Genomic DNA, 72,089 nt, shown 5'->3' with positions numbered 1-72,089 from the left:
CCAAAGGGCATAGCTTTAAATGGGATGCCTGATCACTGACGTTGTGTGGAAAGAGAAGAGACGCTAGGTTAGAATATATATGAACTCATGGGCAGTAGCAAAAGGCTTGAATGTTTAGTCAAGCTCCTGGAAGGAGAAAGATTAGAGGTGTGACTCGAGAAGTTTCAGGAAAGAGGAATTTATAGGGATGTATGGTCACAGAGTATGAAGACCTTCATATCACATGTTGATACCAGAGAGCATCCACTGTGGAAGATATAGTATTACATGACCAAATAGATGGAATAACAAACAAGTGGGCACCAGCCAGCCTTTGTCATTGGCCACCCAAGTGCTGGCACAACAGACATAAAAACAGAATAGCCCTGGTACTAGGGATGGGAACTATGCATGGGTTCAGGGGCACGAGATCTGACTCAACAACTGCTACTGCCAAACGCTAAATCCGCAAGCAACAGAGACCTGTACTAAGCCCTCAGGGTAGCACCACTTTTTGAGGAGATGAAAGAGCCACTTGTCAACAAATTGATCACAATGGATCCCTTTTACCCACGTAGAGCAATGATTCATCTTGATTATGGTAAACAATCTAGATTTGTATATGGTGTGTGTTTTTTTTCTGTACCAGTTTTCTAAGCTACATTATAAGTTATCACAAATTTAGTGGCTTAAAATAACACACATTTATTATCTCACAGTTTCTGTAGGTTAACAGTCTGGGCATGGATTAACTGGGATTTCAGCTTCAGTGTCTCACCAGGCTGTACCGAAAATGTGAACTATGGCTCTGAGCTCATCAGTGGCTTGACTAGGGAGAATCCATTTATAGTCAGTGACATTATCTGAGGCCTGCTGAATATTTAATATTCTGACACAGGATTCCACATCACACTGCATCAGATCAGGGGTATGTGTAGTGGGCACATAACCATGGGATTCACTGGTCCTATTATATACCATACCACACAGAATTTGCAGGTCCACAAAGCAATAAAAGAGCTTTTTGAAGATATGTCTAGGGCAGGGGTGGGCAAACTTTTTGACTGGAGGGCCACAATGGGTTTTTAAACTGGACCGGAGGGCCAGAACAAAAGCATGGATGGAGTGTTTGTGTGAACTAATATAAATTCAAAGTAAACATCATTACATAAAAGGGTACGGTCTTTTTTTTTTTTTTTTTTTTTTAGTTTTATTCATTTCAAACGGGCCGGATCTGGCCCGTGGGCTGTAGTTTGCCCACGGCTGGTCTAGGGCATACGCTTAAAGATGACACCATCCTTCACGATGCAGTATATCATTGGTCATTTTTTGAGGCTAAGTATCCAAAAGGTAGAATACACAGGCCTGTAAACCAAGGGTAGAAGTAGAAGTAGACTTATTTTTACCATCAGTTGCAGCAACTCCCTTGGGAGTTTGCTCTCACATCTCTGCAAGTCTTAAGGTCCTGGTTCCCAAAGGGGAACACTTCCACCAGGGTACATAGTAAGTGCCCCATTAAACTTTAAGCTATGTCTGCTACCTGGTTACTTGGCACTGTCTGTGCTAGGAGAACAGCAGGTAAAGAAAGGTGTCACTATCCTGGCAGGGGTAACTGACCCTGATCATTAGGAGGAGGTAGGGCTGCTTGCCATTACACAATGAGAACAGGAAACATACAGTTAGCACTCCTTTTTGTTATCTTCTGTCCAGTGCAGATGGTAAATGGACACATGCATCGGACACATCTTGAGAAGGGTAAAGTGATCAGGAGCTCAAAGATGGGAAACTGCCAAAGGAAATCAAAACACTAACTCAAAAAGATATATGCACCCTTATGTTCATTGTAGCATTATTTACAACTAGAGGCCCAGTGCACAAAAATTTGTGCACTCATCGGGGGTCCCTCAGCCCGGCCTGTGCCCTCTCGCAGTCTGGGACCCCTCGGGGGATGACCACTTGCTGACTTAGGCCTGCTCCCTGGGGGATTGGGCCTAAGATGGCAATCAGACATCCCTCTGGCAGCCAGCACACTCAGGGGATGTCCACTTGCCAGCAGGGAGCAGACCTAAGCTGCAGTCAGACGTCCTTAGCGCTGCTGAGGAGGCAGGAGAGGCTACCACCACCACCACTGTACTGGTAGCCGTCAGCCTGGCTTGTGGCTGAGCAGAGCTCCCTCATGTGAGAGCTCACTGACCACCAGAGGGCAGCTCCTGCATTGAGCGTCTGCCCCTTGGTGGCCAGTGTGTGTCATAGTGACCAGTCATTCCCAGTTGTTCTGCTGTTAGGGTCAGGTTGCATATTACCTTTAATTATATAGGATAGAGGCCTAGTGCACAGGTGGGGGCCGGCTGGTTTGCCTTGAAGGGTGTCCTGGATCAGGGTGGGGGTCCCCACTGGGATGCCTGACCAGTCTGGGTGAGGGGCTGAGGGCCGTTTTCAGGCTGGCAGCCGACTGAAGCTCCCAGCCTCTCCTTTTTTTCTTTTTTATTCTGGGATTTATTTACCTTCTCTAATTGAAACACTGTTCCCATCACTGGCGCTCCCAGCTCTGAGGCCGCGGCTGGCTGAAAGCAGGTATGTGAGGTTTATTTAGCTTCTATAATTGAAACATTGTTTCTTCCGGAGCTCAGAGTTGGGCCGCGGCAGGTGGGAAACCTTGGTTTCTTCCATCACTGGAGCAAGCAAGCCTCCTGCTTGCTTCAGCTGTGTGGCTGCCAGCCGCCATCTTTGTTGGCAGTTAATTTGCATATCGCCCTGATTAGCCAATGGGAAGCATAGCGGAGGTACGGTTGATTACCCTTTTTGTCTTTTATTAGATAGGATAGCCAAGACATGCAAACAACCTAAATGTCCATCAACAAAGGAATGCATAAAGTATTGTGGTAGTTATCTATATACAATGAAATATTATTCAGACATAAAAGATAAGAAAATCCTGTCATTTGCAACAACGTGGATGAATCTTAAGGGCATTATGCTAAATGAAATGAATTACACAGAGAAAGACAAGTATTGTATGATTTTACCCTACATGTTGAACCTAACAAACAAACAAAATAAACCAAAGCAAACTCATAGAAAATAAGATCAGATTTCTGGTTATCAGAGAGGTTTGAAGTGGGGGGAGGGAGAATTGGAGGAAGATGGTAAAAAGGTACAAACTTCCAGTCAGAAGGTAAATAAATACGTGGAATCTGATGTGCTGCATGGCGACTATAGTTGCCATGGCTATATGATATAGTTGAAAAGTTAGAGAGTAAATTCTAAAAGCTCTCATCACAAGAAGAAAACTCTTTTCCATTTTTAAAAATGTTTTTTATATGAGATGATGGATGTTAAACTGAACTTATTGTGGTAATAATTTCATAATATATATAGGTCAAAGTATATGTTGCACATTTGAAACTCACACAGTGATGTATGTCAATTATAGCACAATACAACTGGAAAAAATTACATCAGCATTCAGATGCTAAAAATATATTCACCAATGACAATGACAAGAAGGAATACATTTATAGCAAAAATTGCAATAAAGTCTACTTGCAAATTTTCCTGCAAAGAGAAGAATAAAGAAAAAAAAAGATGGAGATCTGATCTGTGTCACTCTTCCCCACGACCCCTCAGATAAACCAATGACCAGTAGGGATAATAATTGGGTGAGGGAATCCAGAATGAGTGACCGAGGAGGGAGATGATGAGTATGAATTGTGGACATAAGACTAGCTGTAGCAATAGACTGAAGTTCAACTCACTAAGCTTCCTCTTGTCAGTTTCTTCAGGGAAAAACACAACAAAACTAAACTAGGAACCTGGAGGAGATGTGGTTCTGAGGGTGAAAGAGGCCGATTGCGGTGGATGCTGGGGCATGCTGCCAGATTTCCCCTTCAATGACCAAGACACTCATTTTCCAATTCCTGGAGTGCTGCCTCCTGATGACTCATAGCTGAGTTCAATCCAGGGCTGGGTTCTCCCCAGGTAATCACCTTGCCCCAGGCATCGCCCTCTCCCTGGGGGCAGCTTCCACCCAATGGGTCCATGCAGGCCCTCTTGACTGGAACTGGGACACCTGTGAAGGGCCATCCCACATTCGGAACACTAATGGGATTACTGAGGCCTCTGCAGCAGGCTACTTCAAATCGCCCCTGGCTTCCTTTCCTCCCTTACTGGTGTATTGGAGAGCAATTCCCAATAAACCACCCGTATGCAAATCTCTGTCTCAGGTCTGCCTCTGAGGGACCTGATCTGCAAGATGTGGACTTTCTGAGTGGGAATTGTTGATAGAATGCCCTAGGTTGTTCACTAAAACAAACTGCCCAGCCATTCACATGGGCTACTGATTTGATGGGCTTCTGTTCTGTGAGGACACATCCTGGGCATAAACTCCTTTATGAGAACATTGTTATAACTTACTGAAGATATTTGAAAGACTAGTTTTAAACCCAGGATACTATTAAACATTTTTCTTTCATTTTGTTGGAGTGAGACAACATATTTCAATGCTAGGAAATGCTGCATTCTCTCTGCATATTAAGTATAGTAAAGGAAGCTGGTTTGATCAATATGTTTTCTACAAACATGAATACTATGTATATGCTGTAAATTAAATTTACCACCTCTATAAAAGGCAATTGTACCACATTTTGCATATCTAGCTGTCTATGAAAATAAAAATATATTGAACGACAAGTGGTTAAACACAATAAAAGAGTGCCATTCTGTGTAACAGTCAGCTAGGCAAAGGCAGACAGAACTAATCTGATTTGACACCACGGAGCCCCACTTCACCATCTTGCTCTTGGCAGAATTCCCACTGAAGTTCATGTGTGCTTTGCTAGAGCAAGGACCATAGAATGGAGTTCATGGGTTTCCTTCAGTGGAAATATGTGTAGGTCAGACTTTATTCCTTGGGCTCTCTCCACATTTGAGTATAAGATTTAAATATAACATTTTAGTTAGATATAGGAAGAACCTGGAAGAAAACAAAAGAGGATAAACAATATCACAAGAACTCATTCTCTGCTATTAACCAACTGGGTTGCATCACCACATTTTGACATACTTCTCAAATGTGATATAGAGTATCTGAAAAACTGTTCATCATTCTTACATCTTAGACCAAAGATAGCTTTTATTTAAATAGAAAGCCATTTACGGGATATTTCATCTTTATTTTTAAGGTTTTATTTCCAACTATAAACATTATATATGTCCATGGTATAGACGATGAGGAAAATACAATGCAGCCACTAAATGTTGGAAAATTCTTGTGTTATAATATTAAACATACAATATATACTGTCCTGTAATTTACCTGACCATTTCCCTACTATGAAAGATATATGTGCTTTCTGATCATCCACTAATTAAAATACTACTGTGATGAACACTTTTGTGCATAACTTTCCCCATATTTGAGATTATGTTTGAAAGATGTAGTAAACTACTGGGTCAGAGGTATGGGTATTTTAGTGTTTTAACATTTTGACAATTGTTTTATACATTGTTCTTAGTAATATATTAGAGGCCTGGTGCTTGAAATTCATGCACTCGGCGGGGGTGGGGGGGGATCCCTCAGCCCGGCCTGCACCCTCTTGCAGTCCAGAAGCCTTCAGGGGATGGCTGACTGATGGCTTAGGCCCGCTCTCCAGAGGGAGCTGGCCTAAGCCGTCAGTCGGACGCAGGAGAGGCTCTCGCCACCGCCACTGCCACTACATTTGCCAGCTGTGAGCCTGGCTTCTGGCTGAGTGGTGCTCCCCCAGTGGGAGCGCACTGGCCACCAGGGACCAGCTCCTGCATTGAGCATCTGCCCCCTGGTGGTCAGTGCATGTCATAGCGACCGGTCGTTCCGGCTCTCTGACCTCCCTTGACGGGTCCCAGATTGTGAGAGGGCACAGGCCAGGCCAAGGGACCCCACTGGTGCACCATCAGGGAAGGGAGGAATTTGGGAGGTTGGCCAGCCAGGGAGGGACTGCAGGAGTGCTCCAGGGCCTGTCCGGCCCATCTTGCTCAGTCCCCGACCCCAGCAGCAAGCTAACCTACTGGTTGGAGCATCTGCCCCCTGGTGGTCAGTGGACGTCATAGCAAGCAGTTGAGCGGCCTTAGCATATCATTAGCATATTACACTTTGATTGGTTGAATGGCCAACTGGATGACCGGACACTTAGCATATTAGGCTTTTATTATATAGGATGAAAGTATTTCATTTTATATGGTGGAACTAAGAGTCTGAAAGATAAAATGTATATGACTCTTGTTTTATTGTTTGTTAATAATCCAAAACTTTCTGAAATAAATAGCAAATGTATACTCAAGAGATTACATTTCAAAACTTTTCCTTTCTTTTTTAAAATTGAGATCAAATTGACATATAATGCTGCATATGTTGAAGGTGTACAATGTGCTGATTTGATACATTTATATACGATATCATTACTGTAATAGTGTTAGCTGACACCTCTATCATGTCACACACATAATTACCATTTATTTTTTGTGGTGAGAACAATTAAGATCTAGTATCTTAGCAGCTTTCAAGTTTGTGATACAGTACTGTTGACTATAATCACTATGCTGGGCATTAGCTCTCCAGAACTTATGTATCCACCTGCTGCAAGTTTCTGTACTTAAACAGCATCTCCCCAACTCCCCCAACCTCCCTGATCCCCAGTAACCACCATCCTGCTCTGTGTTTATCAGTTCAGCTTTTAATTTTAATTTTATTATTTTTAAAATATGTTTTTATTGATTTTAGAAAGAGGGGAAGGTAGAGGAAAAGAGAGATAGAAACATCAATGAGATAGAAACATCAATGATGAGAGAGAATCATTGATTGGTTGCCTCCTGTACACCCTTACTGGGGATCCAGCATGCAACCCAAGCATTTGCCTTGTCTGGGAATTGAAATGACAACTTCTTGGAGCATGAAATGATACCCAGCCAACTGACCCACACTGTCAGGCTCAGTTCAGCTGTTTCAGATTCCACACATAAATGAGATCATAGAATATTTGTCTTTCTTTGACTTATTTCATTTAGCATAATGCCATCAAATTTTATCCATGCTGTTGCAAATGGCAGGATTTCCTCTTTCTTATGGCTGAATAATATTCCATTGCATATATATCTTTCACATCTTCTTTATCTATTCATTGGTTAACAGACGCTTAGGTTGCTTTCATATCTTGGGTATTGTGAATAATGCTATAACAAACACGGGAGTACAACTATCACTTCAATATCCTGTTTTCATTTATTTATCTTCCTTTCTTTCATTAGAAATCTGCCTGTTTTATACTATACTAGAGGCCCAGTGCATGAAATTCATGCATGGGGAGGGGGGATGTCCCTCAGCCCAGCCTGCACCCTCTCCAATCTGGGACCCCTTGGGGGATGTCCTACTGCTGGCAGGTGGACATCCTTCTCACAATCTAGGACTGCTGGCTCCTAACCACTCGCCTGCCTGCCAGCCTGATTGCCCCCTAACTGCTCCCCTGCTGGCCTGATTGACGCCTAACTGCTCCCCTACAGTCCTGATTGCCCCCAACTGCCCTCCCCTGCTGGGCATCTTGTGGTGGCCATCTTGTGACGACGTGAGGGCGTGACCCCACCCAGGCTTTTATTATATAGGATGTCATATATATTTTATACCAATTTGAGAAGACAATGCTTTGTATTACAAATTCTAAAATATAATATCTTAAAAAGAATAAAATTTAAAAATTAGGCTCTCAAAAAATGCAATTTGGTCACAAAATTCTCAGTGATTTTTACCAACTACCTCTCCTCACTCTAATCAATCAAAAAGTACTTTTTTTTTTCCAATGAAGGTAATGTAAGGGAGTAGGGGAGAAGAAGATAATTAGGTGATGATAGGAAGGTGTGCTTTTGAGTTGGTCCTTCAATATGATGGGAAGAAATGGAACAAGTGTGGGGTCTTTTTGAGTGTGGGGTCCTGTGATTTTACAGGTCACATGCCCATGAAGCTGGCTCTGATGATCACTATTATTAAATACTAGGGGCCCGGTGCACGAAATTCGTGCACTGGGTGATGGGGGGGGGAGTGTCCCTCAGCCCAGCCTGCCCCCTCTCACATACTGGGAGCCCTCAGGCGTTGACCCCCATCACCCTCCAATCCCAGGATTGGCCCCTTGCCCAGGCCTGACGCCTCTGGCCTAGGCGTCCGGCCCGGGCAGCGGGGATCTGCAGTGGCAGCGGGGGGCGCTGCGATCCCGCGGGCTCCGCCCCTGCCCCTGCAGGATGCCTCTGGCTGAGGTGTCCGGCCCAGGCAGCGGGGACCCGCAGCTGCAGCGGCCCCGCGATCGTGGGCTTCGCTTTAGGCCCAGGCAAGGGACCCCTAGCTCCTGAGACTGCCAGCTTCGACCGTGCCCAGCTCCCATCGCTGGCTCCACCCCTACTTCCTGCTATCACTGGCCAGGGAGGAAAAGGCACCTGATTCTCCGATCATGGCTAGGGGGCCCCCCAGCCCTTAGCTCCCCCCTGGGTTTCCGATCACTGTCAGTGGCAGGGGGCTTCTTCCTGCTTTCCCTTTCACCTCCCTGCATTGTGCCTACATATGCAAATTAACCGCCATTTTGTTGACAGTTAACTGCCAATCTTAGTTGGCAGTTAACTGCTAATCTTGGCAGTTAATTTGCATATAGCCCTGATTAGCCAATGAAAAGGGTATCATCGTATGCCAATTACCATTTTTCTCTTTTATTAGTGTTGATTTGGGTTCCAGAACTTTTCTTTTTCACCAAGTAAATGTCAACACTATTTTTGCCTTATTTCATTAGTTAATAATTTTTTAAGGAATCTGTGATAATTTTGCTAATTTAAAGTCCACGGGATATAAAGTAAAATGTAGTGGTCTTAAGCTCTTAGCCTGTGGTCCTATCATTCTGACATGAGCCTTAGTGGCGAGGGTTAAAGGACAATGAACTTCTAGAAAGTTCACATTTAAGGAATTGAAGAAGTTTTGTCCTTTGCTCAGAATTAGCTAGTGTCAACATAATTGATTTAATTTTTTCTTCTAATAATTTTAGAAGGGTAGGAGTTCCCTACTTATAGGCAAAAGAATATCAGTTTAAGAAAGAAACATAAATATTTGATGTAAATACCTACTAGGAAAAATACAGTAATGAATGTTCCACAAACATCTGTAAAATGCATAGAAAATCACAATTAATACAGAAAGAAATGGGGAGGGTGGAAGGAATGAAATAAATCTAGCATTTAGCAAGAGGCAGCCATACCCCTGGCATTTTGATGGATTAGGTGAGTGACAAGTGGCCATCAGGTGCTACTGCTTTAAACCATGAAGAGTTTGGAATGGCCAGATGTTAGGAGAAATTGCCTAGCATCCGAAACCCTGCCTATAAAAAGAGCAGCTCCAAATGGGGTCCAAGAACTAAAAAAGAAGAAAATCTCTCTCCTGAAAGAAATCTATATTTATAGACCAGCTTTAAAACAAACAAACATGAAATCTAGGAAGCCTTGCTGAGGGAAAATAGAATAATGGCGTCCATGATAGATTGTCATGAATGAACAAGGGCCATACCTTTTAGATTGATTTTGACTCTCATACTAGGTTACTTTCTACAGTGCTACATGATGGAAGAGAAGCTTTATTCAAGGTGCACAGATTATCACCCTCTGAAGTATGATTTGCATGAGATTGGAAAGACTATTACCATCCACACTTCAACTTTTTACTGATTTGTCAAAGTCTGGCATTCCCCACTAAAACTAGTTTCCTTGCAATGGCATTTGAAGGAAGTTGAGCTACAGGCCCTGCAGTATTAATACACGCCCTGAGGAAAGGGAATGTTTTTGTCTCGTTTCCTCGATTAGTCTGATTAAAATCTAAGTCTTTAATCCCAGAGTGGCATTATAATTAATTCTCTCTCTCTCTCTCTCTCTCTCTCTCTCTCTCTCTCTCTCTCTCTCTCCTTTCTCCATACACATGGGTGGACACTCGGACACAGGATATGGATGGAGCTTATGGGTGCTCAGAGCCCAGTAAAGAAGGGAAGGGAAGATCCTGATCAGAGGAAGATGACCGTGTTCCTTCACTTCAGAAAGGTTTTGGAGGAGGAAAGGAGGGTTGTCATCTCACAGGCCCCCAGAAGATGGATCCTTGTCGGCCAGAGGAAGGAGGACATTTCCTTTACAGGCCAGGCAGATAAAGAGCAGCTCCCAGACTGTGTGAGCCCCGGAGTGGCCACGTGGGCAAGGCCAGCAGCCTAACCACAGCAGCCCACTGGAGCGTAGTGAAGGTCAGCCAGAGGTTTAGGAGCAGGGCAAAAAGGAACCATGCTTGCTAATAACCAGACACACACTCGTATTTCAAATGTGGTTTTGGTACCTACATTTAAACTCCTGTATTTAACAAGTTGTACCAGCCAGCTTTGCAGCTGTGGCCTGCAGACTTTAACCACTTCATGGGACAGTCTAACATCAAAACAAAACAAAACAAAACAAAACAAAACAAAACAAAATGTGCCCCACCTCCCTCACACACACACAACCAAACCTGGTAGCAAAGGGATATTTTGCTTAGATGGCCCTGAGTTCCAGGAAGGGAAGCTTCTGGGAATTGAATTGGAGGCCAGACAAGTGCAAATCCTTTTGCTGCATCATATCTGAGAGGAGCTCCCTGGAGAAGGTGGGACCGTGCAGAGAAAAGCAGGAGACAAATCCACATACGATTGTGACCAAGGGCCTTGGAGTCCTATGCAGACAAATCCTGTGTAGATGTCTAAGCTGTTGAGGTTGGAGACTGTGTCGGGAATTTTGTTTAACTTCTGGAAAACACTTTGCACAGTTTTAAATAGTTTTAATCTCAATAATGAGGATTTGTTTATAAATATACCCTTGCAAAAGCATTCCCCCCGCCCCCCACGCCCCTGCCATATGATTTTTAAAAGTAAGATTCAGCCTCTAATTCATGGGAATTTCCAAGTAGGTTTATGTAATACATTTGGAGCCTTGCAGAGTCATAGGCTACCAGTTACTGCATTCATTTGGAAATGTAATCAGAAGTAAGCCTACTACTCAGAACTAGCCTACTGATTTAAAAGTCTTTTGACTCCTAGAGCACTGTAGTGTTCTTACAGTGTATGGAACAGTGGTCGTGGAGCATGCTGAGATGGATCCTGGGAGGATAGTAGGAGAACTGAACTTGGGGTCTACCCTGTGTGTTTCGGGACAAATCACTTGAGTCTCTGAGTCTTCAGTTTCTTTTTCAACTAGAAAATGCAGATAATAATATCTGCTCTGCCTACCTATAAGCTATTGCAAAGACTAAGTTAAATTATACAAGTGCATGAACTTCCAAAATGCTGTACATGTCTGAGCATTTTTCTGTTTGTCCATCAGGAGGACATAGGTCACCGATGATAGGCTGAAGTTAAACCTTGCACTGTAGTTATGACTGTGTATTCCAATCCCTCTGAATACTGAGAAACTTCAACTTCAACTCTGGTACTTGAACACAAAAATGAAATGGAAACTAAAGTGATGTTAAGTATTTTTAAAGGAAGAATTCTCCACGATAAACCTCAAGGACCTTATATTATTACTAGAGGCCCGATGCATGAAATTTGTGCAAGAGTAGGCTTTCCTTCCCCCGGCTGCCGGCACCAGTTTCCCTCTGGCCCTCGGACCCGGGCTTCCCTTGCAGCCCCAGCTTTGTCCAGAAGGTTGTCTTGAAGGACACCCAGTCTAATTAGCATATCATGCTTTTATTATTATAGATTCATTTCTTTTTCTTCAGTGCCTAGGTAGTGTCTGGTGGCTTATAGCTACTCAGTAAGTATTTAATGTATAGAATGATAAGAATTTGAGCATCACTTAGAAATACACTCAGTTTATAGAGTTAAAACTAAAATGCAAATACAATTTTAAATTGGAATTATTTTTAATCATTGAAACATTGATAGCAGTGAATAGAGTGGCCAGCTTAAAGATAAAAAAAAAATATTTTTTTGACAGAAGGTCCCATATGAGAAGTTTTATTAAGCATAAATATTAAATAAAACTTTATTTATCCAGCTAGAAACATATATTTGTCACCAAGGAGGTATTGTTCTTCAGATGCCTACTACATCCATACAATACACTGGGTGTTTTTTTTTGTTGTTGTTGTTTTTTTGTCTATTTTGTCAGAGGCATTTGGACTTGTTAAAAAAAATGCATTATCGTATATCTAAAAAGTGAACATGCTAAGTGTACTGGGGCAAGTCACTAACTCCCCATTTAAAACAAATCTTCCCAGTTGATTTTTAGAGCAAGAATGGAAACTGTTTTGATTTAAATTTGTCCCAGAGCAGTTTCCACGAGTTAACATAGTCACAGCCCAATTGCAAACCTAGGCACAAATAAACAGAGGAATACCCAAGTGGCTTTGAACAATTGAACCACTGCTGAGTTTCCAGTGGGTGCATTCTTCTCCCCAGTCCTGCATTATAATTAAAAGGTTACAATGGAAAGAAACCGGGCTTGATGGCATGGGGAGAGAATGCTAACATAATGAGAGGAAAACCCCAGAACACTCTGTTTAATCACCTCACAGCCATGCCTCCCATCAGAGTGACAAACAGTGCACCATGGTAGAGCTCTCATGTCCTCTGGCGGGCAGCACTGCCTCCACACTTGGCTACTGTGCCAGAACCACTTAGCTTCTTTTTACAGCCCTCACACACATGAAGTCGACAAGGGATGAGGGAAGCCTGCGGTGGCAGCATAGGCAAAACAGGAGAGTGATGAGAAATTGGGTCAGACTGGTCAGGGGATAAAGATAAAGCTTGACTGGACGTATGAAGGGTGACATAAAACCCAGATATTTTAGTTTTTAGTTCCACGTGTATGTAATAATCAATGTCCTTAATTTCCCCCTTGAGTTTCAGTCTGTAATAATTGTATTAAATCTCCTAATTGGACTCAACGGCTCACTACAGTAGGCAGGGCATTGGAATGAATAGAAACAAAACAACTACTGCTAGAAAAGGAACTTGGATGGACCTGAATCTATGCCTTTTGGTGGGTGTAAAAGTTATACTGAGGGATGTTAAAGGGTTCAAATGGCAGAGTGCTTGGTACTCTCTTATGGAGAGATACAGAATTTCATGGTGGCCACTCGTTCATTGCATGACCCCAAACGACAGGGATCAGCAACCTATGTGTTGTTGATCAGGGATAGATGCACACATTGGGCCAGGAACCAAATGAAAGGGAATAGCCGGGTTTTGTTTTTGTCCGTGATAGACGAGACCTCCCCTAAAACAAATCTAAAAGGTAGTTTTAAAAAAATCATGCCATTAATAAACGCAAAAAACAACCGTTTAAAGACACTACAGCAACAAAAGCATTCAACAAACGGGAAAGACCGTAAGATGCGCCAAACCTTGCCTGCCCTTCCATCTAATCCTTAGGGTTAGTGTCAGAGTTATGTTAAGGATTAGAGCGTTTGTTTATGCAAGCACGGTGGCTGGACTGAAAGTACTGGCTTGCAGCAGCTTCAGTAGGCTGGGCAGACAAAGGATGGGGGTTAGCAGAATAGCCAGGACTTACGGGGCCAAAATCCCAGGGAAAAGGAAACTGCAAAGAAGTGAACCTGGTGAACTAGAATAAGTCCTCACTTAATGTAATGGTTTGGTTCTTGGAAACTACGACTTCAAATGAAAGAAGGCAACAGATTTTACTCTAGGGCAATGGATATAAACAACAGTTAGGCTCCTATGGCATATTTCTGTTCATAAAACATCGCTAAACTTCTAAATAAAGGCTCCCAAACACTTCTAATATTAAACACTGAAGTAAATGTGAGCTATATTAATAAAAGCAAGTAGGATAATTATATCAAGAAATTGGAATTATCAAATTGGATTAAAGTATGATGAATTTGTCCAAGAAAATAAATGAAAAGATGGAAATTTACCAGAGGACTGGAATTTAAGCAAAAAAGAAACAATAGGAAATTCTGCAATTGGAAATATAATAATTGAAAACAGAAACTCAATTGAAGGTTTAACAACAAATTAGAGAGAAAAGGCAAAAGTTAGTAGTAGAAAATACTCAGGTTGAAGCTTGAAATTCAACAAAGAAGAAATAATAGAAAAAATAAGAGATATATGGGACATGGTGAAGAATGAACTAATGCATATGTAATTGGAGTCTCAAAATGAGATGAGTTATAAAATATGGAGCAAGATATTTAAAGATATATTGACTCAAAATTTCCAGAAGTGCTAGATCTATTGAGCTGTAGATTCAAGAAGTTCTACAAACCCCAAACAAAGTAATATCATAACAGTCAAAGGAGCAAAAGCTAACTTTCAAAAAGAAATCCAGAAGAAAAGATGATTTCTTCAAAGTGCAGCCAGAAAATAATTACCAACCTCAAATTCTATATCCAGAGAAACATTCTTCAGAAATTAAGGCAAAATAAAAAAAAAAAATTTCAGGCAAACAATAATGCAACAAATTTATTGTCCATACTTAAAAGACATGCTAAAGAGAGCTTTCTGGGAAGAGGGGAAAAGATAAGAGATAGATAAATGGAAATATAAGAAGAAATGAAGAGCACTAGAAAAGATAAACAAGTAACTATATGTATGTTGATTTTTAAAAGCAATAATGTCTTTAAAATTTAAGTAGAAATATAATATACTAGGGGCCCAGTGCATGAATTCATGCACTTTGAAAGGAACTGTGGGCTGTGAGGCCGCTGTGGGCACAAGGGCAGGTCTCAGCCCACCCTCCATGCCCCCACCAGGCCCCTTCTGCCATGGTCCCTGGTCCCCTGTCTGCCTGCAGCCCCGTTCCTGCTGCAGTCATTCCCACATGCTAATGGTGCAGAGTAATTTGGGCTGGTGCCAGTAGTAGGTGTGAGAGGTGACTCAGGCACTGGCTGCAGGTGCGAGCCAGGCCATCACTGGCAGCGGGTGTGAGAGATGGCTGCCAGCCCTGATCACCCCTCAGGAGCAGGGAGAGGTAGAGAAGTCCTCAGGGGTGATCAGGCCTGCACCAGGTGCTGGCAGCGGGTGCAAGCAGGGCTGGGGCCAGGAGTGGGTGCCAGTGACGGCTCTGGCACCAGCAGCAGGTGTGAGCGCCAGGCAGGACCATGGTGCCTGGGAGCAAAGAATTTTCAGTAACCACCAGAGGCTTGCCCCAATGACAGTGACTAACGCCCTGCCTTGGTTTGGCAGAAAATTTCAATATTCTGAAATTTCTTGAGATTTGCTTTATGATCCAGTATATGTTTAATATATGTGTGATTGTATTTGATTATCTTGTTCAATTCTTTTTCTTTACAGAGGAATCTGTTAAAATCTCCAGCTATAATTATGGATCTTCTATTTCCCATTTTGGTTCTATCATATTTTACTTTATGTATTTTGAAGCTATATTCTTAATTGCATATAAATTTAAAGATACTACATTTTTCAGTTGAATTGACCATTGTACAGTTATAAAATATTTCTCTTTATTTCTAGTAAATATGCATGCCTTCCACAGAAAAAAAATTACAAATTATTAGGGGAAGAAATAAAAAACTAAATTAGAGATATTATGCTTATCAGTTTGAAAACTTAATACTGAAAAGATGTAATACTCTCCAATGTGTATGTGTTTGTGTATGTGTCAGTATTTAAAAGATTCAATCCCAACAGAATTTCTAGCTAGTATGTATGTTGATGTGTGTGTTTGCAAATAAAAGGCTGATGCTAAAATTTGTATAGAAATTCAAAGGGCCAAAAACAGTAAATAAAATTTGCAAAAAAAGATTAATATTGTTGGACCATGACCACATGACTTATGACTACTGTAATGCAATAGAGAAAGAGAGACTTTTCAATTAATGACACTAGATCAATTGGATGCACATATCTAAAAAAAAAAAAAAATGACAGTTCTCTTATTTCATACCAAACACAAAAAAATCAATTTCAGACAGTTTGACTGTGGATATAATTGTAAAAATTTAAACAATAAAGCTTTTAGAAAATGACATAGAACAGGGGTCAGCAAAATATGATCTAAAGGACAGATCCAAACTGCTACCTATCTTTGTAAATAATGTTTTGTTGCCACATAGTCACACCGCTCATTTACATATTACCTCTTACTGCTTTTATGCTACAATGACAGAGTTGAATGGTTGTGACAGAGAGTGTAAAGCTTGCAAAGCAGAAATATTTACTATTTGGTCCTTTACAAAAAATTTCCAGCTCTTGACATAGAAGAATATCGTCATGTCCTTATGAGAGGCACAGATTTGTTAAACTGAATACAAAAAATACAAATAGTAAATAAAAAGGTTGTTAAATTGTACTTAGTTAATTATTGTTATGAATTTCTGTTCCATGTAAGACATTATTAAGGAAGAGTAGGCTTTTGTACATGTCCAACTGTGATGTATTGTATTATTTGTTCACTGTTCTTTGTACCTGATTTTGCTTGCCCCTCTAATTTTCCCCTTTAGGGAGCATGCAATTCCCTGCCCAAGCACTTTTGGTTTTATCTTATGACCTGTTTTAGCCAATGGCATATAAATGGACACGATGCTTTTCATGACTAAATAGATGTTTTTAGGGCTGGCTTTAGCTCAGCAGTTCCTTCGCATACAGAGCTTTCTAAATAGATGTTTTTAGAGGCAACATCTAAAAACCATGTTTTTAGATGGTTTCTGGTATCCCCATCTCTTGCTTTTTTAGCTTCAACCATGAGAATAGGGTATTTCAGAAAGTTGGTCCATCTACACTTTGTTTTCTAGAATGAGAAGATTATGAAGTCAAGTCAAGCCAAGAAAAGCTGAGTCCAGCTTGATCTAGCGATTTTCAGAAGAGCTGTAACAGACCTGCAACCAACTGTAAAGTGAGCAGGAAATGTGTTTTTGTTGTTCTAAACCACTGAGTTTTTGACTTTGTTTATTAAGTGACATAACCTCACAAAAGTTGCTTAATTCATACACAAAAGATACATATCCAGAACGAAAATCATATAGCTCCATGAGAAAAATAAAAACAACCCAATTAAAATGTGAAAAAAAAGTGTCAGGAGCATATCCAAAATGGCCAATAAGTGTATAACAAGTTTCTCAAAATGTAATCTAAATGCAAATTAAAACTAAAATGAGATATCACTATATGCCCACCAGTATGGCTAAAATGGAAAACAAACAAACAGTATTGTGTTGACAAGGTTGTGGAACAACTTTAACATATAATACTGGTTGGAGAGTAAATTGGTATAATTACTTTAAAAAACATCTTGGTAGTATCCACATAAATATATGCATAACCTTATGATTCAACAATTTTACTCTTTACTCCTGGGGAGATAATCAGATGTGCAACTGACATCCCGGGGACATAGCTAGGGGCCCCAGCACAGGTGCTCAGTGGGGCTTAAGCTTGCAGCCCCATATGACTGTATATATAAATATATATATGATACTTTGAACACCACTGCCCCAGGGTCTGGCTTCCAGTCAGCCAAAATCTAGACAGATCCTCCCCTTTAGGACACCGACAGGCCTTGTCCAAACCCTCAATTACTAGGAGCCATTAAAAATAAAATAAAAACAAAGGTTTGAGAAAAAAACCAAGAGCTAGAGCAGGGTTTTATGATAAGGTTCTCCTACATGAGACCACTCCTTCAAGACTGGGAGAAATGGCTGTTTATAGAATGCATAGAAACCAACACAAAAAGTCAAACAAAATGAAGAAACAAAAAAATATGTCCCAAACCAAAAACTTTTGAAGAAACTTTAATGAAATGGACATAATAAGTTACCTAACAAAGAGGTCAAAGTAATTGTCATGAAGATGCTCCCCAAACTCAGGAAAAGAATGGATGAATGCAGAACTTCAACCAAGAGATTGGAAATTTAAGAAAGTACCAAATAGAAGTCACAGAGTTGAAAAATGCAATAACTGAACTGAAAAAGGTCCCTATGCTCCTTAAATTTCTAGTTATAAGATAATCAGTTACAAGTTACATATTTTTACTAGTAGAAATATTGCCATTTCTAAACATATTGTCATTTTTTTTTCCTGATTTTACATTTGGACTATTGTTTGATGCCTGAGAAACTTAGCTCAAATCAATTCAATAACATTTTTAAAGCACCAAATGTGAGAGTAATCCCGAATAGAGTCTGTATGATATGATTCCTACAGTCATTTCGAGGAAACACAACTTTTACATGAAAGTAGTAGATGTAAGACAGAAAGAAGACAAGAGTCCGTAATGACATGGTATAATGAATAAATTAAGTGCCAGTGTGTCTGGCAAAGCCAATGAGTGCTGAGGTCAAGCCAGAGAACAATGTCAAACAGTATCAATGAGACACTTTATTCAAAGAAAAAGTTGATCTAGAGATGTGCCTTGAAGAACTTGAAAATCTGAACAGCAATAGAAGAGGAGCATCAATACGCATTTCATTAAGCAGTGTCAGACAGCGTGTGGGAAAAGTACAAAATGGAAGGGGTGGCCAAGATTAATTTGCCGATATGAGAGGGCATATGTGAGGGTGAAAGGAAAAAGGGAATAAGCAAAAATGGCGCTATGGGTGCTCTGACACACTGCTTTTCTAGCAGAGCGTGCCTGCGAGTCATCTTCAGGCTCCCAGGGGACACCAACGCGGCTGGCCTGTGGACACACTTGGAGTAGCATGGGTGCAGGATGCGTAAGAAAATTTCAAATTAGATATGATGGTGATACCGAATTTTTGGACTGGAACCCGGATTCTTAGTCCGCTGGAATCCAAGAATGAGTCCACGGACAGAAAGTGGTATAGCAGAGATGGAGATTTATTGAAGAACAAGTACAGACTCCCACGTAGGGAATGGGAAAGGGTCCCACTGAGTTCCTTTTCCCTGTGGTTTATAAAGGCTGCAGTTCCTGTGTCCTGGTATCCCCTCTGATTGGTCGATATTCCCCTTCGACGTGTGAGGTTCTCTCTCCTCCTTCCCTCTGGGCTTTCTTCTTTTCCTTCTGAATGAAGGGGTTCCTTCTCTTATTTTGTAAATATAGACCTTTCCTGGCTACTTCTAGTTCCCTTGTCTTACGGAGATGTAACTGCCCCTGGCTTTTTTTTTTTTTTTATTCCAGATGAATTTTTGGAAAGTTCGTTCTAGATCTCTGAAGTATGCTGTTGGTACTTTAATGGGAAGTGCGTTGAATTTATAGATTGCTTTGGGTAGTATGGACATTTTAATGATGTTGATTCTACCAATCCATGAACACGGTATGTTCTTCCATCTGTTTATGTCTTCCTCTATGTCTTTTTTCAACGTCCTGTAGTTTTCTGAGTAGAGGTCTTTTACCTCTTTAGTTAAGTTTATTCCTAGGTAGCTTAGTTTTTTCGGTGCAATGGTAAACGGGATTGTTTTTATAATCTCTCTTTCTGAAAGTTCACTATTGGTGTATAGAAATGCCTCAGATTTACCAAAACCAGGTAAAGACAACACAATGAAAGAGAATTACAGGCCAATATCCCTCATGAACATAGATGCCAAAATCCTCAACAAAATCTTAGCAAATCGGATCCAGCAGTACATCAGAAAGATCATACACCATGACCAAGTAGGATTTATCCCAGGGATGCAAGGATGGTACAATATCCGCAAATCAATAAACGTGATACATCACATAAACAAATTGAAAGAAAAAAACCACATGGTCATATCAATTGATGCAGAAAAAGCATTTGACAAAATTCAACACCCATTTTTGATAAAAACTCTCAGCAAGGTGGGAGTAGAAGGATCATACCTCAACATAATAAAAGCCATATATGACAGGCCCACAGCCAACATCATACTCAACGGACAAAAACTAACACCATTTCCCCTAAGAACAGGAACAAGACAGGGATGCCCCCTCTCACCACTCCTGTTCAACATAGTACTGGAAGTGTTAGCCATTGCAATTCGGCAAGAAGAAGAAATAAAAGGCATCCAAATTGGAAAAGAGGAAGTAAAACTGTCCTTATTTGCAGACGACATGATATTATACATACAAAACCCTAGAGATTCCATCAAAAAGCTACTAGACTTAATACATGAATTTGGCAATGTAGCAGGATACAAAATTAACCCCAAGAAATCTTTTTTTTTTTTTAAGTGTTGACATTTTCTCTTATTTTTTAAATATGTCTTTATTGATTTCAGAGAGGAAGGGAGAAGGGATAGAAACATCAATGATTAGAGAATCATTGATTGGCGGCCTTCTGCATGCTCTGCACTGGGGATCAAGCTTGCAACCTGGGCATGTGCCCTGACTGGGAATCAAACTATGACCTCCTGGTTCATAGATCGACACTCAACCACTGAGCCATGCCAGACGGGCCACAAAATTTTTTGTAAAAAATAGAGATAGAAACATTAATGAGAATCAACCCTAGCCTGTTAGTTCAGTGGGTAGCGCATCAGCCTGTGGGCCAAAGGTTCCTGGGTTCAGTTCTGGTGAAGGGCATGTACCTTGGTGGCAGGCTCCTTCCTGATGGTCAGGTCCCATGCAGAAGGCAACCAGGAGATGCGTTTCTCTCACATCAATATTTCTCTGCCCTTCCCTCTCTGTAAAAAAGATCAATGGAAAAATATCCTTGGGTGAGGATCAACAACAAAAAAAGAAAATGATGAGAATTATGGATTGGCTGCCTCTTGCATGCACCTGGCTTGCTTGTGTTATGGGAATGTACCTTCTGCCAGTCTGTGGCCCTGTTTTTTCCAGGGACCCCAATTCTAAAAATTCCTAATGTTGCCCATGTTCCCCCTAAAATTCCTGCTTCAGTGGGGGACAGAAAGTTTTGAAGGATAGGAGGGAAAAGAATACAGGTAGATTATGGTAGTGATAAGAACAACAATAATTATAACCACTTATTGAATTTTTTTTAATCAGTTTTCTCCAGTTCTTATCCTGGTCAGTTACAGAAGTTCCCACCAAGGAGCCCAGAGCACCAAATGTTAAAAAACAGGGCTGACGAAGGAGACACGGCCTTTATTGAGGCAAAACAAGCCAGGGAGGACCGAGAGAGTAATGAGGACACTGCGCGGTGGCACACCTCAGGGTTTGCTTTGGGACCCCATATCAATATTAACGTGTGGATGACACGGTTGCCTTGATGGTCTGGAATTGCTTTGAAGCAATCAAGCAGACCTCCCCCTGAGCTGGCAAAGTCTTTCTTTATATTCATACAAATCCAGGACACACGTCAGCTTCACAAAGAAAACTGCTGAGGCTGGGTTCTTCTCTTTGGGTTGTTTGCTGTGTTGCCCGCCCCTCCCTCACAGTAAGCGTGCTGCTGGTTGCAATTACTCCGTGTAACGGTTTGAATTCACATGAGGGACCTGAGCCTGTACAGAATATCATACGATGTATGTTAATCATCCGCCTATTAAGCCCTGGAATACTAGGCCCCTGCCTTACAAGACAGAACACTTTGAGATTTGTAGATAGTATAAGAAATGCGTAGAAATTTGAATACAAAAACAAGGAAAACCTCTCCTAGGACTAATATGGTGATGAATAACTTGGCAGCATCTTAGAAGGTTAAGAGGGTGGAGCTGGCACATTACTCTTCTATGAAGTCAAGGAAAATGCTGCTAACAGGGCCATCTTAGGACAGATGAGTGATCTGCTGTCAACACTTTCAGAGGACAGTGTCCTCAGGGAGGGAATCTAGAAGCACATACTAGTAGGATTGCTCCCTGACTCTGCTTAATTTTCTACCACCAGTGTATACAGCTGCTCCAGTCACAAGTGCTCTGTGCTGGAGAATAGAAACTCTAGGCAGAAAAACTCTTTCAAAATTAGAAAAGAGAGAGAAAAAAAGAGATTCAGATCCCATTACTCTGCTTTATGCAAACAAACTTTTAAAGTTAGCTAAAGCACATGTGTTCTGCACATCTTAAAACACTGTCCATGTCAGGCGAGTAAAACTTTCATATAAAGAGGTGTGCAGGGCAGCCAGAAGTGTATTTACCTTTTCATTTGTTCTAGACAATTCGAGATAACTTACTAATTTTAAATCACAAAATGATACATTATCACGATAGAAACTGCAAAATACCAGTAAGAGAAAGTAATAAGTAGAGAAAGTAATTGCCCATAGTTTCATAACTTAGTTAACATTTTGATGTGTATTTTCCCGATCTCTTTTCTATGCATATTTTATTTGCTATTTCACATAGTTGTCAATGTCCATATTAATTTGAATTCTGCTTTTAAAAGGTAACATTGTACCACTTCTTAACATAACACATGAAGCCCTGTGGGGGGCGGGGGGCGTTTCTTATGTTGAAATTATCCAGCATTTCACCCTTGGAAGGTTGAGAGGATTAAAATAAATAGGTAGCTCTATAAAATAGGAGGCACAGCCCAGGATACTGCCTTTTTCTCTGGTCGTAAGACTTTGTAAGTGCTGTTAAAACCTTTATAACATTCATCTGTGCTTCTATCAGACCTTTAAAGGGAGACTGTATTGTGAGAACGTAAGATTTTTTTCTTGCTGAATATCTGAATTTGTGTAGGAATCCATCTATAAAATTACAGTTAATCAAGTAAAGCCAGGGTTTGGTGTAGAAGAAAAGAACTGGAATAATGTCCCCTCCCCCCTCACTGACTACCATCATGGCCATAAATTTTCTTTTATAATTTGAAATAAAATACTTTTAAGGTGTACTTTACACAAAATAAAATGCATCCCCCAGCCCTAGGCAGACACCAATCTCTTCTCTGACTTGATAGATTAGCTCTGCTTGTGTTAGAAGTTTATATAAATAGAATCTTATAGTAAGTGCTCCATTGTGTTTCACTTCTTTTTCTCAGTAAAATATTTCTGAGAGTCATTTGTGTGGTTGAGTCTATCAGTTTCTTCCCTTCTAAGTAGTGTCCCTCGGTATGGGTGTTTCACAGGTGTTTATCCACTCACTAGTTGAAGGATGTTTATATTGTTTCCAGAAACATGCATGTGTAGGTTTTCATATGAACAAAAGCTTTCATTTCTCTTGGGTAAATATCTTAGGAACAGGGTTGCTGGGTCTCAGGCTAAGTATGTTTAACTTTATAAGAAACTGCCAAACTTTTCCAAAGTGGCATCATTTTGCATTTACAACAACAATGTAACAGAGTTCCAGTTGTTCTGCATCTTCCTCAACACTTGCTGGGTTTTTTTTTTATTATTATTTTTTAAAATATATTTTACTGATTTTTTACAGAGATGAAAGGAGAGGGATAGAGAGTTGGAAACATCGATGGGAGAGAAACTTTGATCAGCTGCCTCCTGCACGCCCCCCTACTGGAGATATGACCACAACCAAGGTATATGCCCCTGACCAGAATCGAACCTGGGACCCTTCAGTCTGCAGGCCGATGCTCTATCCACTGAGCCAATCCGCTTATGGCGGGGGTCAGCAAACTGTGGCCCCTTGAGTGTGGCTCTTCCACAAAATACCACGTGTGAGCGCGCATGTACAGTGAGATTGAAACTGCGTGGCCACACTCAAGGGGCCAAAGAGCCGCATGTGGCTTGTGAGCCGTAGTTTGCCAACCACTGAGTTAGGGCATCACTTGCTGATTTTAGACACCTTGAGAGTGTGAAGTGGCATCTCTATGTAGTTTAGTTTTCATTTGCATTTCCTTATTGCCTAACAATATGGAGCATCTCTTCATGAGCTTCTTTTACTTGACCATTTATATATTTTCATTGGGGAAGTGTCTGTTCAAATGTTTTGCTCATCTTTAAAGAAATTGACTGTTTGCTTGACAGAGTTTTTAAAAACAGCTTTATTGAGGTATAATTGATGTAAATAACTGCAGACATTTAAATGTGCAATTGATAAGTTTTGAAATATGTATACACATGAAACCGTCACCACAATCAAGATAATAAACACACTCATCACCTCCATTCCTTCATGCTTCTTTGCCTGCGCTCCATGCCCTCTGACTTACCCACTGGCATCTGCAAGCAACTACAGATCCACTTTCTAAACCTAGAGAAATCGTGGGTCTGTTATTTTTGTTGGTCGCTTTAGTTTATAACATGCATCTTTAGCTTACCATAGCTTACCTTCAAGTGGCATTGTACTCTATGGCATGGCCAAGCTGTATAAAAGGTACTGCCATTTCTTCCCTCCCTTGGTTTTACGCTATCACCACTATTTTACATGTATGAAAGGTCATAAACTCCACAATACAGTGATATTATTTTTTTGTGTAAAAATTAATTATATTTTCTTTATCCCTCTCTTAATTGTTCAGCGGGTTTATAATATACATCTTTAATTATAAATCTACCTTCAAATAATATTATATTACTTCCTGTGTAATATAAGAAAAATAATTATATACTCCACATTTCTATTTTTTCAAAAACATCAGTTTTATACAGGCCATATGTCACAATATATTGACACCATTTACTTGAGAGAGTAATTATATTTTAGGAATAATAAAAAAGACTTTTAACTTCATTTTAACCATTTCCAGAGATATGCCTTTCTTGGTGTAGTTTCAAGTTTGTCTGGTACCATATTCCTTCTGCTTGAAGAATTTTCTTTTTTTTTTTTTTTTGAAATTCTTTTTTTTTAATTGAATCTTTATTGTTCAGATTATTACATTTGTTCCTCTTCCCCCCCCCCATCCTCCCAGCTCCCACCCCACCCTCCGCCCTCACTCCCCACCCACTGTCCTCATCCATAGGTGCACGATTTTTGTCCAGTCTCTTTTCGCATCTCCCACACCTCTTTCCCCCCCAAGAATAGTCAGTCCATTCCCTTTCTATGTCCCTGATTCTATTATGATCAGGGATTATTTATTCACTTGGTTCTTAGATTGACTTGTTGATAGATGCATATTTGTTGTTCATAATTTTTATCTTTACCTTTTTCTTCTTCCTCTTCTTAAAGGATACCTTTCAGCATTTCATATAATGCTGGTTTGGTGGTGATGAACTCCTTTAGCTTTTCCTTATCTGTGAAGCTCTTTATCTGACCTTCCGTTCTGAATGATAGCTTTGCTGGATAAAGTAATCTTGGTTGTAGGTTCTTGGTATTCATCACTTTGAATATTTCTTGCCATTCCCTTCTGGCTTGCAAAGTTTCTGTTGAGAAATCAGCTGACAGTCGTATGGGTATTCCCTTGTAGGTAACTGGGTTTCTTTCTCTTGCTGCTTTTAAGATTCTCTCTTTGTCTTTTGCTCTTGGCATTTTAATTATGATGTGTCTTGGTGTGGTCCTCTTTGGATTCCTTTTGTTTGGGGTTCTCTGCGCTTCCTGGACCTGTAGGTGTATTTCTTTCACCAGGTGGGGGAAGTTTTCTGTCATTATTTCTTCAAATAGGTTTTCAATATCTTGCTCTCTCTCTTCTTCTGGCACCCCTATAATTCTGATGTTGGTATGCTTGAAGCTGTCCCAGAGGCTCCTGACACTATCTTCGTATTTTCAGATTCTTTTTTCATTTTGCTTTTCTGGTTGGGTGTTTTTTGCTTCTTCGCATTTCGAATCTTTGACTTGATTCTTGCGCTCCTCTGGTCTGCTGTTGGGTGTCTGTATACTATTCTTTATTTCAGTCAGTGTATGCTTAATTTCTAGTTGGTTCTTTATCACAACATCGAGGGTCTCATTAGATTTCTTGAGGATCTCACTACATTCATTGGTGGCTTCTAGACAGTTCTTAAGAGACCTTAAAAGTGTGGTTCTGAAGTCAATATCCTCCATTGACAGTTTTGTCCTGTTTCTTTGTCTCCGCATTTTTTATGCTTTCTTGGTACACCCCCAAGTGGTCTTTGTGCACAGTCTTGTTGCCTTTAAGCCTTGATTGATGTCGGCAATACCGGGGGTGATTTGACCTCCGGGCTAACTGGCTATGAGAGTCAGCTGTGTCTGCAGTGGGAGGGCTTCTGTGCTGGATCTCTAGGGCGGTGCTAATCTAGCCTTTGCCTGAGGCTATCCGGCAACTGGTTCTGTGCAGGGCTTGGGCGGGGCTGGTCCCTGGGGATCTACAGGACAGGCAGATCGAGCAGTTATGGCTGCTCTCAGTTCCTTCCCCAGGGGCTCTGCCTCTCAGAGTCCCAGCAATGGCTGCAAACCTCGGAGAGAAAGCTGCCTTCGAGTTCCGACTGAAGCCAGACAGTCCCGCTTCTCCCGTTTGAGTCTTGGTCCCCAGAGACTCGCCCCGATCTGGAGCTCAGAGTCTGAAACTCCCTCCCGATTGAAAACAACAACCGCGCCCTCCGCCGCCAGCCCGCTCAGCACCTGAGTATTTCACTTCAGCACTGTGCCTCCTCTGAGTCTGGATATGATATTCCCTTTCCTCCTAGTTGTAGAATTTCCACTCAGCCAGCCTTCCTGTGGTTCTGGATGCTGTCTGTTCTGTCCTTTAGTTATATCTCTGAAGTGGTTGTTCGAGGGCAGCAATCTCCGGCATTAACCTATGCCACCATCTTGGTTTCTCCCCGAAGAATTTTCTTTATTACTTCTTTTAATGCAGGTCTTTGGAAATTAACTCTCTCAGCTTTTGTTTATCTGAGAAAAATCATTTTTCTTTTCAGTTTTAATTATTATTTTTAATGGGTTTAGCATTCTTGCCTGACTTCTATCCATTCAGCTCTTTAATGATATCACATCTTTTCTGGCTTGCATATTTTGAAATGAAGCTGCTATAATTCTTACCTTTATTTCCTAATACATAATTTACCTTTTTCCCCCCTCTGGCTGGTTTCAAGGTTTTCTCATTATTTCCCATTTTAAGAAGTTTGAATATACTATGACTAGATTTTAAAATTATTGTTATTAATATTATTGGTATTTACTGAGTTTCTTAGACTTTTAGTTTGATATATTTTATCATTTTTGTAAAATTCTTTGCTATTGTGTGTTCAAATATATCTTCTGCCTAATTTTCTCTTTCCTCTTCTCTAGAACTACAATAATATGCATATTAGACTATTTAATAGCTTTTAGATGCTCTTTTCCAACCTGATCTCATTCCTTTTTGTCTTTGGTTTATGAAATTTCTATTGTCCTATCTTTAAGCTCATTGATATTTTTTTCTTAGTTGTATTGAGTCTCCTTATAAGTGTGCAAAGGCATTCTTCATGTTATTACATTTTTTATTTCTGGTATTTCATAAGACTTTTTCTTCTATTGGTTGAAATTCCCTACCTCTTAATATATTTTGGGCATCTTTTAAACTAGAGACATTAATGTGTTAAGAATACTTATTTTTAACTCCCTTTCTGAGAGTTTCAATGTCTGGTTCATCTTTGGGTCTGGTTATATTGATTCCTTAGTCTCTTGACAAGAGATTTTCCCACCCTGTCTGAATGCTGACATTATAAGTAGAGCAACAAAGACCAAGGTAAATAGTATTTATTTTCAGAAATAGGCAAGCCTCTTCCGCTAGGTCATTAATGTTGGAGCTTGCACCCATATACTCAGGAGTTGAGCTCAGGAGTATTTGTTTGTTGTTGCTGTGATTATTTTCTGTGCACGACCAGTTGCCAATTCCTCTAGTATTATCATATGTGTATGGTATGGGCTGGGTTGCTGGAGGGCTTTTGTAATGTTCCTTCTCTAGCTTTAGCTTTTGTTCTTCTTTGTGCCAGTGCTTAAGAAGGGATTTTGTTCCCCTGTTTTTGTTTCTCTTATAATGAAAAACTGATGTTGCTTGTTACTCAGTGATTCTGGAGGTTGGGGCAAGGGGAGTTTTTGTGTCCTTGTCCAGCCTCAATTTTAGGCATGTTGCCTGCCCTTGGGTCTCAGAGGTTGGACGTTTTTAGTGATCCTGCTTCTCCTCTTTGTGGCAGCCAATTTTTGCTTTGGTGGATCTTGTGTGTGAGAGTTTCCAGCCCCGCTCCCTCCCTAGCCGTAGGAGACCACTAATTGTCTGGCCCAGGATCTTTTCTATCCCTTCCCCAGGGATTTAAGAACTTTTCTTAAAACCCTTTCTCCAGACTCAGTGGGTCTTCATCTGTGCCCTGCTGCCCTGTGCCCACCAGGTTAAGAGCTTTATTCAGTAGGGAAGAAGGAGCTGCCGGGACTTTGGGATTCGCCCACGGTAGCAGTGCTCCCCTCCCCAGGTCCGTGCTATGGAGAGAGAATTTCTCTGGTATCATGCTCTGCCTGCACGCTTTCTCTTCAGTGCCCAGTGGAGGTCAGTGGAAAAGAACCTGCAGATGGACTCCCCTTAAGTCTGCAGTTCTCAGGGACTTGATACTGTCTTGCTAGCTCACACTGAGCCTTTCGAAATATGTTAAAATTTTTAGCTGAAATTGCATCTCACCCCCACATATTCTACTACAAGTGAGGCAATCCTCACTTCTTTTCTCTTTGGAGGAGCCTGTCTTTCCTTAGATTTCAGAGTACTGGTTGCTTTGTGATGTTAGCTATCTAATAAGCACAAGAAAAGTGATTATTTTGTGGTTCATACCGCTTTTTATTATAGTTAGGGGGGATGGTTCTCTTTCAAAACTTTCATTTTTTAAAAATCCTCACTGGAAGATTTTTTCCCCCACTGATTTTTTTTCTTTCTTAGAGAGAATGGAGGGGAGGGAGAACAGAGAGGGAGGGAGGGGGAGAGAGAAAGAGAGAGAGAGAGAGAGAGAGAGAGAGAGAGAGAGAGAGAGAGATGAAAGAGACACATTGCACATTGATTGGTTGCCTCCTGTACGTATTTTGACTGGGGCCAAGAATTAAGCCTGTCACTGAGGTACACGTGCCCTTGACCCGGGAATCAAATCTGTGATCTTTAGTCCAAAGGCTGACGGTCTAACCACTGGGTGGGTAACCGGCCAGGGCAAAACCTTCATTTTTTAATATATTACTATATATATATAAACTTTAAAGTATTACTTAAATACTCTGTTTGAGACATACCTGATAATTTTTCCTTTTCTTTTTTTCAGATATCAAATATTTGTATGCATAGACCTGTGGTTCTATTTCCTGAGCTGTTCTGAAGCCCTTTTTGGGGGAAACCAGTCCATGACATTCTATAAAATTTATTGTTTGAGTGATTTGGGATGATGGGGATAAAGAGACTTTTACTAGCCTGCACTCAACTAGCTGTGGCAAGCTGGCAGCAGCTGGGAAATTACCAGAAGAGTAATTTACAGACACAGAAACAATAGACTTTTGGACACACTAGTATGTTTTGTCCACAAACACTGAGCATTGAAATCCTGTTTCAAAATATAATATGAATTGTGTCAAGAATGAAGTGGCAATGTTATTTATATGTACATTAAGGTAACCTCAATAACAAATAAAGATATTTTCCAGTGACTCCAATGAGGTAGGTCCTATGCAAATAGCTGAAGAAATAAAATTATTATAAAAAATGATTTACTCTTAGGAAGTGGCCACGGTAGATATGCCATATGTTAACTCTTTAGTGAATGGGATTACTCTGAACAGTGTAAATTTGTTAGTCCAGTGATGGTGATATACTGGGAAAATAGTTTTCTCTAAAATATCAATTTTTTCTAAGTTATAGAATAAATTTTATTGTTTTTATAGGCCAACAGAATATTGTACACATTATTTACCAAGATTATCTGGTAGATCATTAGTATAATATGACCAATGTACATTTATTCTACCTTTGCAGAAAATGAGGGGTTGATTAGTTTTGACTGTGTCTCTCATTCTTGTGCGATGTTTTGAAGATAAAGCGCTAACTGTGGCATTATTTTAATACTTTTCTGGAAGTTTATTACTGATGTGGAATACTGCAAGACAATGCAAATCACAGGGGAAATAAGATGTGCATTAACATAAATATCTGTGTGAGATAGAAATATTAACTTCCAGGTGTTGAAAGAGAATTCTATTGCATCAGAATTCTTCATTCCTCTATTTTGTGGCTTTCAAAGTTTGTGAGGAAGGCATCGTAAGGGAGTTACATTTTTACACCTGTACTGAGTCCCTTTGTGGAACAGCCACTGACATCTCATAGTACATTTTTAAAGAATAAATGTAACTTTACTCCTCTTTTCTTCTTTCCTCAGTTTTTGAATATGTTAGTGGAGAGTCTTGTTTTAGAGTTGGTCAAGCTAAATAAGACAATAAATTGAAGTTCACAGAACTGTTTTGTAGGTTTCATTAATCTTGCTCTTTTTGAGGCTGTCAGTAATTATTTTTAAATATTTGAATTAATTGTATTTATCATGAATTAGACTCAAGGCCTAATTATGTATTCTCACAAAGGAGGCAATTAAAGATGTGAAATGAAACAAAACCAGCTAGCATTTCTGCAAACTCAGCTAGCTTAATTTTTCAAAGTACTGTTAATAAAATCAACATAAATAATTTGCATTTCTGAGTGGATTAATAGACACTGAAAGAGAAAAAAAATTTTCTTTGTAATCAGAGCTAAGCAAAATAAGAAAACAAAGCTCCCCTTAAAAATATGAAAAAAAAAGTTCACTTAAGGCATTTCTGCAGAATTCAGACTGTGTATCTCAGAAATATATCTAATGCTAGGATTCTTAGTCTGAGAGTGGACTGTGATATGATTTCTTAAGCAAAATATTTATAGAATGGCAAACATGAAGTTGTCTCCTGCCTATCGAACAATATTAGTATCCACGAATCACTGTGATTATCAAAAACAAGAAAACCAATTCAGCAAGTTTCCAATATGCCCGTGGGAGCAGTCCTGCTCCGTCGAAATCCACAGACTGAAGCTCACAAGGCCAAAAGAACTGGCGAAGGACAACAGCCTCACAATTTTGAACTTGGAAAGCAGATGTGTTGGGGGTGACTAACTGAGCAGAGCTGGGAAAGCTGACCCTAAGCCAGCAGTCAGAAAAACCTGATTTTCACCACAGGAACCTGAAAAGGCTCAGGAATTCATGACCACATGTGACCCTAAAAGTGGAGGTGAAGGTAGAGCTAAAAACTAAATGGTATGAAAGTCTGTTCCAAGTTGAATCTGGAAGCGCTGACTGAAAACCGTAAGTTAACATTTCCACCTAAATAACATCTCCATTTCAGACCCTGGAGTCCACTTGGATTCTAGAATTCTGGCAGCTGTACTGTGTCCTCGGCTCAGGGGCTTGTAGGTTCTTCTCTGGGACTCCACAGCTTAAGCAAGGTAGTGGCCTCAGGGTACCTGAAACAGCGGTTTCCCTTTACCAACCCTGTTCTAGAGCCCAGATCCTCACATCAATTCACAGAGCCCCGTGCTTCCATATGAGCGAGGAATCAAGGATCATGAGACATTTGAGGAAAGCCTTCAGTGTGAAAGTGCTGATTCAGACGAACTAAAAATGCAACCCGGGGAAAAGAGCACAGCCTGGAGTACAGAAACTTCAAAAAATGATCATTCGTATCCTCATGAAGTAAAACACAGCATTCTTGAAGCACACGACAGGTAGCGATAGGAAGGAATACTAGAGACCAAAAGAATTAATGTAAAGTAAAATAGTGAGCAGTACCAAAGAGAAAGAGATAAAATAAAGTGAGGAAATTGACAAGAAAAGAGACACAAAACGCAAAGAGAAAAACAAAATGACTGAAAGGGTAAAAAATGTAACCTTTTCAGGAGACCCAGAGAGTGAAAACAAGACAGAGAGGAGGAAACCATCCATTACGTGTTTTAAGATTTCCGAAATGGAAAGCTTTCCTTGGTTGACATCTGGTGCGATCCTGCTGTACACAGTTGCATCTTCCTGGATTCCAGAGGACCTTTATTCCGGGGTCAATGCCAATGCCAAATGAGAAGAAACCAGTGCAGCTCTAAGTCCTCTCATTTACTGTAGAGTTGGATACAAACAAAAATTTCCTTTGGAAGTCTAAAGGACTAACCAGGGAGGCCTTACGTCATTCTGATTTGCTTAGAATAGAGGACATGGTGTAATAACATGCAGTGTTAGTTAATTGTCACTGATTCTAACTGCTAACTCTAAACTTTGCCTGGCTGGGAGTGGCAGTGGGTCTCAAGGGCTGCTGTCTTGTGGACGGACATTCCGTTCTGGGATTGTAGCTTAAGCAGAAAGAGATGTAGATTTTAAATACATGTGAAGCATGGTAATACTATTTTTCTAAATGAAAAACAGAAACTCTTATCCTTGAAAATAATTTTTTCTGGATTGTAAATATATTAAAAGTTTTACAAAGGTATACAAATTAAGTGACATTTAATTTGTTAAAAAATAATAAAGTTATATTAAATTGGATATGCTCCAAAAATTTTAGGCTACCTGCAGTAGCCTTAGGTTATAAATGCAAATATAGTTCATTATAACTTCACTCTACAATCAGTGCTGTGTGTATAAATAAACTGAGTAAAATTAGAATGTGTGATAAACATCAGTTTCAATCAATGGCATGTGAAGTCCTATCACCTATTGGTATCTATCGCTTTATAGAAAGTTGAACTTTTTAGAGATGGCTCCATTATTTGGCATTTACTTGTCAAGTTTTAGGTCAAAAGTATAAAATTCCAAAACATTGGACAAGGTCAGGCATCAAAGTCTCTTTCAGACACACTAAGAAAGGCCCATTTGTGATAGTGAATAAAAGGGGAATCTGAAAATTAAGTATCTGTAAGACTATTACTCAGAATAAAAGCAGGTGAATTTCTTTTTTGTAATCAAATAAAAATGTGAATAAATGTTATACCTGTAAGGCGGCAATATGCCAGTTTAGATCGCTTTGGCAGGACGGTGGCCTAACTTGTGATCGGTCTGGTCTTTGTGTAATTGAATGCATACATCACTATTTGCCAGTCTGGCTCTTTCCTGTGCTTATTTTATGTGGCAATGATTATTTGTGAACTAGACTTGGAATATTGAATACAATTTGGGCCAAGGAGCCAAGCAGACATATCTACCTTTATATGTTTGAGACTGTAGTTTTTGCCATTTCAGACAATTCTGTAGCTCAGAGCACTCGGAAAGTTCTCATCCACACGGCATCACGGAGCTTTGGAATGCCATCAAATGTTAGTGTTTTTCCAACGAAACAGGATTTACTCTGCTCTTTCTGTTCTGCTTATAAATATAACTACAGTTCATCAGCCAGGCAAATGCTGTTGTGAATGAAGAACTAGATACCACTTTTTTTTTCCAGGTGAAATTGACACAAGCAGTATTTTATTGACATCCAGGTAGGTTTAAGCTTCTGATCTTTCAAAACCACTAAACTCACCTCCTTCAAATCTCTCTACTTGTGCTTTCTTCCTTACACTTTCATTTTAGATTCATTCTCTACCTCCTTCATGTTCAGGGAGTCCTCTAACAAGGGTAGTACCATCTTCTGAGAGAAACATTCAGTGTAGCAGTAGGAATTTTATTTTGTTAAATACCAAATTATTTATTGGATGTGGTGTGGCAAATGAAATGTAGTAAAGCTAGGAGAAACTACTCTTTTTCTAATGAACGCAGCTCATATATTTAACATTACTTCTACAACACCTGTCTTTCTGAAATCCTATACTTGGTGGGATTCTCTGTGAAGAAAATCTAGTCAAACAATATCTATTTCCCTGATTTCTGTGTTAAATGAACACATTTTATTTGATACTAATGGCCTGGTGCATGAAATTCATGCGGGGCGGGGCGGGGGTGTGTCCCTCAGCCCTGCCTGCACCCTCTCCAATCTGGGACCCCTCAGGGGATGTCTGACTGCCGGTTTAGGCCAGGTCCCAGTGGCAGTCGGACATCCCCCTGGCAATCTGGGACCGCTGGCTCCTAACTGCTCATCTGCCTGCCTACCTGATCACCCCTTATCACTCTGCCTGCCAGCCTTCTCACTCCCAACTGCTCCCCCTTGCTAGCCTGATCGCCCCCAACTGCCCTTCCCCTGGTGGCCTGATCGCCCCTAACCATCTCTGCCTTGGCCCGGCCATCATGGCTTTGTTTGGAAGGAAGTCTGGAAGGTCTCTCAGAAGGTCTCCTGGTCTAATTAGCATGTTATCCTTTTATTAGTATAGATGCCAGTCAATGTTTCTTATCCACTTACAATGCCCCTTTTTTTTACTTTCTTTATTTCCCTTCCCTAACTTTTTTTAAGACTTTACTATATGCAAAGAACTAAATAGGGACAAGTTTTACCCTTGAGGAACTTACAGGAGAGTGTGGGAAACAGAGATGTGTAAAAATAACTATACAACAATGCAAACAGCTAATATTGATGGAGATGTCACTATGTGCTGGACACTGGTCTCAAATCAGGGACTGATGCTTAACCCTCCGGGTAATACTGTGGGAGAGGTTAACATTGCTTTCATTATAACAGATGAGGAAATAGGTCCAGAGACTTCAGATTCTTGACCTAGGTTGAGGAAACTAGGTTTTCTGGCTTCCAAGAATAGGGATTTTTGCACAGTGACTCACAATCTTACCAAAGGCAGAAATGTAAACCAAAGATAATAGATTCCTAAAACTTATGCAGATCAAATTCCCTGGGAATGCAGAGAAGGAATATGGGTAGGTGGGGAATGTGGCAGGTAAAGTGAGTCTTGAATACCATTAGGGTGTAGAGTGAGTATATGTATCTGTAACACACCAACAAACCAGGCTTCTAGCCTTGAGAAAGCAGGCTTTCTTTGTATTGTATTTATAACAAATTTATCTGAGTCTTGTCTGAGTTTGGATACAACTGAAGTTCAGAGAGATAGATGGTTTATCAAAGATCACACGTCTTATTAGAAGCAGAGCCAACATCAGGATTAGCATCACTTTTATACATATATTTTTTCTTGTTTGAGAATTGAAAGGAGGGGGAAAGAGAGAGAGAAAGAGAGAGAGAATGAGAGAGAGAGAGAGAGAGAGAGAGAGAGAGAGAGAGAGAGAGAGAATGAGAGAGAGCTAAAGAGAGAATGAGAGAGAAACCAATATAAACCAAGAGAGACCTGATTGGTTGCCTTCCGCAAACTCCTTGACTTGGGCTGGGGATCGAACCTGCGACCCAGGTACTTGTGGTTGGCCAGGAATGAAATATATACACTTAAATATATTTTTATTGATTTCAGAGAGGAAAGGAAAGGGAGAGAGATATATAGAAACATCAATGATGAGAGAGAATCATTGATCGACATCCTCCTACATGCTCCCTACTGGGGATGGAGCCTTGACCAGGTATCAAACCTGGGACTCTTCAGTCTGCAGGCTGATGCGCAACCACTGAGCCAAACCGGCTGGGGCAAGTCAATATATTTGTAATTGACATTTATCTTGTAGCCTTCTTGGATCCTGCTCAATATAATCCAAAAAGTTGATCCAGAGATTTCTGCCCAATTATTGGGGCCACAACTAGTGATCATTTCCCTGTTCCAAAAACTAGCTCCTATTAGGGAAAACACTTATAATTAACTTTTCCTTAAAAATGGAAGCACATAATCAATGTGTGACCAACATTGCCAAGGAAACTATCAGCCTCTACATATTCCAATATGAAAAAACAATTCATAATATTTTAGAAAAAGAAAAAAAAAAAAGACCTGGAAAAGAGGTTGTTTGAGGTAATAATGAAAGATCTGAAGAGAGTGGTAGTCTTTACCTTGGTGAATAAAAGGTTAAGATTTTGTCAATGTGTCAAGTTTAGATTGTCATTGTAATGGGAAAAGACAGTCTAACTCTGCTTTTAGCTCTGCACATATTCAGTAATAATTTTAAGAATATACACTGGTGTTCAGAAGTTGGTATTAGCAAAAATCAATTTCATTCACTTTATACATTTGAGAAATAAGAAAACTTTTTGGAAAAGAGTTCATAAAGCTTCATAGAGATTGGGTTTATTGTTTTGACTTTGGGGAAATAAAAGGGATGGTATCTAGTTGTAAGATATATATAACTTATTTCTGGATATAAGCATTTGTGTTATCTCTGCTTTTTTTTTCTTGGCCAATCTTGCTAGATTTTATGAGATGTATTAATCTTTTCAAAAAACAAATCTATACATATATATGTATATCCTAATATATAAAGAGCCAGGGTCCGTCACAACCTAAACATCCGGACAGATGACTGAACACCAGGCTAAATTCCCGGCTGGTGTGGCAGGAGTCAGTCCTGAGTCCTGGCCGCCCACAGTGGGAGTCAGTCCTAGGTCCAGGCCGCCTGCAGCAGGAGTTAGTCCTGGGTCCCAGCCGCCCTTGGCATGGTGGGAACAGAGCCATGCTGCCATTGGACTGGCCTCTTGGTCCCTCCCCGCACCTGCAGGCTCTGGGTAATCAGAGCCATGCTGTGATCTGGGAATCTTGGTCCCTCCCCCCACCTGGAGGCTCTGGGGAACCAGAGCCATGCTGCAATGGGACTGGACCCTACCTGAGTGGTCCCAGATTGTGAGAGCATACAGGCTGGGCTGAGAGACACCCCCCCAAGTGCACAAATTTTCATGCACTGGGCCTCTAGTTAAATAATAATGAAATATACATAAATTCATTTAATGACATAATATAAAAAGAGGTTAGTTTTGTTAACCATGATATTGTCTTTAATTAGCTCATCAGTATTAATTGTTTAATAACTTAAAAAGATCAATACAACATAAAAATTTAAAAACAATAAATGATTTGTATGTAGTTTGGAAACTTATGAATAGTAAGAACTTGAGCGATAGCCAGCTATATCTTTCATTGAAAGATAAGAGTAACCTGTGTTCATATACAATAATTAAATTTTTTAATTTAAAATTACCAGCATTCTGGGATTCTGTAAATGTCCATGCCAGGGAGGATGCTTAACCAACTGAGTCACACTGGCCAGGGCTGAAGGTTGTTTTGATGATATGTTGCATTTCCATATAAATTTTAAATTCATCGTGTCAATTTCTTTGAAAAATGTTGTTGGTACTTTGTTATTTGTGTAGGACCTATAGATCAGTTTGAGGAGAATGAATATTTAGCAACACAAAATCTTTCAATCAAAAACATGTCCTCTCTCTAGACTTATTTAGATTTTCTTTAAGTTTTTTAGTAAAGTTTTATAGTTTTCAAGACAGATATAATACAAATATTTTGGTGAATTTATTTCTAAGCATTTAATTTTTTATAAATGGTTTATTTTTAAATTTTATTTTTTTTGGCTAATATAGATTTTTGTATCAAAACCTTATAACTAGGCCTAACAGGTTTGGCTCAGTGGATAGAGCGTCAGCCTGGGGACTGAAGAGTCCCAGGTTTGATTCCAGTCAAGGGCATGTACCTTGGTTGAAGGCACATCCCCAGTAGGGGGTGTGCAGGAGGCAGCTGATTAATGTTTCCTCTCATCAATGTTTCTAACTCTCTATCCCTCTCCCTTCCTCTCTGTAAAAAGTCAATAAAATATATTTAAAAAAACCTTATAATTTGTAAATGTGTTAAATTGACTCATTAGTATTAGTAGTTTTATTCTGTGTATTTCTTAGGATTTTCTAGGTATAGAATGATATCATCTGTGAAAAACTGTTTTCTCTTTGTCACCTTTTTAATTCTATGCCTTTGTTTATTTTTCTTGCTTTATTATAATGACAAAACTTAGAGTAACTACAATGTTAAAATAGGAAGGATGAGAACAGACATTCTCATATTTCTTAGAAAGTCATCAATGTTTTGCTATTAAGTTTGATGATTATATGTTTTTAATAGATACCCTTTATTAGATTAAAGAAAAAAAAATTGTTTGCAGAGAATTTTATTGTCAACAAGCATTAAATTTTGTCAAATAATTTTTTTGCACTTATCATCATATAATTTCCCCTTTATTATGTTAATGTGATGAATTATTGGTTTTTTAAATTACTAAACCAACTCTGCATTCCTAGTATATATGCCATTGACTATAGAATATATGATCCATTTTATATATTACTGGGTTTGATTTATTGTTGAGAATTTATATATATTCATGAGTGATTTTTTTTCTGTAATTTTATTTCCTTAAAAATTTTAAAAATAATATCCTTGTCAAATTTGTAATTAGAGTTGTTGTGGCCCAATAAAATGAGTTGAGAAATTATTTTTCCTTCTCCATTTTGTAAAAAATATTGTGTATGCTTGGTATTATTTCTTCTAAAATGTTTAGTAGAATTCACTAAAACCATCTGGAACTCAATTTTGTTGTAGTTGATCTGCTTTTTGTATGTGTGTAAAATTTTAATTCAAATTATTTCTCCTGTTATATACAGGGCTATTCAGTTTTTTTTTTATTATTATTTCTCTCTGTGTCAGTTTTTGTAAAGTATATTTCTCAAGGAATTTTCATTTCATCTATGTTGAATTTGTTGGCATATCATTGTTTAAAATATCTTCTTATTTTCTTTTTAAGGGCAATAAGCCCTTTAGTGCTATCCTTCTTTCATTCTGAACGCTAGTAATTTATGTTTCCTCTGTCTTTTTTCCTTGGCCAATCTTGCTAGGATTTTATAAAACATATTCATCTTTTCAAAGAACATACATTTATGTTGTTGCTGTATTTTTTTGTTTTCTATTTCATTAATTTTTGTTTAATCTTTATTTTCCCCCTTCTATTTTTTTTTTACCTTACTTTGTCTTATTTTATCCCATTTCTTAAAATAAAAGCTGAGATTATTTATTTTAAACATTTCTTCTTTACTCAGAATTGGAGATCAATACATTTATTTGAGGTACTACCTTAGTTGTATTATACAAATTTTTATATATTGTATTTTCATCATACTCTAAAATATTTTTTAAAAAATCTCCCTAGTGATTTATCCTTTATCTCATGAATTATTTAGATGTGTGTAACTTATTTTTGAAATAGTTTGAGGTTTCCTACATATTATTTCTAATTGAATACTGTGGTGGTCAGAGAAATACTCTATATATGTTTTTATTTTCTTGACAGGTTTAATACTTCTTTTATAACTCAGCATATGATCTGCCTTGGTTATCTCATGTGCATTTCAAAAGAATTTTTATTCCTGAATTATTGGGTGGAATGTTCTATAAATATTAATTTGTTCAGTTTCTTTGACAGTGTTTCTACATCTTTACTCTTTAATGTAGTTATTTTGTTGGTCTCTCAATTACTGACAGGGGGTGTTACCATCTTTAATTATCATTATGGATTTGTCACTTGTTAGTTCATGTATTTCAAAGTCCTGTCACTAAGTATATATTTCAAATTTTTGTAATTTTTAATGAATTGGCCCTTTTATTATTTAAAATGTATCTATCCTTTTTTCTTCAAAATTGATATATGATTAGCATGGTAGTTGTCTTTGTAATGCTATTTATCTTTTATTTTTTGTCTTGTCTATTTTGCCTGATAGTTGTAACAGCTTTTCCTCTCTTTTGTTTCAACCCGTATTTATGTCTTTATCTGCACATTATCTTTAAAGTGTATACCTTAAGGTGGTATACAATTGGGTCTTACTTTTTGATCCAGTCTGAAAGTCTTTGCCTTTCCATGAAGAACATGCATATGTACCTAATGTAATTATTTGCATGGTTGGTTTAAGTCCATTATCTTGGTATTTACCTTTTATTTATATCATCTGATTTTCCTGTTTTTCTTTTTCTGTTTTCTATTGGGTTTATAAAATATTCTTTATAATTCCATTTTATTTCTTTAATAGATTTTTAAATTACTTTTTAGTGCATGCTTTAGAGAGGATGATATTCATCCTTAACTTCTTAGAGTCTACTGCTCAACATTCCTGTGCAGACAATGTAAGAATCTTACAGCATAATCCTACTTAACCTCCTTCCTGTTTTTGTTATATATTTTACTTGCTTATATTTTATTACCTTAAACATATTATTAATTTTTTTGCATTGTCAATAGTCTTAAATAAAAGTTAAATATAAACATGCATGTATACATATTTTATATATAAATACCTGGTATATATTATAAATAGAAAAGGCATATATATATATATATCCCTTATCTTTACCCACATAGTTACCCTTCCTAGTGTTGTAGATATAGGCTTCTATGTTGTATTATTTTTCTTTCTTTTATTACTAAAACTTTTTCATTAGCCTTTTTTTGTAAATCAGGTTTATTGAGATAAATTCTCTTGACTTTGTCTATTTGAAATGCCTGTTTTGCCTTTATATATATATATATATTTTGGTGATGAGAAGTCAATTTTTATTCTTCTCTTGAATGTAATGTGTTTTATTTTTCCTGGCTATTCTTAAGATTTTCTTTTTATCTTTTGAATATGTTATGCCTAGAATCTGTGGGTTGGTATACTTCTTTATTTTGGAAAATTGTCAGCTATTATCTCTTCCAAATAATTCTTTGTCTCATTTGCTCTCTCTCTTCCCCCAATTATACATATGCTAAATGGTTTGATATCACTCAATAAGTATTAGATTCCCCAGTCAATTTAAATATTTTTTTCTCTTTGCATTTTTGTTTGGATAATTTCTATTGTTTGCTAATTCATGGATCTTCTGCTGTGTACAATATACCCTTGTACCCAATGAATGAATTTTATACTGTTTATATTGTCCTAGCATTATCTACTTAGATCTTTTTATACTTTTATATTTTATCTTCTGAAAATTTTAATTTCATCAAGTTTCACTAGATCCTGTAACACAGTCTGAGTTATTTTAAAGTTCTTCTTAGCTAAATCCAATATCTAGGTCATCTGTCAGCCTCTTTCTGCCTTTTCCTTATGGGTCACATTTTCTACTTCTTCACCTGTTTTATAATTTTTATTCTATGGCAATCATTTTGTGTCAAGAACAGTAGAAACTGCCAGCAAAGGGCTTTCCCTTCCTCTGCCAGGCTGCTAGGAGGGGTGCTGAGTCAGTCTAATCCACAGTTGCACTGAATGTAAGCTTTGTGGTAGATTTAGTTTGCTGCTGGCTTCAAATACTTTGAGTTCCGGATCAGCACTTTCTTTTCAGTAGGGCTTGCGATATGAGCACCAATAATTCTCTAGAGATACTTCAATGTTTTAAAACTCAATTCCCAATATGTTTGAGTTATTGGAAGGACTTACTGCTCACCAAACCGGCCCTGGCTTTCTGTCTCAGAGGACAGTGCTATCCTTAACCCTCAGGAAATCTGTGTTTTCCTACCCTGCTCCCAAGGCGGTGGTCTACTGCCTTGAAATCAGTAAAAGACCAGTGAATATTCTGTGCAACTCAGGGGTACCTCTGTCCCATGCCCCTCCCTCCCCCGGCATGCAGCCTTGGTCTCCTCTGCCTCGTGTTTTGGAGAAAGGCCTGCGTGCCTAGGGGGAGACCCTCTCAGTCTCTCTTCTTGCTCCCAGCCTTAGCATGTTGTCCCTGTGCACTTAGTGAGTTGGTGGGCGGGTCCAGATTCACTCTTACTTGGGACTATAATCTGCCGTACTAACCCACCCGAGCTAGTCAACGTTTGCTAAAAGTTGCACTGATTTCTCTTTACCTCCATCCATGGAAGATTAGTTTCTCCTTCTCTTTTTACTATTGTTTTCCCATCAATGAAAGCAGCCATATGGTTCTCTCTTAGGAAAATCTTGTCCATCTTAAACTTTAATTGTCTCAGGGTTTTCTTTTAGCATTAGCTCTTTGATACGTTTAAAACTCTTAAGTTTATACTTTTGTCTAATTTGTTTAATTTTTAGGGTAGGGATGATGGTTGTAATAGTTTCTTATTGCTGTAAAAATTACTACAAACTTAGCATCTTCAAAAACACATGCTATTATTTTACAGTTCTGGAGGTCAAAAGTCAGAAATGAGTTAAAGTCATTGAACTCAGGGCTAAAGTCAAGGTGTCAGCAGGGCGGCTTCCTCTGGAGGCTCTGGGAAGAACTCATTTCCTTGCCTTACCAGTGCCTAGAGGTCAGCGGCCTTCCTTGGCTCCTGGCTCCTTCTTCCATTTTCAAAGAGCATCCCTCCAACCCCTGTCATCACATCTCCTGCTCTCTCACTCTCACCCTGGTGGTTACAGGGCCCACCCGGAGCACGCAGGACAATCTTGGCATGTCAACATCCTTAGCCACACATGCAATGCCTTTGCCATATTCCTATTTCCTAACATAAATTAGAGATCAGGACATCATTTAAAAGGTAATTCTTATTTGTGTCTTTCACAAAAAAAGCATCTTTTATAGGTAATGCTATAAAACAAATTATTTCATCATAGTTTGCAGCTAAATGGTTCTTCTTTTCCACAATAAAGCCAAGAAGGGAATCTAACAGCCTGGAGTCCTCAGGCTTGTCTCCAAGCCTGCATTGTTACTTGTTGTCTGTGACCCTCTGTTGGCTCAGATGGGATTGTTCTCCTTCACAGATTTGTTGTGATAACTGTACTCAATGCCGTAGGGTTAGGTTCTGATGACTAATAACTTGATAGAAATTCAATATATAAATGCGTATTCACTTTCATTTTGCTTGAATAAGGAAAAGAGGACATTGGAACTGCAAACAGGCAATGGTATCAATGTGGAAGTTGAGAGTTTCTCTTTGAAATACTTACCAACTACTGTTTGTGGCTTTTGCAACTGAGGTTTGCCTTATTGACAGACATCTATGTGAAAATTCACAATCACATGCCAAATGATTGGCAGCCTGTTGCTATGTCCTCTCCCTATGTGGTGAGACTAGTTCTAATGCTACATTCGTCCGACCTTGACATAGTTCCATGGTTATTGGCCCCAGAAGAAATATCCCCAAATAAGATCTTGTTTCATTGTCTTAAGAGTAACTTGGCCATGGCATCAGAAATCCACATAGAAATCTTCCCTTTGTGGGCAGTTTAACTCCTAATGAATATGTACTTCATGCAATTAGTCATTGCAGCACCCTATATTTTAGAACTATTTATATGTAGCTTATAAATAGCTGGCATAAAAAAAGTGGTTTGGGTTTAATAATGCCCTCTATTTTAAATGACACTAAGTACCCTGTTATTGCTAGGAAAATAAATAATAATATACCTCTTATAAAATGTGAATCCCAGCCCATTGCTACTAGTTCATCCTATGGGATAGGATTGAGACACGGTGACACTTAAGGAAAAGGAGGAGTGGTAATTAGGCTGGAAGTTGCCTCATAATTAAAATACAACCTTAATGAAAGAGAACCTTTTTTGTATGTAGTTCATAACATCTCTTTCAAGTACTTGCTATGGCCATTTTTACATTTCGAGTAATAAGAACTACATGAAAATATTGTATATTACCAATGTCCAAGCACGTTTGAAATTGGTATGTTCTTTTAACTTCCGTTCTTTCCTAAACAAAGCCTAGCACTTCTCGATACTTATTTGTCGTGATGGGCAGGGCAGCACATAGATATAGCAATCTGCCTGCCTGACTCCTGCCACACACTGGGAGGCATGGATCGGGTCTCAGCAGGCTGAACGCTGCGCACCCACGCACAGCAGAACGCTGTGATTACAGCAGGTAGGTGGCTCCGGCAAGGGAGAACTTCAGAGATGTGGGAGTCCTACATAATGTGATGTGTGATTTATTGGAGTTTGTGGGGACACACACTATAATTGTATGCTTGGTATAATGTCTGATTGTTGTGTCTTTCATACCCTCTGGAGGCCAGTCCCCCATGTAAGTGATAACCCACTGGAGCTTTTGTTGTGAGTGCAATTGAAACATAGGAAATGAATAGCAACTGATTAATTGAAGCCGGCTGCATTTTTGGAAAATAAATCAAAGTGATTTGCATGAATCACAGTTTGTTACATAATACATTTTGAGGGCACGAATTACCTTTTTAAAGCCTAAGATACATATATACACAGTGGAACAAACAGAAATATAATAAACTGGGCTATAACGACATAATTCACAGTGAATACTGGATGCCAAAACGGATGTGAAACAAATGATTTTCCAATAAACTACTCAGGCAGAGCCATATCTGTTCTGAAATTTCAATTGAATATTATTTATAATACCAATAATTCTTCACAATTGTTAACCATGGGATGATGGAGCAATTTGTTTTACATATTAGTTTGGGGGGTTTGCGTATTCCCAAGTTGGGAACCAATTTGTAGTCATGTCCCAGAAGATGTGGTAAATAAATAGTAAGTCTGAGAGAACTACTTAGATGGGGGAAAAAACTTTCAGGACAAAACCATCATTGCTTTTTCCTAGTTTTTGAACAAAACTAAAGAAGTGAAAATAGTGTTGTCAGCATTAAAAGCAAGTATCATCACCATCATTATATCTTTTCCTCTATAATAGATTTTAAAAGTTCCCTTTATTTTTTCTTAAATTTATTATCTCTTTCATTTTTCTTGTTAAGAGATAGACGATAGAAATGTGAAAACTGAATGTCAACCTTTACTGATAACCGTTTTTAGTATTTACTTTTTGTTTTTGGTTTGGTCTTAGGTGTGTATTAGATATATGTTATATATAAATGAAATAATCTTAGGAAAATATATAAAATACAACAAAGCATATTACAAAATGGGATTGTACCTTGTATGTCACTTTATAATCTACTTCTTCACATAAAAAATACCAAACGTTTTTATTTTTTATTTTTTAAATTAAATCTTTATTGTTCAGATTATTACATTTGTTCCTCTTTTTCCCCCCATAACTCCCCTCCATCCAGTTCCCACCCCACCCTCCTCCCTCACTCCCCACCCACTGTCCTCATTCATAGGTGCACAATTTTTGTCCAGTCTCTTCCCGCATCCCCCACACCCCTTTCCCCCCCAAGAATAGTTAGTCCATTCCCTTTCTATGCCCCTGATTCTATTATAATCACCAGTTCATTCTGTTCATCAGATTATTCACTTGATTTTCAGATTCACTTGTTGATAGATGTGTATTTGTTGTTCATAATTTGTATCTTTACCTTTTTCTTCTTCTTCCTCTTCTTAAAGGATACCTTTCAGCATTTCATATAATACTGGTTTGGTGGTGATGAACTCCTTTAGCTTTTTATTATCTGTGAAGCTCTTTATCTGGCCTTCAATTCTGAATGATAGTTTTGCTGGATAAAATAATCTTGGTTGTAGGTTCTTGGCATTCATCACTTTGAATATTTCTTGCCATTCCCTTCTGGCCTGCAAAGTTTCTGTTGAGAAATCAGCTGACAGTCGTATGGGTACTCCCTTGTAGGTAACTGAGTTTCTTTCTCTTGCTGCTTTTAAGATTCTCTCTTTGTCTTTTGCTCTTGGCATTTTAATTATGATGTGTCTTGGTGTGGTCCTCTTTGGATTCCTTTTGTTTGGGGTTCTCTGCGCTTCCTGGACTTGTAAGTCTATTTCTTTCACCAGGTAGGGGAAGTTTTCTGTCATTATTTCTTCAAATAGGCTTTCAATATCTTGCTCTCTCTCTTCTTCTGGCACCCCTATAATTCGGATGTTGATGCGCTTGAAGCTGTCCCCGAGGCTCCTTACACTATCTTTGTATTTTTGGATTCTTTTTTCATTTTGCTTTTTTGGTTGGGTGTTTTTTGCTTCTTTGCATTTCAAATCGTTGACTTGATTCTTGCAATCCTCTGGTCTGCTGTTGGGAGTCTGTATACTATTCTTTATTTCAGTCAGTGTATGCTTAATTTCTAGTTGGTCCTTTATCACAACCTCGAGGGTCTCATTAGATTTCTTGTAGATCTCATTAAGTTTATCAGCAGTTTCTAGAAAATTCTTGAAAAACCTTAAAAGTGTGGTTTTGAACTCTATATCCAGTAGTTTGCTTTCCTCCATTTCTGTCATTTGTGTCCTTTTTCTTTGTCTCTGCATTTTTTATGCTTCCCTGTGTTGATACTGTGGTTTTCTGTGCTAAGTGTCCTCTAGGGCCCAGTGGTTCAGCCTCCCCAATTACCTGAGGAGGAGGACACTCTTGGTGCACCCCCTTGTGGTCTTTGTGCACAGTCTTGTTGTAGTTAGGCCTTGATTGTTGTAGGTATCACTGGGAGGAATTGGCCTCCAAGCCAATTGGCTGTGAGAATCAGCTGTGTCTGCAGTTGGAGAACTTCTGTGCTGGAGACATCCCTCTGGGGCAAGACTTGCTTCAATGGGGCTTTGGTGCTCACTGAGTCTGCCCCCTGAGTGTGTCCTTTATGTTTCCACAGAGCTGCAAACTGGATGGTCCCACTCTGACCTCTGGGCTTCCTGGCTCCTGGATCTCTAGGGAGGTGCTAATCTAGCCTTTGCCTGAAGCTATCCAGCAAAAGCCTCCCTGCAGGGCTTGGGCGGGGCTGGTCCCACAAGATCAACAGGGCGGGGCTAGCAGTTATGGCTGCTCTCAGTCTTGCCCTCAGAGGTTTTGCTTCTCAATGTCCCGGTGATTGCTGCAAGCCCCTCGGAGAGAAAGCTGCCCTCGAGTTCCCACCGCTGCCAGACAGTCCCGCTTCTCCCGTATGAGTCTGGGTCCCTAGAGACTCGCCAAGAACTGAAGCTCAGAGCCTGAGACTCCCTCCCGATTGAAAACGACAACTGCTCCCTCAGCTGCCAGCTCGCTCTGCACGTACCTCCGCACCTTAGTATTTTACTTCCGCACTGCGCCTCCTCTGAGTCTCAGTATGCTTTTCTCTTTCCTTCTAGTTGTAGAATTTCCACTCAGCCAGCCTTCCTGTGGTTTTGGGTGATGTCCGTTCCGTCTTTTAGTTGTATTTTTGAAGTGGTTGTGTGAGGCAGCAAACTCCGGTGTTTACCTATGCCGCCATCTTGGTTTTTCCCCCAAATTTTTTTATAAGCCAATCAATATATATATCTATGTCATCATGGGATATCATTATTTATTTAACCAAAAATTTATTATTAGAATTTATTTTACTATAAAAAACACAATATGAAAGAATAGACACATATTAATTTAAACACACTTGTTTGAATATTTTTTTTGGATACATTGCTAGAAGTAGAGTTATTGAACCAAATCATGTGGAATTTGAAGCTTTAGCTTGTATTATAAAATCATCTTCCAGGAAGCTTGTATCAGAAATTACTCCCAGTCATCTTGAGACTCATGCCTCCAAACTCAAAGGTAAATATCCTTCTGTAGTATGTTAGGTCCCTTCTTTTTTTTGCCTCCCTCCTTTTTCCCTTTATTCATTCATTCCTTTAGACAGATGAGGAGCAAAGCAACTCTCTATTGTTCTTAAGTGTAAAATCTTTATTCACTTAGCAGGAATTTATTTACTTGAATGACGAATTTCAATAATTTCTAACCTTTGCATCCATTCGCTCTAGGCGAGAGGATCACACCCCTTTCGAATTTTAGGATTCCATGCTGTCATTTCTGTGCCTGTCATCTTGCTCCTATTAAAATGCCCATTAAGAACAGTTTCCTAAGGGAAAATCAATGTATAGACTTTAAATGTCATTTTATTTCTTTTAAAAGGAAATGAATATACTATAAAGCTCCCAAACCTAGTTTTTGATTACTAATTGGCTAAGGAGGCCGCCAATCATTAGTAAGTTGAGAATAGAATGATCCATAGACTCTTTGTCTCTCTTAATTCACTATTCTTGTTAACTAGAGGTTCATCATTGGGACAGCAGCACATATCCTGATAGATTCTTGCTTGACCTTCAGAGAAGCTTTGGATCTCTAATTTTTAACATGTATTTTACCTCTCCTTGAAAATGATATTTAAAAAATTTAAATTCTCAATTAAGAGATTTGAAAGGGAGCCAGACACTTAGACAAAAGTAATTTTCTTAAGTGAAAAGTTAAAATTTGGGGAATTTTTATTAATTAAAAAAAAAGGAAAGTCTCAAAGATTTTCCCCTCCAAAGTGACTATGGAAGATGAACTAGAAAACATATCACATTGATAAGTTCCTATTTTTTCAAAAAGTTTGTTTTAATAACATCATGATGTTCTAACATAGGCACAGCAACATTCATTGATAGAATCATGTTGACTGGCAATATTTTTTCCTAGCCAAATGAATTTTCAACTTAATAGTGTAGATACATTAGGAAAATAAGCTTCATTTAATTAGAGTGGCCCAATGCAAAATTGTGAACTAAATAGAATTGATCCTATGTATTTTCATTTATCATTTTAGAAATTATTGAGCATACACACTATTCTAGGCATTGTAACTAGAGGAAAGAATAAAGAAATTTCCCTAAACTTCTCAGTCAGCTAGGATAAGTGAAGGAAAACTGGCATGGGTTAAAGAGACTTCCATGAGAAGAGAATAACTTGTGCAAAAAATGAATGCAGGAAAGAACACTATACTTTTGAGGAACTGCAAGGATTCCATTGGAGTTCTTTTATCCCCTTCACTGAGTCTGCTAACTCTATGCTATGTCTGTCCATGGACACCAATCCATGTGGGCTCCCTTTACCCAGTGGATTAGGCCCAGAACCTTTCTGTTTTCTCCTCCCTTTTTATTAAAATCTCTCCATTGTTGCTATTTGTTGGAAAGACACTAACACCTTTTGTGAATATTTACCATTGACTTATAAGATATCGCACATGCTCTCTTTTGTTGAGATAACCGTATCCCACAAAGGAGAGCTAGTGCTCAATGCAACAAACCTTTCATGGTGAAATGGTAAGTAATAGCAGCAAACCTGTGTTCTAGAGATGCTTGGGGATCTTTCAAATTGCTCCTCATAGGCAGTCATTTATGTTGGTGACAAATTAGCCTAATTCTGTATTTAAAAGACATCTTTATAAAAAGCTTTCCTGAAGGAAAAAAAGAGTGCATCCAGTAGTGAGTGCTATCTGTGCCATAGTCAAGAGTTTGCTGTAATGTTATTCACGGCTCTCTGGGCAACATGCCCTCCTTTGTCTGATTACAGAGCTGAGTACAGGTAATCACCACTGACTTGGGTGATTCTTTGGGCAGTAAATACCCTGCACTGTAACAGTAAGACAAGAGAGAAATGGCCGGAGTGGTTCAAGGCTGAGATTTCTATCCCATGAAAGCGCTGTGAGCTGGCTGGCTCGTGTCTTTCTGGTAACACACCCCTGAGTTAAAATGCTTCCTATTGTAGGTCATAGGATCTGGCGCCGAGAGATCTTCTGGTTTGGGCTTAGACTTGTTTTATACATTATTGGGGATTAAACCTTTTGGTGCCAGTTCCATCTTTTCCATTAGATGCTCATTAGTAAAACTCCAGATGCCCATTATTCATCACATCATAACACACTAGATGGCAGTTAATTCACCTAAAGTTTTCATATTTGATGACTTCCTCATTCGTGTTAATTGGGTTACTTGGAATTTTCCATCCATCATGGCATCTCAGGTTTTGACTCTTCTGAAAGAGTCCATTTGTGAGGCATATATTATACATTAGATCTACATAAGCAAAATTAAGTGCAGGATCCAATTTCAACAATGACTCATGTCTGCTTTGACTGAAGTGGACGGGGCACAACTTGGTCCCTCAACAGATTCTTCCTCAAAAGAGAAAAATAAAGCTAAGAGACCTTACTTAGAACTCCACTGATTCATAGAGCCACGAGAAAAGATTTGTGTTCAAGGGCACATTGAAAGAAGGTTTGCTGCAGGGAGCAGCGTGGGAGTTCTGAGCGTGGGAGAACGGAGCTCTGCATTATGATTTTGTTTCTTATGTTCCTCACCTGTAAGCCCCCGCAGATAAAGCTGATGTTCTCTTTTTGCATCATTCTGGCTCTTTAATGTGATCTGACTGGTGCTCAGAATCCTTGAGGTCTGAATAAATGTTATGTTGATTTTCTCTATCTTGCTATAAATCGTTCCCATTTCCGTTCACCTACATGCTTCTTTTTAAAGATATGCATTTCTCTTCTATTCAAAGCAACTGATTTCTCCTTCTTTCATCTGAAATGCATGGCTCTGTTTCTCTTCTCATTGTGATGTAATTAAAAAAGGAAGCCAGGAGATTTGGAAAAAGTATGAACAATAGTGGTGTACATTTTGCTTTTTTTCTACTGCTGTTACCAGGAATACTTAAAACTTAGGTACAAATAGCACAGTCCAACAAAGGGAAGCTCAGCAGAAGACATGGTCCCAGACTGCCCTGATCTTCAATATGACACAATGAGTCATCTTAACATGATGTGGTTGGCCTGTAGCTGGAGCAGTGTGCTCACTGGGCCAAATCAGCAGTCATCCTACTGGTTCCTGGATCTTCAAGGTCAAGTAAATAAGCACTTCCTACAGCCCCCAATTTCTCCTTATGCCAACATGCTGCCGGGATACTAAGTAGGTCACAATGGGACCCAGATAATAATTCATTTCAGGTTTCCAGGTTGCTAAGAGCCCCCGCCGTTTTCCTGTGTATGGCCCACATTCTCTTCAATCTCTCCGGCTATTTCCCTTGTGAGGTCTTGCTCTCAGATCTGCATATATTTACATGTTTTAGCCTGTAAGCTTTTTAGCTACAAATTATATAAAATAGAGGTCAGCCCTCTGCCAGTATAATTTTCATTCCCCCCCCCCCATTTGCTTACTCTAAAAAAAAAAAAGAAATAAAAACATAAATAGGAAGAATTAACAGTCAAGTCTTTCTGTAGAGGTCTTTTAATTCTATCAAGATAACTGTTGTTTAAATACTTCTATCCAGAGAGCTGAATTGTATCTACAATTTCCCAGGGGCTTTGCTCCAAGCTGGTGTTTTGTCCTCTGTACATAGAGGGAAAATGATGCTTCTCAAAGGTTAAGAGACATACAATCTCTCCCAGTGAGGCTGGTTCTCAAGACAAGGAATAGACTTAAAAAGTTTTGTATGCACTCTGAATGAAGTCACTAACAGTATGACCTGGGTTTCTGACCATTCTCAGCTTGGTTTTATTAGTAAACTTATTGTTAATAGAAAAATCAGTGAGTTGAGCCTTTCTGCCTTCAAGGCCATTGTGATTCTTTTCTTTAAAAAAAAATTATTATTTTTATTTCAGAGAAGAAGGAAGAGAGAGATAAAAACATGAATGATGAGGGAGAGTCATTGATTGGCTGCCTCCTGCAAGCCTCCCACTGGGGATCCAGGCTGCAACCCCGGCATATGCCCTGACCGGGAATCGAACCCTGACTTCCTGGGTCAGCGCTCAACCACTGACCCACGCTGGTGGAGCGTCATTGTGATTCTTAACCCTCTCATCATATTTCTAGGATGATTTCTTTCTTCTAAGCTTGTGTTTAGCTTCATATTTTCACCTATTTGTTCTAATTCTTAAATCACTTCCAATGACTTCAATCTCCTTTCAGCATCCCTCAAACTTCCCAAACACATTTGCTTTTGTTTTCTTAATAAAGCATACTATCAAAACATTGAGCATAGGTTTGGGAATGAAGAAATATACTACTAAATTATAACATCAGTAAAATTGCATCTCCTACCCTATGTGCTGCTAGTGTCTATGGCCCATTTGTGCACATTAAAAGACATTTTCCTCTCTGCCAGGACAACAGTCCTAATACAAAAAGATGATGACTATGAATGGCTCTCCCCGGAGCTGCCCAGTGTACCACCTGTGCCACTGTGGGCAGGCATCTCAGAGTCTTTACCTAAACACTGTTGTCTTAATCATAGTTGTATGCTTTCAGCAAAGGATACCATCTTTAGGGATTGACACTGAGTGCTGAAACTGAAAACGAAACTTGAAGTTCCATAAGAGATAGTGCTTCAGCAGTGATTAAAATGATTGTTAGCTGGGGTAAGAAAAACGGCTCCTTCTCTTAGGATTGTCATGTAAGGCTCCTTTATCCACTGAAAAGCAGCAGAGGCATGAAGCCAATTTTTTTCTGAAGAGATTGCCTCCAGAAAAAAACAAAACCCTGATGTTAAATAGAGAAGTCTGCAACATAAATCACACACTACAGTGCATGATTATTGGGCATATTATAATCTGCGTATGTGCAGTATTTTAAAATACATCTGATGATTAATAAATCATCCATGCGTAATGACATATGGATATCAGGAGAACAGGTCTCTGAGTGCTGCTAAAATCTGCAGAGTAGAATATTGGCTTGTTTCCAAGACTTGAATCACATTCTTTTCCCAAAATCTAAACAACAATGGATCAAATGTTTACCTGGATTAATGGTTTAAGTTAATCATTCCATTAAGTCTCAGAATACTATAATGGGAATCAAAGGTTATGATCTAGAGTTAATGCCATTCTAGTTATGTCCTATTAAATGTTCATCTTTTTAAATTTCTGAACAAAGTATAAAAATGGAACCTCATTGCCTAGACTAGGGGGAACAATCTGAGCTCTTTCATGAGGCAGACAAAGCTTTCCTGGTCAAGTTTGCTGTACAGGCTACTGTTGGTGGGTGAGCTTGGGCTCTTTCCTGAGCAGGGGCCTTCAGAATCTGTCCCGTGACTGTGAGTGAAAGAACGAAGGAGAGCTAATGTTTGTGTCCAAGGTGAAGGTGGGCTCAGGAACAGATGGAGTGCTGCTTTAGAACTGGATCTGAAGAAAAAAGTCCGCCATGGAGATCGGGTAGAATGAGGAGACAGGGGCTAGAGGCAGAACCTAAATAATGTCTGAAGAATGAAACACTGTATGTGTTTAAATTTTCAGACACTTACCTCTTCAATTCAGAAACTTATCTCCCACAATTCAAACATTCACCATACTCTAGCTACCAGTATACCAATCATTACTGTTCCCTTTGCCTTGAAAATTCATCCCACCACCTTCCACCCTTTAAACATATTTTACGTTTCATCTTTATTGTTGAGAGCATTACAGATGTCTCTTCTGTGCTCCCACCCCCAGCCCCCACTGTCCTCCTCCACCTGGTCCCACCCTGCACCAGGGCTTCACCATCCTATTGTTTGTGTCCAAGGGCAATGCATATATGCACATAATTCCTTTGGTTAATCTCTTACCATCCCAGCTCCCTTTTAAACATATTTTTAAAGAATCAACCCAAGCCTCTACTTCTATGGATTACTTCTTTCTTCAAATATTATACAAACTTTGATAATAGCAACTATCCTAAGGCAGCATAATTATTTATTTGAAGCCTATCTCCTCTTTTAGATAGTTAACTCACTGAGGGAAAGACAATATCTTCTTTAATTGGTCTATTCCATGGATGGGATCTAAGGTTCAGAGTAAAGTTTGTGAAATAATAAATGAATACATAAAAGTGATCATTATTGAGATATATATTCTACTCTTATGCATAAAAGTAGTCCCAATTATATTACCAAGCTCCAACTATTTATGGGCACTTTCTAGTGGTCAAACACTCATATTTGCAGGTGTTTTTTTGGGGGGGGATGCAGAGGCTTCTCTAAGAGACCTACTTTATCATTGATGATTTTACAATATACTTGGGGAAACAGGATATACATACTCATGAAATCAACAGGAAACATTCAAGGTGGTGTGTGATATATGCTGACATGTTTGTTCAGACCAAGTTAGTGGTGATAAATATCTCAAGCTAAGAATACATGGTTTGAAATAATCCCTCCTGAAAACTCCCTTACTATTAAAGCCTTCTCAAAGAGTAGACAAAGGAATAAAAGATCACAGGCATGAATCAAGACCTTGTTCATATTAACAATGAAATGAGAGTCTCGGCACTTATAAGGTGAATGTTGAAGTCCCTTACAAACCTGAGGTTCCCTATATCCATGAGGCGATAACACATTGGGATGGATGGCAAGTGTTGCTCCAGGAAGAGGAAGAACTTGAGAATGTCCTTTGATAATACATTTCGGTCATCAGCACTTGGGTCTCCGGAAGGACAAGCCAGTGGCCAGCTACACAGGTTTCTGATTTTTTCTTTTCTATTGTTTGAGACAACAGTGTTAGAAAAATTTCACATGGAGATCAAGTATTCCAAACATAATATTTTCTTCTTAATTTCAAAAATAGCCTTTGGGCTAATTTTGTTCTCTCTCTTCTCACATGGATTGTGTAAACCTTCCACTCCTTCTAACGAGTAAGGTTGAGGTATCTGTGAACCCCTGCTGAGCCGAGTCACTAGTCACTATTCTGGATGGAGCACTTTAGTCACCATTTTATCGCCAATACAAAACCATATGACCACAAATTTATGTTTCTATAACTACCAATATATTTACTGACTTAACCAAATAGGGTTCCAACAAGGCTAGCCTAAATTTTTTTTTAAAGAATATTTTTGCAGTCATGGTGTTGGGATTCTTAATATTTTTTGACTTCTATTTCACAGGAGTAAGGGCAGAGAAAGCCAGTACATGCCTCAGAGCACCTTCTGAGGCAAGCATCTTAGTTTTGCACCACATGGCATCATTCAGATCCAATGCCATTTGCTGAAATGGTGTGTATACTTACAGTTCTGCCCAAATGTGGTAATTAAAAGGGGAAGAGCTGTTATTTCCTTCCTTTGCTTTTTTTTAAGTTGAATTTATGTTTGTGTGAGTAAAAAAAAAAAAGATAATATATGAGCAAAATTATATTTCTTTTTTATTCTTTCCATTTGTGCTGCCATATTTAGCCCAGCCACTTATTTCATTTTTAGGTTATCAGTATATATAAACCCATTAAGAAAACATGCCTGGAGCCAATAGATACCATGCAGACTTATACAAAGATGCAAATGCAGTTAGAAACTTTGTCAGCTAATCAATTATGAACTGTTTTGACAAAAAAGAAATTCTGCTTTTGTTAAAATCCTCATATGTGTGTCTGTATATACACTCTGACAGTTATTGCTGGATATTTCAATAGAACGCCGTATTCTTTCAAAGCTCTCTTTAGCCAGTAATTATTGCTGACAACAATCTAGGCCCTGGCACTGTTTGCGGTCACCTCTGGTCGCGAAGAGGAGCCATCTAGGCCCTAGCACAGTGCAGTTAAATTAAATTATCATAGAGATGCAATATATGCTGCTACCCCACTCTAGCTGTGAACCAAGAATTGAAAAAAGATTGATAGACTACAGGAACGGATCAACAAATAACTATGTGGGTGGTACTGTGAGATCCTTACATCTACAAATATTGATGTAGATAAATTGAATGTGGCTTAACATTTGTATTTTCTCCCCAAAAGGAAGGGCTGTATGTTTGTTTTCCTTTATAACTATCACGTCATAACAACAATGTGTTTGTTTCCCATAGATGGGCCCGCAGGGCATTTGGTGTAAGACTTGCCTTGTGTAACTAACATTAAATCATCCTATGAGGTCACAGGCCCCAGTGTGCTTGAGACTGACTACTTCTTACCCACGGAAAATGTTGCAAAAACAACCCATTGAAAGGTGACCCCCAAAACACAAGCCTTTTACTTAACCCTGGACTATGAACCTGCACCCATAAAAAAAAAAGCAGTTGTAAAAAGGTGTGTCTATAATTCCAGCCATCATTTAAATATAATGAATTATAAAAAGCAATTCCACAGTGACACTAATATTTTTGTGCTTATAGATAAAGCATGAAAATAATTTTAGTTTGGAAGATTAATAAAACCAAATTAAAGAAGCCACTTATCTTCACTTTTTTGGCATATAACTCTTCCTGTGTATATTCAGCTTCTGTGGAAGACTCTACACAGCAAAGGAGCAACAAGACACACCTGTTTATTTTAAAAAGACCTAGAAAGTAAAGTGAAACAATTGGAGAAAAATATAAACTAGGAAACTTTAGTCATCTAAATCTCTGAAATATATGGGCAACTATTGATTTGTTTATAACTAGGATTATTTCAAAGTCTTTTGTTGATATGGGCATTTAGAGACCCATATGATATATCTACTGAATATGATATACCTACTGTCTTTATTTTTCAAGTTCATTCAGGTGTTAAAAGATGATAGGTAATGATTATAAAACTGGACAGAAAAGTGTTTTAAAGAACTTGGGTTAGGTAAGTTAAATGTTTTTAGAACTTGGGTTAGATAAGTTAAATGTTTTTAGAACTTGGGTTAGATAAGTTAAATCACACCATCTTGAAATAGGCATGTGTCCTGTAAAGGCAGTAAAAAAAAAAGAACAAAAGGATATACAAATATAGTTTTATTACGTATGTATTAGTATTAATAGTAAATGTGTTTCTCTATCTTTCCTGTTAAAAAATGGAGCATAGGATCTCATGTCATGATAAATTGCAAAAGCCATGTATCCTTCTCTCAGCCCTATTTACACTGACATGTAAATTTTTTGCTATAGCCAAATAAATCAAACACTAACAGCAGATCTGAAGAAAGCGTGGTGGTACTTATGATTAATAAAAGTAGCCAGAGTTTATATTACCTCGGGAAGATATGGCATCATTGCGCTCACCATATTAGTTATTAACAACTTTTATTATTAGAAAAAAAAACTTTTTTCAAATGGAGAAATAGATGGAAATAGAGTAGATTCCATGTGAGTTCCCAAATTACTGGTGACCAACTCACATACTTAATAGTATTGAACTAGAGAGGGCTTAGCCACTATCCAATTCAATTCCTGCATTTTACAAATAAAAAAAAGAAGGTCATTCATTCATTCAACAAATATTTATTGAGTGCCCACTATGTACCAGTCATGTTCTAGGTGCTGGAATGGAGCCAAGAACACAATGCATAAGGGCCTTTCTTTATGGGGCTTGCATGGTTGATTTGAAAAGTTTTCTTTGAAGAGGTGATAGTGAAGCTGATAGATGAATGGCAAGAAGGAGCCAGTTGGCAAAGATTGAGAGAAAAGCATTTTAAGCAGAGATACCAATTAGTGAAAGGTTGTAAGGCATGAATAAACCATGAATGATTTATAAACAGAAAAAAACACACACCCTCATTGTGGCTGGATCATAGTAAAAAGAAGACGTGGAAGAAGATGAGATGTGAGAGAGACAGGCAGGAGCTGATCGTGTTATCTTTATAGGCCAGGGTAGGAAATTTGGATTTTTTTCTGATAGGAAGCCATTGGAAGGTTTTAAGTAGAAGAGCGACATGATATGATTATACAGGGAAAGGATTTGATGACTGCTATGCAGTGAATGGGTCAAATGAAAGAATGGAAAAAAGGGGACTGTTAGGATGCCACTGTATTAGTCCAGGAAAGAGATGGTGGTTTGCACTATGCTGCTGATAGTGGAGATAGAATATTTTGCAAGTGAAATGTTTTGGATCAAAATCATTAGGGCTAGGTGAAAAACAAAATGTACAAATCAAGGATGACACCTAGGATTTCAGCTTGAGTTGCTGGGTATATGGCTGTGCTGTTTATTGAATTGGGAAAGGCTAGGGGAAGAGCAGGCTAGGAAAAACCTTTGGTGTTTTGTGTTTTGTGTTTGGTATGACTATTAGATATGCATATGGAATTGTCAGATAGGCAGTTGGATGCTAAAATTCTGTCTTATGGATGTTATTTAAAGCCACATGACTGAGTAAATTTAAAGAGGAGAAAGAAATATATATATAATGGAAGCCAGAAAAAATGTTTTAAGAAGATGAAATTGTTACTACAATGAATGCCATTGAGATAGCAGGTAGCATATGATCAGAAAAGTAGCCTTTGGTTTTGGCAACATGAGAATCATTGTTGGTTTGTCCAAGAGCACCCAGGTAGGAAATGCTCAAATTATTTGCAATTTTCTGCTGCCATTCACAAAAAGCAGAAGTCTGTTTTTGACTTTTGAGGACTTCTCCTGCTATCCTCTGCCTAATAAGGCTGCTCTCATATAACTGGAATATTTAATTAATATGGCTTATATTACCTTCTATCAATGGAAGTTTTATTAACATGCTCAAATAATTTAATATATGTTTCATTCAAGGTAAGAAGAGAACCAACCAAAATGACCACATCTTCTTTAAAAATGGGAAAATTTTAGGCAAAAGTAATGGTGGTAGAAAACCTCCCTAAGTAGTTATAGATCAATTAATTAATAAGATTAGAAAATGAAAACATATGATGCAGGGACCCTATTGCTCCTTTTGGACTCAGAACAATTGTCTCAAAAGCATCTACTGCTGGAGCTCTCAGAAGTAAGTTGGGTATCTTTCGGGCAAAGAGGAAGGACACATGGCCCTGTTGGTCATCGGAAGTCCTCAAGAATCACTGAAGCCTTAGGAAGAGAGATGCTTATCTGCAGAATTTCTATCCTATGTTAGTCCATCTTCTCCTAAAAAATCAAAACCTGTCAGTGCTGAAAACAACACCCCATTTAATCCTTATACGCAGGACAGGAGTAGGAGTATGTGAATAGGTAATGATCCCTCTATTGTTAAAAAATGCAGCTTCGTTCAGAGATCTGAAAACATATTTTATTTGATGATACCTCGAAGAACTATTGTACCAGTATATGGCATAGTTTCAAAGACCTTTATGCTAGTTCATTGAATTTATGATGAATTCAGTTTTTCTTGAAGACTGTTTTAAGGATTATTGCCCCTCTCTTGAATCTGGCAACATGCCAAAGGTTACCTGACAAAAAGTACCTGACTCTTAGAGCTTAGAGACTCTAACAAGTTTACAGTACTCCCTGCATGGTGCATGAAATATGACCTAAATATAAGTATACTTCTTCTTAAAGTAAGCTTTTAATTTCTCCTTAATTTAATTTTCCGTTTTCCAGCTTTCCACATCTCCTCCCTAACCCTATACTAGTACACAGCTTGGTAAGCCGGGAGAGGAGTAAGCAATAGGTACAGGAGAATTTACCGACATATACATTGAAGAAGCAAGTAGTATTTAGCTGGACTAGGTCTGGGGGGAAAACCAATCAACCAACTCGTTTCATAAGTGGGAAAACTGAGGCCTTGGGAGGGTTGCATATCCTACTGATAATGCTGATAATAAAAACAGATGGAAATCCAGGAGAGATGCATCACAGTCATATAAAATGCAGTTTGCGCTTTTATCAGACTCACGATATTCATGCGTCGATTGAGTGATACAGTTTAGGACTTCCAAAATATGACCTAAGACCAAACCTAATTTCACCTTAGTCCATATAAATAAAAGTATGGATTCCAGAAAAAGTGACCAGACCTCATAAAAATTATTACATTTCATTCTACATGCCACATTGTAAGGGAATACCTCAGTGGATGTAAGAAGGACACACAGAGCAATCAGAATGAAGTCCCATGAGAAATAGTCCAGACAACAAGAAATGTTAAATTGGACTAAAATGTCCCTTGGAAGAGAGGGACTAGAACTGGCAGTGAGGAAGCGACAGAGATTCCTGCATGGAATCAGTTTATTTTGCAGGACTAAACCAAAGTGTGCCTGTACTTCAAAAGCAGTCTTTAGAGTCAGCAGAACTAAGCAGCTCTGTCCCTGTGGAGTTTCCTTGAACTCAGTCTTTGTTACTTCATTTGTAAAATGGGTTTATAATAGTTTAAATATATTTAAACTAGGGGCCCGGTGCACGAAGATTCATGCACTGAGGGTGGGTCCCTCAGCCCAACCTGCACCCTCTCCAATCTGGGAGCCCACAGGGGAGCCCTCTCCAATTTGGGAGTTTCTGTCTTTGCAATCATATGAGTGAATTTTCTGAGACCCCCAACACAATTTGGTTTGTTGCTCACAGAATAATAAAGGCATTTTTTTTCTTAGCTTCATTGGTAGAGATTTCCTGCAAGTTTTAGGATATCTCCCCTTTAATTTTTCCTAGACACTCTGATTTTACATATGTCTCTCACCTTTGTTTTCCTCCATCCCCCACCACAACAGTAACTTGCTCCAGGCTCACTTTGCTCTAGTGTCTAGGAGATCAGTCTGCCACCAGAACTACAATTTCCAGCATTCCTGGTGCTCCCCACGCTCTGGGCTTCCATTTCACATCCTGGGGTTGCCACCAAAACTACTATCCCCAGAATTCCTGGTGCTCCTCGCACTCTTGGTTTTCCCTTCCTGCTTTGTTTCCGCCCTACGGCCTCCCACTCTGCCAAGTCCTCCAAGCCGCCAGTTTTCCCTCTCTGCTCTCCGTCTGGTGGCTTGGGGAGCTAAGTTCCCCAAGCCATTCCACTCTCTGCTGGCTTTTCCACTCTGCTGTCCGCCAGGTGGCTTGTGGGGACATGGCTCCCTCAGTTGCTGGCAGTAAACGAGGGAGCCACGTCCCCCCAAACCTCAGGCTCTCCTGCTCTGCTCTCCGCCTGGTGGCTTGGGGGAGCAACCAAGGGAGCCACGTCCCCCCAAGCTACTGGTTCTCCCGCTCTGCTCTCTGCCAGGTGCCTGTGTATGCAAATTAACCCACTATCTTTGTCAGGTTAATTTGCATGCTCACTCCTGATTGGCTGGTGAGCATAGCAGAGGGATGGTCAATTTACATATTTCTCTTTTATTACATAGGATTAGGATGTGCATGTAAAGGTCTCATCCCAATGTCTTGTATGTCATAAATGTTATATAACTAATAACTATCATGATCCCAATCTTTATATTCCTATAGGAAGAAGGTCTGTCTCAGTAAGATGAGTTAATATCAATAGAGCAGAATAAGGGAAAACACAGAGATGTTGCAGAGAGGAATTCTTGCATAGGGTGGGTGGTTTCTAAGTCCCCTCAATTCAAACATACTGTGATGTTATGACTTTGGCCTCTTGGTCAGTATGTTCACTACTATCATGTGAACATCAGGAGAAAAACAGAAAATCAAAAGCACAGTTTTTAAAGGGATTTCTGAATCTTCATTATTCAGTAGACTGTGGGTTTGAAAACACTAGCAAAATCACAGGTCCAGTATGCAGTGTCATCATGTTTATGCTCATAAATCTCACCCAATAGTTATTTTCTTGTCCATGATTCCCACCCTTATCTTCCTGGGCAACTCTGCTGTGATTATGATCCAGATACCAGCTGTTTGGATCAGTGTTTGTGCCTTCTTATGTCCCCATTTTTCATTTTATAGTGTGACAAGTCCATTGGCTGACATAGAGGGAGAAGGTGCAGATGGGGGAAAGGGAGAGATACAATAAGAGCCGAGAGAGGATAAGTAGAAGTGATGTCAAGCTCACAAAGCAAGCTATTTCCAGAATTAGAATGAGCACGCACAGAGCTCGAGTACCTTAGCTCCAAGCTAGTCTGGCTGCCTTCTAAATTTTCATGTACTAATTTATTTCCTCAAATCAATTTACAGTCATTATGACATTTAATGGGTGACTTGTATCACATGGCCATTTGACTGTACAGGCCCCTATCTCTCATTCATGTTTTTACTGAGGTGAAATTTCACAGTTTAGAATAACACAAAGAATGTTCCGGAGGTTTCCATGCGGAGGTAGGAATAACAGACACAGAACTAGCTTTTCCCTGGCAGCAAAACAGCGATTCTAAGTCAGTAATGCAACAGTACCTCCTGGAGGGGACTCATTACAACACTCAAGTTCTGGTCGCCCTTGCTTAGAAGCCTCTCAGTGCTGATGAGTCAATACAGACATGACAGGGAGTGAGACCTGTGATGGGGGAAAAGGGTGATCATTATTTTCATATTTGTTTTGCAAGAGATAAAATGAAAGCCCAGAAAATGAGGGATTTGTGATCACTGAAGGCTGAAGTTGTTGGTTATCATGAGATTAGACAGATATTTAAATATTAGCTTTCATACTCCGTCTACTCAGATCCTTGAACTGGAAACCCTGGTTATGCTTAGAAAGGAAAGGGTCATTTTCTCAGCGTCCTTCACTAGGTTGTTTTGAACAATAACAGAGCGAGCCCCACTTTAGCCAGGTAGATGACTGTTTCTCTGGCCTTGTATCCTGAGAAAACAAACACATGTGATTTATGGATAGTCAAGCAGCCATCTCATCAGACTAGTGCAGACTTCTTTGGACTAGACACCAACCAGATTCTTTCTGGAAGGAATTTGGAGCAAATCTAATAAACCATCTATGATTGGGGGTCAAAAGCCTTTTGGATTTTTCCCTTCCCTTTCATCTTTGGAAAGAATGACATACAAGCTGTGTGATAGGCACACAGAGGTTCAAAGCAGGATGTTGTGATTGAAAGGACATCTAACTAACTCGCAATAATGCCTTATGCAAAATTGAAAAAAATATAACTCAAACCAAACGTGTGGTCAAAATTGTGTTACTTGATAAAAATAGATGTTCCCCTTAAGTAAGGAGTCTAGAGGATGTATTTACAGGGCTATCAAAACAATCAGAAACATCATAAGGCATAACATTTGTTTGCCTTTTCAGGAAAGTCATGTGCAGGCTTATGGATCATTGGAATTAGACTTTACTATTTTGATGTCCTTGCCATTTGTTCTTTTAAATTTCCAGCCTAAGGGGTATATTCGCCTATCAGTGTGCATGTGTAAGTCCCATTAAGGCTAATAGGAATTTGATGCCCGAGTCCAAAGAAAAATCTACCTCTAAGATGGCATTTTGCACATGTAACACACAAGAAAAATAACTAAAAAAAATCCATTCCTCTTCATTCAAAGCACATAAAACAATTATATTAATTATAAGTATAAGATAAAGTATCTGCTTGTGGAATTTTAAATCCATTTAATAAATTTGCCACTTTATGCATTTCTCTTGCTCCAAATTGCTTTCCCCAAACATGCTTTAGGTTGTCTCAGGCTTTGAAGAGCCCAGTGACGGATGGAAAGCAAGAGAAATGGGAGTGGTGGGAGTACATTTCTCAACACGGTCTTCATTTATTTATATTCTGCAACACACGCACTCGCGATGTTTCAAACTTATTTCCACCAGATTCAAAATAAAACCTGGAACACAGCACAGCTTGCCCATATTTTCTTGTTTAAGGCACTATCTCCTGAGCTTTCTTTTGTATCTCAGTTTCCAACCACATAAGGACTTTTCAGGCAAGAGTCGGCATTCAAATGAGATGTTAATTTAAAAAAATTGTTACATCCTTCTGTTTATTTTGATAGAAGGGAAATATTGGTTCTTGGAGTTGTATTTAAAAACCCAGATTTTAAAAAATACCACAGTTTTTATCTTTATACATCTTTCGGGGAAAAAAAATTCTACCTCAAGAAATTTCTTTAACAAAGAGAACATTATTTCAGACTCTAACATTTCTGTCTGCCGATTATCATTAGTCATAAGCTAAGCCCTGCACTAAATGTCTAGTGAGCACAGATAATGTTCATTTTGTCTGGAAGACAGGTTGCCGCCTGTCAAGGAGCGATGGAATAAATGACAGGTTTTGACTCTGTGCCTTGCAGGCATATTAGGCTAAGAAATCGCCAACATGATGAAAAATTATTTTGTCAAAAATTTGTAGGTCACCCATCATTGTCTAATGTATTCTGTGATTAATTGCTAGCATAGATCAGCATTATGTCTTTCCAGTGAATCGCTTAATTGTTGCCTGCTTCATGCTCTTAATGTAATGATGAGGCATCTGCTCCTTTCACATGTGCTTTTAAATGCCAGCTTTTGCATCCAGGTTACAGGGTTGGTAATATCCAACTTAAAGAACTCGTTCAAATTAAAACTTCGGGTCCGCCATCTCTTCTTGCTCCTTATGGGAACATGTGTGGAAGGCTGAGTGTTAGTGTTAATGTATGTAGATTTTATTTCTGATGAGTGATTATTTGACTGCTCATTTTACGAAGATTTATGGTGTGCTTTCTATCTCCTGACTGCAGTGCTACTCTTATCTTTAATAAAGGAGATGAGGACATTAATCAGCCATTGTCAGGGCTCCTGACTAAGACATTAAATGTACTGTATGGGATAGGTAAACACGCTCCAGACCCTTCTCTCCTCCACTAGATCAGGCAAAAAAACACTCATTATATTTATCATAATTTCACATCTGCTGTTTTTGAAGCAATGTACCATGAGGCCATAAACTGTATTACAACTGTGCATAAATTCAACTGATTTGTGGCTGGAGTAACTAATTCCTAAAGTACATTTTAGAAAAACAAGCAGTGAGCCCTGAAATTGCAATTCCATAAAGGCATTAAATTACTGACTGCAGAATCAAAAATTTGCTTGATGTGATTCTGCAGTGACCATTTTATAAAAAGTGACAGTGCGCCTGTGATTGAGTCAATAAAATAAGGATGAGTGAGCTGTACACTCAAACAAGATTAAAGAGAAAGGGAATGACAGAGGACAGGCTCATGGTATACAAATAGAGGAAAGCATAGCATTTCCCCCAAATGGTTTAAGGATGCAACTCTTAATAGCAACAATATTGATTTGCCAGTAACATTTTTATTATTTTAGAGGTGAAGGAAATATGATTTCTCTCTTTTACTCATTTCACAGTATAACTTGCTGTATAAAAAAATGGATTTAGAAATATTTTTTAATTGTGGCATTAGCTATTGATTTAAGCTCGCCCTAATATTTTTTCAAATTTTTAAAAGATCATTCTTTGTGGGTTATTTGTTTATCTCCTTGTTTTTAAGAGTGTGTGTCCAAGTAATCTCTTTGTTAGGGAATCTAGCCATGTTTGGGTAGGGGATGTGTGTGTGTGCATGTGTGTTTACGGAAGGTGGGAGTGGAGTATATATTTCTATGTGTATTTTTTACCTTTACAGGTGTGTTCCACTTCATTTTTTACAAACTTGATCAGTGCCTGAACTTGATATAATGTCTTCTCCGAAAGGGAAAGGACAGCAGGAGTGATCTTTTATACGGGACAAGTAAAACCACAAACAGCATTGTTTTTGAAGACAAAATGTGCTTGACATTTGTTAAGATGAAAACCAAAGGCAGACCTGACACTTGGAATCCTGACTAGAGGTGTGAGCCCACAAATGAAACCTGCTAAGGGTGGCACCATGTACACTCTCCTGGAAGTAGGATGTGATTATGTGATTATTTATTGACTGGAAAAAGCAATTTAAGAGAAAAATAAATGGAACTGGCCTTTCATTGCTTGAGTTTCTAAGATATCCATCTCCTTTCACCAATTATTTTATGCATCTCTGCCGTTGAGGCTGGAAGTGCCACGGAGGAGCTTTTGTTTCATCTGACTATGATGCATAAGCATTCTTTGTTTAATATTCTGCATTTGAAGGCTCCTTCTCATCAAATGTGGCCACTTACTTGCTACCCAGGGCAAGTTGTGGAGGGCATTTACACAGAACATATTTTAGAGTAATATATTCCTGTTTGATTTTATTTACAGAAGAATATATTTGCCATATTTTATCCCTTTCCCTGACCACTATCCTGGACAACTTTTATAACTGCAAATATGGAGCTGGCACATCGAATATTGCTCTATTCTTTACTCATATTATCAAGTCAAAAATGGTTGTGTTCATAAGGCATTGCATTGTTTCTGTCTAATGGCATCAATCTGTGCATCACAGAGGGTCTCTTTTCCTGACATTATTACTTTACTGAAATTAAGCTTGAAACAATCTGATGTCAAATGCTGTATATCTACTTTTATTGCCAGCCTTTCGGAGCCCACCATATTGCCAGGACTGCATCTCATTTCAGATGGGTTTAACCATATATATATTTCTATTCTCAAGTTTATTGAGAGTTGGATAGATTACATTTCCCATTCTCAAAGAACAGGCTGGTCCTTTCAGTGCATTTTATAGAACAAATGTAAATTCCTATGCTGCAGTTGACAAAAATTCATGGTTCTTTTCTTAGTGTCAAAAATAAATCCAGCATAGCATCAGAGATGAGTAAGTGTGGCAGCGTGGAGCAGGCTTCGGTTCACCCTTTCTGATTTAGCAGCAGTTTCGATGTACTTGAGAAATCTGTAAAAGTTCAATTATTATGGTCTAGGCAAAGAGATTTGCTCACACGACAGAGCTACTGTACTCGAGGATGAATTGTAAGGACTCAATGAAATGCAAAAGCACTTTCTGAGCACAGCAAGCCCTTCACCTCCCATCTCCTCTCCCCGCTTCCTTTCCCTATCCACTTATATCTCTTGCACGAAGCCTTTTCTGAAGGCTCTCCCTGTAGTTAAATAAAACACAAGCATAAAAAATTGCCAAATTGCTCCATTTAAATGCAATAAAAATTAGTCTTCTATTATGTTTGGGAATACATATATTTAGGAAGTACAGGATATGCAAAGAATAGCTATCAAATAAATTTATTAGCAACTTGGCTTGACCAATTTGTCAAGATTGCTTACATATGTATGGCTTAGAAGGAAAGGCAAATTTGTATGAAAAAAAGTATTTATAGCTAAGAGTAAACCAAACATATTGAATCATGGGAAAAAATGCTCTCTCAAATACCATGCACTTTATCAACACAACATACAGCTTAGATTGTGGACTGTCTGCTTAAATGCCAAGAGTGTATCCTTATAAACAAACAGCATCTTTTTTCCCTCTATATTTACATTCATTGATTTGATTTTTTTTTCTGGTCAAAGCTAGGGGTTTTCTCTAACTATCCATCAAAAGTTAGTGTTGCTTTTGGGGAGGGGGGGATGAAGAAAAAATGAAGAGTATTTTGTGGAAAATATGTAGTCTGACTACGGCCAGGGTCAGTCCAGGTATGCCTGCTCTTCACGTTTTTCTTTTCTTATGTCATTTTGCTGCTCTAAGGTTTGAGCAATTAGGGAACTGATGCAACTGGGATGAGTTAAGACCTACATAATTTCCAGCAGAGGGAATGTGATCAGTCTTTCTTAAGGAAGAAGGTCTAGTCCCTATGGTCACATTTCCTCTCTTATGTATCTTCCAATGAACAGATCATAAATAAGGTGGGATCTTAGGGAACCTCAGATTAAGTTCCTTCTTCAGGTGTCACTGAGGAAAAGGGTGGCTTTTGGTTATATGGGGAAGACATAGCTGAACACACACACACACACACACACATGCACACACGCACGCATGCACAATACACATAAAACATCTTCCTCAGATATGCTACATTGTTATTACTTTGCTATCATTCCATATATCATATTTATGGTATAATTGTAAAATAAATTTTAAAATATTAAAAAATAATTATTTTCAAGTTTATGAATTTAAATAGAGGTAAACTTCATAGTAGTTCAAAGTAAAATTACAGAGCTCACTTATGAGACATTGAACCTTGTGAAAATCAATCACCAATGAACATATATTTGCCCTAACCAAAGACTGTATCTTACATTTTCATGTGATAAATATTTGGGGGGGTATTCAGGCAAAATCCAAAGCATTACGAGCTTGTTGAATCCTACAAGTGATCACACTATCCAAGGTGAAAATAATTAAACCCAAGTTAAACTGTTGTAAAGATACAGAAAAACGGTCATGAGAGCACAATCAGTGGGGCTCTGAGTCTATGAGTGTGCAGAAAAGAGTTGAAATTGGTAGCAATACTTCAGTATAGTTGCCTCTAAAACAACACAGGGTTGGGAGGGTCACATCACTAAGTTGAAAATTCACACATAACATTTGACTCTCAAAACACTTAACTACTAATAGGCTACTGTTGATGTGAAGCCTTACTGATAACATAAACAGTTGATTAACACATATTTTGTTTGTGATATATGTTATATACTGTTTCTTACAACAAAGTAAACTAGAGAAAATAAAATGTTATTAAGAAAGTCATAAGGAATGGGGGGGGATGAGGACACATTTGTAATACCTTAACTAATAATAATAATAAAAAAAAGAAAGTCATAAGGAAGAGAAAATACCTTTACTTGCATATTGGAAAAAAATCCACGTATAAGTGGACCCACACAATTCAAATCTGGGTTCTTCAAGGGTCAGCTGTATGCAGAGGCTCCATCCACTTGTTTATTCATTTATTCATTTAACAAATATGTGTGAAATACCTATTATGTGCATCACTGGATTGGGCTCTGAGATTATAACAGTGAATCAAGACAAGTCCATGCCCTCCATTGCTCAGAGGAAAGTTGGGGCAAATATGTGGTGGGATGATCATTTACGAGCACGACTAGGCGGGGCTTGCTGAGTCAGAGAAGGCTTCCTGAAGGAAATGACTTCAGAAGTGACTCACATATTGAAAGACAAGGAGCAGTTGGCCAGGTGGAAAGTGGGGAAGGCTGTGGAAAGTGAGGGTGATCCCTAAAAGAGTGTTTCCAATGGAAGGAATTGGGTGTGTGAAGGCCAAGAGGTGAGAGAGCATGATCTACTCTAGGAACTGCGAGAGGTTTAGTCTCATTGAAATATAGACTGAGATGGGGAGGAGAAAGCACCCAGGTCATGGAAGATCTCAAGGGCCAAGAATGTAAATATAATCTTCAGGGCAATTAAAAACTGAAAAATAAACAAGAGACTGATCACATTTTTATTTTAAAAATTGTGACTTGGAGATGCAGTCTAAGTCAGCAGGAGTTGGGCAATTTGCAGTTTACTTCGTATATGGGTTGCATATGGAAGAGAGAGTTTATTGGCCCCGTATTTACTGAAATGATGTTCTTGAGTGTTTTAGAGATTGATGCCAGGTCCACGAACAACCTTGCTGTTGGTCCCTTAATCCAGCTCAACACAGAGGGATAGTTCTAATGACTTGTTAAAGTCCCTTGTCGCCCTGAGACTCAATTACTCAAATTCAGGGACCATAATCTAATTGAATCATTTTAATAAGAAATCATGATTTTCATCTAAATTTTAATTTAATCCACTCCAATGAATTATACTGAGGTTATTACAGCAATAAAGGCATTTCTCTATTCACAAAATAGAGCAAAATCCTTATATGTGGCTGGTTTCTTGATTAGTCTTCTCTCTCTGAGCACATTTTTATGCTATGTTGGTTTGGTTTGTGTTAATGGTGTACGTATATGCATGAAATGGGACCAGTATATTGAGCTTTATATAAAGTGAATATACCCTGGCCAGTGTGACTCAGTAGGACATCGTCTCCCAGGCACCCAAAGGTTTCTGGCTCAATTCCCAGTCAGTGCACAGGCCTGGGTTGCAGGCTTGATCCTAGATAGGGGGTGTGCAGGAGGCAGCCAATTGATGTTTCCCTCTCACAACAATGTTTCTCTCTCCCTCTTGCTGCCTTTCTCCCTATATATTAAAAAGAAAAAAAATCTTAAAAATAAATAACTTGAATATGAAGTGATGTCTCAAGTATGTGATGAGTGTTCTGGACAGCACAGAGATGAAGCATTCATCTTGGCCATCTTGGTCTTCAAACTAACCAACTCACCTGTATGCTAAAGTCTGGAGTCTGTGTTTTCATGAGGGTGGCCAAAGTGACAATCCAATGAAGATTCCATTTATATCACTCAGGTGGGCACAATGTGGGTCAACATTTAATATACACTTTGTTCTGAAAGATTGGATTTAGAATTATAAATCGCAAATTCAAAGGGCAAGGAAGATATAATTAAATAAACAAAAACCTAATGTGCCTGATTTTCAAAATATATGTAAGATTACATTCACACATGGTTTTGTGATTTCTAACATCTTCCTCTTGTGTAAGAGCAACTTCTAGAACTTGGATCTAAATTCAAAAAGAAAAAAAACACATTAATCAGATGCTAATTAGAAGGTATCATTAAGGGTTATAGAGTGAAACAGGAAGTCCACCTCCTTATAAATGGCTCATTCCATTTCTCCTATACTGTCAGCTATTTGGCCATTTCTCTCTCTCTCATTCATTTCTCTGCTGTACAGACTGCAAAATATAATAACTTCTAAGCAGTGTGTAAAACAAAGTGCTCAATTCACTTTATTAAAATATCCAATAATAATTGATTTAAAGGCAATAAAATGTGTTCATTAGAGGGTTTATATTCAAGAAATATTGAAAGTATACCTAAAACTGTCACTTTTATTGTGAATGAACAGGATAATATAATTTGAAAAGAGTGTGATCATACTAAAGATTTGTCCTGCAGCATTATCTGATAGCTCGTAAAGTGCTGAAATTTAATATGATGCTTTCAGTCAGTTTAATTGAAATTTAATTGCCACTTTGGGCAGAAGGTTTAGATCTGATCAATAAAATATTAAAGATTTTGTGCTTTCGCTTGGAACAGCTCCTTTAGCAATGCATCAAGGGGACCCTATATTTTCGGAAATATTTGTTTGTTATAGTTCACACAGTGCTCAATAGCACTTTCTCATCTGAAAGTTTTAATGTGCTATGCAGACAAATAGTGGAAATAATAAAGCAATAGTTGACCCATTTAATTACAACATGATGAAAGAAGTAACGGTCACCTTCAGATTCATGAGAAAGGCATTAATGTAAAAGAGCAATAAATATTTTGAAATGTCAAACCTCAGAAAGACAGAGTCCAACTTGAGCTGGGTTGTAAATCAGACTGAGAGAAGGACCTTGAAAAAAAGATGGTTCTTTGGTATTTTAGAAATAATTACTAATACAAAAAGGGTAATGATGAAACTATAAATTACATTAAAAAGGGCCATTAGAGAAGGATTAGTTTATAAAGATAAGAGATGGTTCTTAAAATTGTCCTGATGGTTATTTCTACTTTTCATTTTATTCAGGAACCCTGCTCAATTACCTGATTATTAATAAACTAACTGATCAGTACCTTGCAGTTCAAAAACTGAAGTCAAGTCAACTTTCTCCTTCTCTGGGACTCAGGTGGACATTTTTTTCTTTTTAATTTAAATTCTTTATTGTTTAAAGTATTACATAGGTCTCCTTCCACCGCCCCCTCCATTGACCTCTCCCAGGCCATTCTCAATCCCCAGCACGTGCCCTCACCTCCCCATCCCCTGTCAGTGTCCATGGGTTATGCTTATATGAACTTTCATATTACCTATATTTTAGGAAGAGAAAGAGAGATTTCTTAAGCTATATGAACATGAAACTGTAGAGTGACTTCAAGCTAAGTAACATTCCTGTTAACAGGCCTTAAAATGGTCATTTCTTTCAGATAACTATATTCCAAAGGCATCTGTGATATTTGTGTGGTTATAATCTTATCCCTGGTATAGTACCTTCCCTAATGACTCTTTTCACTTGTAGAACTTTTTTAAAGCTCTATATTAAAACATATATGTTCCTTTACTTACCAGTCTCCTGTGTGTCTAACCTCAATAACATGGCATATTGTTTTATTTGGCTCAGCACATCTCTACACTGTAAGTGTATTTTCTGTTTACGACCATATTCAAATAAGACTAATTATCTGCAATGACCATAATCACTCTTCTTTTTCTTCTCTAACAATCTGTCCCATATTTCTCTTGGTTAATCATCTGTTATCATCATAGTTTTTAATCCTACAACCTTATTGAAATAATTCACTTATTTTCTTTTGAAATAGAGACAAATGTTCCCCTGAATCCAGTGAAAAATATTATTTGTGACATCTAAATGCTAGGCACTATTCTAGGGCCTGGGAATACAGCAATGCTTAGGAAAACATTCCTGGCTTCATGGAGCACATGTTCTGGTGGGGGAGGAAGACAATAAACATAGGTAAGTAAAATCCTGACAAATACTATGAGGCAGACAGCATTGTAAGGATGTAGTGGAAAACATTTCAGATAAAGGAAAGAGAAAATGTAAGGACGCTGAGATAAGCAAGAGCCTGATTTGGGGTATTTAAAGAATACCAGTGTGGCACGCAATGAGTGACCAAGGGGAAGACTGGGAGGAAATGAGAAGCAGGCAAGGACCGGATCATATAGATCAATGTAGAGCCCTATAGGCCATAGTGATGCTTTGATTTTACTTAAATGTAATGTGAGGGCACAGGAAGGAGTTGAGCAGAGGCAAGTAGGTGTGATAGACCCCATGAAGGTGGGAGCCTGGTGACATGACACCAATTGTGCTTTTGATGCCTAACTCACTGCATGGTGGAGGCTGGACCATAAAGACCTGGGTGGTGGCAGAGGCACAAAATAATAGACCATAGAAGAAATAGTCCAGACAAGATACCTTGAAACAGTTGGTCTCATGGACACGTTGAGAATTTGTCAAATTTGAGATGTATTTGAGAAGGTAGGACAAAAGGGTTTACTGATAGATTGGATATAAGTGTGGTGAGGGTAAGAAAGAATTCAAGATAACTTTTTAAGTTTTGAGCTACTGAATAGACCAGTGGTCGGCAAACTGCGGCTTGGCAAACCACAGCTTGTGAGCCACATGCGGATCTTTGGCCCCTTGAGTGTGGCTCTTCCACAAAATACTGACTTCTGCGCATGGGCCATGAAGTTTCAATTGCACTGTTCATGCGCACCTGCACGTGGTATTTTGTGGAAGAGCCTCACTCAAGGGGCCAAAGAGTCACATGTGGCTCACGAGCCATGGTTTGGCGACCACGGGATAGATGGTAGTGCCGTTTACTGAGATGAAAAAGGCCTGGGGGAGCAAGAAGTATAGTTTTTGGGAAAGCCAACAGTTGTGTTTAGCCACTGTTGAGTAGGAGATGCCTGTTGGAGTGCGATATCAAGGAGGCAGCTGGATCTAGGCGTTTGGAGCTCAAGAAGAGGTCTT

This window comes from Myotis daubentonii, chromosome 1 (assembly GCF_963259705.1).
Source record: "Myotis daubentonii chromosome 1, mMyoDau2.1, whole genome shotgun sequence".
NCBI classification, from domain to species: domain Eukaryota; kingdom Metazoa; phylum Chordata; class Mammalia; order Chiroptera; family Vespertilionidae; genus Myotis; species Myotis daubentonii.
This window is presented reverse-complemented; position numbering follows the sequence as displayed.